The 72,089-nt window shown below is 41.7% G+C and overlaps 1 protein-coding gene across 2 annotated transcripts; it reads left to right on the plus strand.

Annotated features, from left to right (window-relative positions):
- Window positions 1-6,916: 6,916 nt before the first annotated feature.
- CCR3 (C-C motif chemokine receptor 3) lies at window positions 6,917-32,368 on the plus strand. Of its 2 annotated transcripts, none has more exons than XM_057301712.1 (2): window positions 6,917-7,826; window positions 30,816-32,368. In XM_057301712.1, the coding sequence occupies exon 2, from the start codon at window positions 30,827-30,829 to the stop codon at window positions 31,892-31,894; it is 1,068 nt and encodes a 355-aa protein (XP_057157695.1). In that variant the 5' UTR covers window positions 6,917-7,826; window positions 30,816-30,826; the 3' UTR covers window positions 31,895-32,368. The 2 variants fall into 2 exon arrangements, with proteins under 2 accessions (XP_057157695.1, XP_003818513.1); XM_003818465.6 differs by lacking the exon at window positions 6,917-7,826 and adding an exon at window positions 30,072-30,123.
- The last annotated feature ends 39,721 nt before the right edge of the window (window positions 32,369-72,089 follow it).

The raw sequence follows: 72,089 nt of genomic DNA on the forward strand, positions 1-72,089 counted from the left end.
TCCCAAATTTATGTTTTCTGCCCCAGAACCACTGCTTTTTAAGATTTCTTTATTATGGCTTTCCTTCCACCACCATCACCAGCATTTAGCTTGTTTTATGAAGAAATGAAGCTCTTTGGTTGTTTAAATCACTTCTGGGGAATTCTAAGGCTACAGTGAGTGGTGAGGATGGAGTTGACCAGGTCCACTCACCAGGTGGAGGGCTCACGCCCATGCATAGCCCCCATTCCCACATCCCACTCCCTTTCTCCTGAAGGGAGCTCAAAGGGTCTACATCTGGCTTCTCTCCACCCCTCTACTGGAGGTGGAGTGGCTTTTAAATTGGTCAGATTTGGAAAGAATAGCTGGGAAGCCTTAGCCCAGCTCTGCTCCTCTTCCTCTTGAAAGAGAGCTGCCTGTCACTCAGTAGATACATTTGTACAGTTCTGTGGTTTAATTAACAGGCTTCTTTTTTCCCTCACTCCCCCACCCACCCCCATGTCTTAACTTGCTCAGATCCCAGACAATAAAGGGGGCAGGGGACAGGGAAGGGCTTCTTTCTCTCCAGAGGATACTGAGCACCAGAAGACTAAGTAGGCAATAAATGCCACAGGAGTGTGGAAAGGGAGGTGAGTACCAAGGCCTGCTACATTAAGACATAACAACACATGCTATCATGGTTAGCATTGGAGGCGCACTTCCTACAAGCACTTCTCATAGGCTAGCTCACCCAATTCTCACATCCCTGCAGGTACTATAATGATCTTCATTTATAGACAAGAAAATTGAAACTTTCACATTGCTAATAACTCACTGGGATTGGAGTCCATTCTTTCTAAGCAGAAAGAGATATCTTTGTGGAGAAACTGAATCTTGACTGCAGGTCAGTGTATAGAGCGCCCTTGACATAAGTAACTCCATCTTAGAAAAAGACTTCATCTTACATTTCAAAAGGCATTGAGGACCAGATGTTTTTGACTGATCAAGACACTGCATTCAAGCAAATAAGGACATAACCAAACATACTCTTCCACTACGAGCCCTCACCAGAGGACTGGCCATAAAAGAGCAGGACTTCAGCAGCTCAAAACAGCAGACTTAACAGATGCTGTCTTGCTGTCATTTGTGATAAGCACATGGTATCTGCTGCCGAAGGCTCTACGCACATCAAATACTCTTCCTTGCAAGATGCTGATGCTGACTGGCACCTGGGGCATTCCAGGACATTATTTTTGTTCATGTTGCTCTCCCTGGACTGGTTTGTTAACTCTTTTTCCTATCCCTTTTCTCTTGATGTCAAATGTTACTTTGTTTGATGTGGAATATTAATCTATAATATTTATATATTGATTAAGTATACTATGATGTATGGTTTGCAATACTGACTGACTTGGGGAGTGGCTTGAGCCTGTGTGCCCATGGCTCTGACTACAGAGTAAATGGGTGGTACCAAGGGGAACTACCTCCTTGGGAACTCCATGCAGTTCGTGGCTTTTATGATTGAAACAGCACCAGAAGAAGTGTGACCTCGTGGAAAGACATGAAAATACATGGACTTGGTTATCTCTGACCTTGTGCCCCTCATGATAGTTGAACTCAGAGCAGCAGAGAGAAGAGAAAAGGGAAGACACCGGCTGCTGAGAGCTGCCCTCACCATGGTGGTGCATGTGCAAGGCCACATGGGCTCTGCTCCACCAGCCCCATCGACAGGCTCCCAGGACGGCTCACCTTCCAGGAAGTCCTGCTGACACTGTTGTTGCTGCATTGGGTAGAAGTCTGCCTCCATGTAACCTCTCCACCCTGGGCTGCGTCAAACTGCCCACAGGAAATGTCACCTCTATAATAAACAACTAGAGGACTTCTTATCTTCTCTTTTGCAGACCAGAGGCTTCCAGTTCCTCTAATTCTTCTCCACTGGTTCTGTTGGCCCTCTTGGGACTGCTGGTTGTCAAGCTCCCTCACACTGAGGTCCCCAGGATGCCCAGAGTTTCCCAGCAGCATTGGAGAGAGGCAGCACATAGTGGGACCCTAGTGGGAAGAGAGGCAGCAGGCTCAGAAGAGTTCAAATCCTCAGTTCCAAGAGTCTGTACCTTATCTAAGACACAATAGCACATGGCTGAAGATTCTTCAGCAGAGGAGGGAAAGGGGAGTGGGTGTGAGGCCAGGGATCCTGGAAAGTTGTCCCGCAGGCAGCTGTAAGGGGAGACTTGAGGAGAGAAAGGAGGCAGCTGCCTCTCAGTCAATTCAAATTACCTCTTGTGAAATTGTCTTTCTATGCCTGGCTTATTTCACTTAACATAATGACCTCCAGTTCCATCCATTTTGCTGCAAATGGCATGATTTCATTCATTTATGGCTGAATAATATTTCATTGTGCATATATACCACATTTTCTTTATCTATTCATCCATTGATGAACACTTAGGTTGATTCCATATCTTAACTAGGGTGAATAGTGCTGCAATAAACACGGTGGTGCAGTATCCCTTTGATATACTGATTTCCTTTCCTTTGTAAAAATACCCAATAATGGGATTGCTGGATTGTACCTTAGTTCCATTTTTAGCTTTTTGATAGATCTCCAGTTGTTTTTGTTGAGTTGCTTGAGGTCCTTGTACATATTCTGGATATTAGTACTTGGGTGAATGGTTTGCATAGATTTCTCCCATTCTACAGATTGTCTCTTCACTCCGTTGGTTGTTTCCTTTGCTGTGCAGAAGCTTTTTAGTTTAATACTGTCCCATTTGTCTATTTTTGTTTTTGTTGCCTGTGCATTTGAAGTGTTAGCCACAAGAGCTTTGCCTAGATTAATGTCTTGAAGCATTTTCCCTATGTTTTCATGTAGTAGTTTTATAGTTTTAGGTTTTATGTTTACATTTTTAATCCATTATAAGTATATTTTTGTGAAAGATAGGGGTCCAGTTTCATTCTGCATGTGGCTATTCAGTTTTCCCAGCAGCATGTATTGAAGAGGGTGTCCTTTCCTCAATGTATGTTTTTGGCACCTTTGTTGAAAATAAGTTGGCTGTAAATGTGTGAATTATTTCTGGGCTCTCTATTCCATTCCATTGGTTTATGTGTCTGTTTTAATACCAACACCATGCTGTTTGGGTTACAATGTAAGCTGCTACATTTTAAGATCATTTGTTATGAAGCTACAGTAACCAGAACACTGTTTTTCATAATCCAGGTGCCTGATTTTGATCTTCTTACCACCTTCAAGTTTGAGAGAATAATTTCTACACATTTGAAAGAAATCAAGATCTGCTTACATTTCCTAGTTGGTTAAACACATAGTTTTAGATCTTTTCTCTATTTCAATTACATATTCCTGAGAACCAAACTGCTTTACTTGAAAGTTGCTCCAATGTTCTGACAGATTGATACTTTTAGTTCTTTAAACAAATAATGAGCTGCTTTGAATTATAATGCATTGTATAATAAACTGCCTTATTTTCAGAGTGGCTATACAATTTTTCTTTCCCACTAGCTCTGTATGAGAGTTTTAGTGTTCTGTATTCTTGTCAGCACTTGATATTGTCAATTAAAAAAAAAAAAGTTAGTCATTCTAGTAAGTATGTAGTTGTATCTCATTGCAATTTTAATTTGCATTTTCCTAATGACTAACAATGTTGACAGTCTTGTGTGCTTATTTGCCATCTATACTTTTTTTTTATGGAATGTCTATTCAGATCTTTTTTATTGGGCTGGTTTATCAATGTCGAGTACAGTGCATTTACTAGGGAAACTTAACAAAGTGTTGCAGCAGTTCTCATGACAGTGAGAAAAAGAGATGTTTTACCTAGGTATGTCCACCACAAGGGGATCAGGGTATGGAGTTTATATGAGGATTTACGGAATTTGGCTCACGGCTGGGGATAACTTCTCTTAGTGCTTTAGCAATAACCTGAATACCTTTATTAGTGCGTGGAAGTGTTCAAGTCCCTAGCTTGAGTTCAAGCCACAGGAGACAACACAAAGCTTGCCAAGTCACAGGGTAGTCAAGGCACTCTCTATTTCTCAGGTGAGACAGAGAAAAAAGTGGGGGGACCTGAGGGACCCTACAATCACTGATACATGGAATAACACAAATGAATCTCAAACTCATTATGCTGAGAAAAAAGCTAGACACAGGAGTAGATATGGCATGATGCCATTTATATATGATATTCTAGAACAAGCAAAACTAAGCTAGAGCAACATAACGCAATCAGCGGTTGCCTGGGACAGGGGATAAGGGAGTCATTGATTGAAATGGGGCATAAGGTACTTTTTGAGGTGTGAAAATGTCCTGTATTTGATTATGATGGTGATTCAGAGAGGTATGCAATTGTTGAATTTGTTGACCTGTACCCTTAAAATGGGTGCAAGCAAATGACACTTCAATATGTTGTTAACTGAAAAACGAATGAGGGAAATCATAGAGATTCTTACAAGAATCTGCCTTATTGCAAAATGCCAGAAAAAAATGCTGTCCCCTGTCCTCTTTGTTTTTCTCCAAGGTGTAGAAATGGAAGTGACTGAATTTTTACAATCTTTTGTGAATTAGCTATTAAAAATCTTATGCATGTAGCTTCTTTACAGAAATCTCCAAATGCTTTTTAAATCTTTGTAACCTTCTAGGAAATACTATAATTTGTTGATTTCAGATGAAGAATGCTTTGTTATAGTTTTAACTCTGCAGAGATGTCATTTGGTAATTGTGATTATTTATCAAGCTCCTACCATGTGCTTCATCTTAGCCAAAATTTCCACTGTAGATGGTGAAATTAGGGCTCAGGAAGGCTACATGACTCATCTATATGAGCCATAAATGGGCGAGGTGAACCCGGTCTGTCTGGTGCTAAATCCCAGGTGCCTTCTATTTCACCACTGGTGAGAACACAGAGTGCTAATTAAGGAGACTGGAGTTGGAATTTCCACTCCACCATTTAGTCATGTGTGAGCTTGGACAGGTCACTTGATCTCAATTCCCTTACCCACAGGTTAGGTGATTACCTGCATTGCTCCTCATTCTGGTCTACTGCGTAGTCCCACGGGGAGCAGTTTGCATTGATTACCCTGTGAATGTCACCCCATGGAGGCAGCTCTGGGATGACAATCTCCCTATTAAGTTAAAAGGTCATTGTGGGATTTCCACCCAGAAAATTTATGTGGAATACTCTGAAAACCCTCAAGCACTGATCTCAAATAAGGTAGTACCAGTACTATTACTCAAAATCCTTCAATAGCTCCCACATTTCCATGGAATCTACTGTGAACTTGTCAACTCTTTATAATCTAGCCAAAACCAGCAGTCAATCTTATCTCCCTCCACTCTTTGCTCCATGCCCACTACCTCTGCCAGGCCCATGCCTTTCCTGTCTTCAGATGTCATCGACCGCCTGTTGGCATGTCATGTGATCTAGGGATAAAACTCCCCAGATAAAGTGAAAGGAGTGGAAGTCAGATGCACCACAATGGGCCTGCAAAATTCCACCCTCTGCCAGAGACCTGCAGGTGGCTCTGAATGCTCTGCAGGGCTGGAGCTTCTGAATGTGTGTCACCCTAACAGATGTATATAATGTATTACACATTTTAAAATGTGTATGTGTGTATATATATTAATCTCCCTGGCTCTTGGTTCCTGGCATTAGGATGCAAGCATATCTGTTCCCTAATTTCATTCCTGCCTACCCCTGCACAGGGACCAAGCTCACCTCACCTCTTGGTCTTGGTAGCTCTACTTCCTTTTTCCTGGAAACTCTCCCTACCCCTTCCACATGGCCAAATTCTGTTCATCCCTCGGGCCCTTTCTCTTCCATGAAGCCGTTCCCAGTCCCTTCAGCCCACATGGTCCTGTTTTCTAAACCCTGTAGAACTTGCATTTGACATCCCACATGCTGAATCAGAGCACAATATATTATACTATATTTCAGACCACCCTGAGTGGCTGCCTCTTTCTCACTGAGAGGATCTGTCATGACAACTATGATAAATATTTTCATGACGCTGTCCACATGCCACACACTGGCCTCCATGTAGTCCTAATTTATTTGCTCCTCACACAGATCCTACAAGCTAGGCATTGCTACATCATTTTGCAGTAGAGCACGCTGAGGCACACAGAGGTTATGTAGCTTGCCCAAGGTGATATCCCTATTAAGCGGTAAAGGTAGGTTTTGCACTCAGGTGTCCAGCAGCAAAGTCTGAGATCTTACCATCACTCGAAAATTTTGTTTTAGCCAATTTGAATATGCTATATTGAATATGCTATAGATTAAATAGTGAAATGTTTCTTTGGTTGTGCTTTAACTATATTTGAGCATTCTTGATATTTTATCAGGTCTCTGTTGTCTCTGATCACCAACAAGGTTATAGACTCTTTAAGGTGGAAACTGAGCCCCTTCCTCCCTTTCTTCTCTCTCTCTCAAATTCTCTCCCTATTCTTTCTCTCTCTCTCTCTAATGCACATGTGTGTGCGCGCTCTCTCTCTCTCTGTCTCTCTTATCCTCCTTCCTCTCTCTTTGTCTTTTGTTCCTATGTTTTCTTTATCATGAAGCATACAGCACAGTCCTACACACATATCAAACGTTTGATAAACACTTTGGTGCATTACACTCATTTGTCGAGTTAGTCAGTGTATCAAAGATCACATCATGCTTAGTCAGAGTTCTTCCCGCAAATATTGGGTGAATACCTGCTCTGTGCCCAGTACCATGCTAGGTCCCAAGGGACACATCAGCACATACAGCAGGCACATGGCTCTGCCCTGTGACGCTCTGCCCTGAGACATGGCTCTGCCCTATGACGCTTATGTCACAGTGGCATTCTACCCACACTTTACATTTCCTTAGCCTTGTATATTCTGCAGAGACTTTTCACATATTTATCTTAGTTGGTTCCACGGCAATGCTATGACTTAAATATCATTATTTCCAGTTTAGAGATGAAAAAGCTGAGGTCCAGCAAGTTTAAATTACTACCCCCAGCTTATGTAGCTGTGTATGCCACAACTGAAACTCAAACTCAAGTCTTTTAGACTTGTCTAAACCTTTGCAGCCACATTTTGCCCCATCCAAGTGTCTATTGGACCCTGCAGAATGATTAGTTTATTCCTTTGCCGGGAAATTCTTATTTCATTCTTCATCCTGTCTCCCGATGGGTCAAATCAATGCCTATTCAAGAATTATAAATCCCAGCCCTTTAGGAGGCCGAGACGGGCAGATCACTTGAGGTCAGAAGTTTGAGACCAGCCTGGCCAACATGGTGAAACCCTGTCTCTACTAAAAATACAAAAATTAGCCAGGCATGGTGGCGCGTGCCTCTAATACCAACTATTCCAGAGGCTGAGGCAGGAAAATCCCTTGAACCCAGGAGGTGGAGGTTGCAGTGAGCTGAGATCATGCCACTGTACTCCAGCCTGGGTGACAGAATGAAATGCTGTCTAAAAAAAAAAAAAAAAAAAAAAAAAAAAATTATAACAACCCCCCACCACTAAAAATGAGCAATGCCAATGGGTGGAGAGCCCCTAAAGCAGCACTCATTACAAGGATTTCTCAGGTGAGTGGTTAGTATGTGGTGTCAATCATGAAAAAGAAGAACTGCACGAAAGTATCTTTGTGAAAACTTGCAAAACTGAGAAGCTAGTCCGTTTAAAACAGGAAGTTATATACTTACATTGTTTACTACTTTACTAATGTCTGTGATCTGATGGTATCTCTGTTTCAGGAGTGGTGACGCCTAAGCTATCACTGGACATATCAAGGACTTCACTAAATTAGCAGGTACCACTGGTCTTCTTGTGCTTATCCGGGCAAGAACTTATCGAAATACAATAGAAGTTTTTACTTAGAAGAGATTTTCAGGTAGGTGTCACTTTTCCAGGAAAAGGGAGGTGGAACAAGGAGGGGTCCAGGCAGGTGGAAGTAATAACTTCCAGCAGTGCTCTTGGATCTAGGAGGGAGGAGAAGGAAGGTACACAGCAATTTAGAGGTAGTATGGGGCCAGAGTGGGAGAAAATATGGCCACATATCTCCATTTTCTTCTTGCTTTTTCTAATTTTCCCTTTCTGTCTCCCATCCACACAATGATAAGTTTGCGTGTAGCACTCACCCAAACTAGGCCCTTTATACCTCTTTAGTCAACATCTGTGCCCATGTTACCCTCCTATACTTTCACAAATTCTCAACTATGTGCATATGACTACTCCAAAGAGCTTACACTTAATAGCTTATGTTTATTTATATTGACTTGTAAGAAATAGCAAAAATATAATTTTATATATATGTGTGTGTGTGTATATATATATATATATATATATATATATACACATACATTTTTATATATATAAAGTCCTCCCTCAGTATCTGTGAGGGATTTGTTCCAGGACCCTTGCAGATACCAAAATTCATAGATGCTCAAGTTCCTTATATAAAATGATGTAGTGTTTGCTGATAACCTACAAATATCCTCCAGTACCCTTTAAATACAACTACCTAGATTACTTGTAATACCTAATACAACGCATACACAGCGCTTCATTCATGTGGAGTCAACATAGCACTTGCTGCGTGGCAAATTCAAGGCTTGGTTTTTGCAACTTTGTGGAGCTTTTTCCCAGATATTTTTGATCCGTGATTGGTTGAATACACAAATGTGGAACCCATGGATACAGAGGGCTGATTATATACATATGTGTGTGTGCATTAAGTATGTATGTGTGGAAATATATATATTTATTTGAAGTTTTCATTGAAAATCCACACTAAATCAAGCTACTAGATGAGTCAGTTGATTGATTTGGTGTCTTTTTTTCTGGGTGAATTAGATTGTCTGTGTTAGAGGGTAGAGCTAGAAAGCCTTACCGATTCTTCTGGAAACGCCTGGATTGACAGAGGATGAGTGTTAACTTTGACAAGTACTTCAAGTGAGAGTGGTGGGAATAAGGGGTCTTCCACATGGATGTGGTATAAGTTGAAGTATATTTTTGAAGTGCAGCTCTTTCCAGAAAGTGGTGATGATTACACTGAACCAGGCAGGATGAGTTAGCTCTTCTGGGAGAAAAAATATGAGCCCTTTGTATGACTTAATAAGAAAAAAGCAGATCTGTACAGCAGAATAAATTGGGTAAAGGGCACAAAGAGATAAATCACAGGAAGGGAAATATGAATGACTAATACTTGTAGTTAAAAAAAAATCAGTAATGAAATAAATGTTAATTACAACAATAATGGCAACCCTTTTGCCCATCTAATTGGCCAAGTAATTTTTTCTTTCTTTTAGATCTTCTCCATATTGATGGATGCTTGCTGAAATGGGCACCATCACCTACTAGTGCCAAGAGTATATATATTGTTACACACTTTCTGGAAGCAATTTGACAAAATGCATCAAGAGACTTCGAAATATAATTCAATGTAGAAATTGTGATTTGTGTAATATACCTTAAGGAAATAATTTTAAAATGCACACAAATATGTTTATTGCAGTATTATTTATAGCAGAGCAAATTGTGAATAACTTAATCACACAACAAACAGTCTGATTAAATAACCATGATTATCTATACAATATGTTGGAATCATTACAAATTACATTTTTAAGTAATTTTTAGTCACATGGAACTAGGTGAAATATAAAGAAATTGAGGTATCAGAATACAAAATGATATGCAAAATGATATACAAAATGATTTACACACTTTCTGGAAGCAATTTGACAAAATGCATCAAGACACTTTGAAATATAATTCAATGTAGAAATTATGATTTGTGTAATATACCTTAAGGAAATAATTTTAAAATGCAGGCTAATATGTTTATTGCAGTATTTTCTATAGCAGAGCAAATTGTGAACAACTTAATCACACAACAAAAAAGCAATGGTTAAATAAGCATGATTATCTATACAATATGTTGGAGTCATTACAAATTACATTTTTAAGTAATTTTTAGCCACAAGGAACTAGGTGAAAGGTAAAGAGGTTAAGGTATCAGAATACAAAATGATATACAAGTGTACTATCTTTCATGCGCGTCCGTGTGAAGAGACCACCAAACAGGCTTTGTGTGAGCAATAAAGTTTTTTAATCACCTGGGTGCAGGCAGGCTGAGTCCGAAAAGAGTCAGCGACGGGAGATAGGGTGGGGCCGTTTTATAGGATTTGGGTAGATAAAGGAAAATTACAGTCAAAGGGGACTTGTTCTCTGGCGGGCAGGAGTGGGGGTCACAAGGTGCTCAGTGGGGGAGCTTTTTGAGCCAGGATGAGCCAGGAAAAGGGACTTTCACAAGGTAATGTCATCACTTAAGGCAAGGACCAGCCATTTTCACTTCTTTTGTGGTGGAATGTCATCAGTTAAGGCGGGGCAGGGCATTTTCACTTCTTTGGTGATTCTTCAGTTACTTCAGGCCATCTGGGCGTATATGTGCAAGTCACAGGGGATGTGATGGCTTGGCTTGGGCTCAGAGGCCTGACACTGTCAATTATAACATACATGGTGCCTGGAAAGGCAGTGGCTCTCTCTCCATAGCACAGTTGGAGGTGGAAGCACTGGGTCCCAGAAAGCTGAAATTCTGGTCATGGTGACTATCCCACAACCATGTTATTTGGAATGTATACGCATACTTTCCTTGTGAAAACATATTCTTCATGACCAACTCCTTCAACTAAATAACATATCAGCCTGTATTGAAAACTAAAAATTGGCCACATTTGAAATACCTGTTACTAAAATGTAATGAACAAGTCTAATATTTGATCAAGGAGATTGGTAAAAAGAATCCAAAATCATTTGGCTGGTGGGTGAAACCCTGTCACTTAAGATGAACTGACTGCACTCAGACACAATTCTGAAAGACACAAGCATGAGGTGTAACTTTTGCCTTAGTAACTATTATTAATGATTGGAAGCTCTGGAAATCCATGTGCTGCCCTAAAATACCAATTCTGGGAAATGTTGGTGGCTGGAAAGAAGACTGCATTCATTCATGATTTGAACTTTGAGAGGCTCTTCTTGTGTATTTCCAGGGAAGAAGCTCACTGGCTCCCTCATTCCGTTCCTGCACTGTTCTCAGAAAGTTCTTCCCCATGTGTGGATGTATCTAGCATCCTCCAAGGTCATCAAATTTCTGCTCTATGAGAGTCTACTTCCTCTTCTACAGGAAAAACTATCGTATCATAGACTTTTCTATCTTACGTGGGCCTAAAACATTGCCTAATCCAACCCTTTAATTTAAAAAAAAAACCTTCGATCCAGACCAAAGGCATACAAAAACAAAACAAAACAAAACAAAACCTAAAATGAATCCAAATATGATTATTTTCCTTTTTTTTAACTTTTATTTTAGGTTTGGGGGTACATGTGAAGCTTTGTTACGTAGGTAAAGTCGTGCCATGGGGGTTTGTTATACAGATTATTTCATCACCCAGGTATTAAGCCTAGTAGCCAATACTTGTTTTTCTGCTTCTCTCCCTCCTCCCACTCTCAAGTAGACCCCTGTGTCTGTTGTTCTCTTCTTTGTGTTCATGAGTTCTCATCATTTAGCTCCCACTTATAAGTCAGAACATGTGGTATTTGGTTTTTTCCCTGCATTAGTTTGCTAAGGATAATAGCTTCTAGCTCCATCCATGTTCCTGCAAAAGACACTATCTGTTTTTTTATGGCTGCATAGTATTCCATGTGTATATGTACCACATTTTCTTTATCCAATCTGTCATTGATGGGCATTTAGTTTGATTTCATGCAAAGACTATTATTTTTCATACAAAACATTTCCAAGTTCTGCCAACTATGGCTGATGTTTTGGGACTGTTATCATCCTACTTCCTTCTATAGTCTAGGTTGATACTAACCCTCTTAAAATTTGGTGCCTGGAACAGAACATAATATTTCAGATGTGTAGTCTGGACAGTGCAAAGCAGAGTAAAAATTATTCTACTCCATCCTTTCATACACTTAAGAAGAGTTTATTAAGCATCCTTCATTTGTCAGGCATCATGCTGGACACTAGGCCTGTACTGTCCACTATGGTGGCTACTTGCTTTTATGCGTGTCCGTGTGAAGAGACCACCAAACAGGCTTTGTGTGAGCAACATGGCTGTTTATTTCACCTGGGTGCAGGTGGGCTGAGTCCGAAAAGAGAGTCAGCGAAGGGAGATAAGGGTGGGGCCGTTTTATAGGATTTGGGTAGGTAGAGGAAAATTACAGTCAAAGGGGGTTTGTTCTCTGGCGGGCAGGAGTAGGGGTCGCAAGGTGCTCAGTGGGGGTGCTTTTTGAGCCAGGATGAGCTAGGAAAAGGACTTTCACAAGGTAATGTCATCACTTAAGGCAAGGACCGGCCATTTTCACTGCTTTTGTGGTGGAATGTCATCAGTTAAGGTGGGGCAGGGCATATTCACTTCTTTTGTGATTCTTCAGTTACTTCAGGCCATCTGGGCGTATATGTGCAAGTTACAGGGGATGGGATGGCTTGGCTTGGGCTCAGAGGCCTGACATTCCTGCCTTCTTATATTAATAAGAAAAATAAAACAAAATAGTGTTGAAGTGTTGGGGTGGCGAAAATTTTTGGAGGGTGGTATGGAGAGAGAATGGGCGATGTTTCTCAGGGCTGCTTCAAGCGGGATTAGGGCCGGCGTGGGAACCTAGAGTGGGAGAGATTAAGCTGAAGGGAGGTCTTGTGGTAAGGGGTGATATTGTGGGGATGTTAGAAGAAACATTTGTCGCATAGAATGATTGGTGATGGCCTGGATACGGTTTTGTATGAATTGAAAAACTAAATGGAATAAGAGAAGGAGAAAAACAGGTATAAAAGATCTAAGAATTGGGAGGACCTAGGACATCTGATTAGAGAGTGCCTAAGGAGATTCAGCATAGTCCTGCCAGCAAAGATTATTTATTTACTTCAAGAGTTAAGAGCGGCGGTTTGGGGATAGCACAAGGAGATATCAGCTGTGATGGCTTGGAGAAACAGTGTAAACTGGCAGTGTAAACAAGAGCAGGGCATGTATGAGTAGTTGAGAACAGAGAACAGGAGTATGACTAGATAGAAAATAGTAGGGATGACAAGTTTTTGGGGCACAGTCTAAGGTGGTCCGGTGTCTGGAATGAGACTGGGGGCCTAATGAAAAGGAGCATCTCTACAGGAACTTAAATGGGCTGTACCTTATAGCATTCCGAGGACAGGTCTGACTTCTGAGAAGGGAAAGTGGTAAAAGTATTGTCCAGTTCTTTTTAAGTTGGTGGCTGAGCTTGGTGAGGTGTGTTTTTAAAAAACCTTTAGTCCGTTCTACTTTTCTTGAAGACAGAGGACTATAAGGGATATAAAGGTTTCACTGAATACTAAGAGCCTGAAAAACTGCTTGGCTGATTTGACTAATAAAGGCTGGTCTGTTATCAGACTGTATAGAGGTGGGAAGGCTAAACTGAGGAATTATGTCTGACAGAAGGGAAGAAATGACTGCGGTGCCCTTCTCAGACCCTGTAGGAAAGGCCTCTACCTATCTAGTGAAAGTGTCTACTTAGACTAAGAGGTATTTTAGTTTTTGTGACTCAGGGCATGTTGAGTAAAGCTAATTTGCCAGTCCTGGGCAGGGGCAAATCCTCGAGCTTGATGTGTAGGGAAGGGAGGGGGCCTGAATAATCCTTGAGGAGTAGTAGAATAGCACATAGAATAGCAGATGGAACACTGAGAAGTGATTTCCTTGAGGATAGATTTCTACAATGGAAAGGAAATGAGAGGATCTAAGAGGCGGGCTAGTGGCTTGTACTATAGCATAGCCTGCCTTTGCTGGTGTGTGGTGATTAGGCCTGGTGGAACTGCCATCAATAAATCAAGCATGATCAGGGTGAGGAACAGGAAAGAAGGAGATATGGGGAAATGGGGTGAATGTCAGGTGGATCAGAGAGATACAGTCATGAGGGTCAGGTGTGGTTTCTGGAATAATGTGGGAGGCTGGACTGAAGTCCGGGCCAGGAATGATGGTAATTGTGGGAGACTTAACAAAGAGTGAGTACAGCTGAAGGAGCCGAGGAGCAGAAAGTATATGCATCAGGTATGAGGAAGAAAATAGATTTTGGAAGTTATGAGAAATGTAGAGAGTGAGTTGAGCATAGTTTGTGATTTTTAGGGCCTCTAAAGGTATTAAAGCAGTGGCAGCTGCTGCATGCAGACATGAGGGCTAGGCTAAAACAGTAAGGTCAAGTTGTTTGGACAGAAAGGCTACAGGGTGCAGTCCTGGCTCTTGTGTAAGAATTCTGACTGCACTAACCATGCCTAGGAAGGAAAGGAGTTGTTGTTTTGTAAGGGATTGAGGTTTGGGAGATTAATCGGACACGATCAGCAGGGAGAGCACATGTGTTTTTATGAGAATTATGCCAAGATAGGTAACAGATGACGATGAAATTTGGGCTTGACTGAAGTAATGGGGGCTGTCTGTGAAGCCTTGTGGCAGTACAGCCCAGGTAATTTGCTGAGCCTAATGGGTGTCAGGGTCAGTCTAAGTGAAAGCAAAGAGAGGCTGGGATGAAGGGTGCAAAGGAATAGTAAAGAAAGCATGTTTGAGATCCAGAACAGAATAATGGGTAGTAGAGGGAGGTATTGAGGATAGGAGAGTATATGGGTTTGGCCCCACGGGGTGGATAGGCAAAACAATTTGGTTGATAAGGTGCAGATTCTGAACTAACTTGTAAGGCTTGTCTGGTTTTAGGACAGGTAAAATGGGGGAATGGTAAAGAGAGTTTATAGGCTTTAAAAGGCCATGCCTTAGCAGGCGAGTGATAACAGGCTTTAATCCTTTCAAAGCATGCTGTGGGATGGGATCTTGGCATTGAGCAGGGTAAGGGTGATTAGGTTTTAATGAGATGGTAAGGGGAGCATGACTGGTCGCCAAGGAGGGAGTAGAGGTATCTTATACTTGTGGGTTAAGGTGGGGGAATACAAGAAGAGGACACAAAGGAGGCTTTGGATTGGGAAGAAGGGCAGCAATGAGATGCGGCTATAGTTCAGGAATAGTCAGGGAAGCAGATAATTTGGTTAAAATATCTCGGCCTAATAAGGGAACTGGGCAGGTGGGGATAACTAAAAAAGAGTGCATAAAAGAGTATTGTCTAAGTTGGCACCAGAGTTGGGGAGTTTTAAGAGGTTTAGAAGCCTGGGCATCAATACCCACAACAGTTATGGAGGCAAGGGAAACAGGCTCTTGAAAAGAAGGTAATGTGGAGTGGGTAGCCTCCGTATTGATTAAGAAGGGGATGGACTTACTCTCCACTGTGAGAGTTACCTAAAGCTCGGCATCTGTGATGGTCTATGGGGCTTCCGAGGCGATCAGGCTGTGTCAGTCTTCAGCCGCTAAGCCAAGAAGGAGTCAGTCAGAGAGCCTTGGGCCAGAGTTCCAGGGGCTCTGGGAGTGGCTGCCAGGTGAATTGAACAGTCTGATTTCCAGTGGGGTCCCACACAGATGGGGGAATCCTGGGCTGCAGGCATTCCTTGGCCTGGTGGTCAGATTTCTGGCACTTGTAGCAAGTTCCTGGGGGAGGAGGTTCTGGAGGAATGCCTGGCCGCTGCGGTTCAGGTGTTTGGAAGTTCTTGTGTGCTGGAGATGTGGCTGGGGTTTGTCTCACAGTGGAGGCAAGGAATTGCAACTTTTTTTTTTATCATTGTACACCTTGAAGGTGAGGTTAATTAAGTCCTGTTGTGGGGTTTGAGGGCCAGATTCTAATTTTTGGAGTTTTATTTAATGTCGGGAGCAGATTGGGTAATAAAATATATGTTGAGAATAAGATGGCCTTTTGACCTTTTAGGGTCTAGGGCTGTAAAGTGTCTCAGGGTTGCTGCCGAATGAGCCATGAACTGGGCTGGGTTTTTATATTTGATGAAAAAGAGCCTAAACGCTTCTGATTTGGGATAAAGAAAAAGGAGCATTAACCTTGACTATGCCTTTGGCTCCAGGCACCTTTTTAAGAGTAAATTGCTGGGCAGGTGGGGAAGGGCTAGTGACGGAACGAAACTGTAAGCCGGACCAGGTGTGAGGAGGTGAGGCGATAAAAAGATTACAGGGTGGAGGAGCGGAGGCTGAGGAAGAATTGGGACCTAGCTTGGCCTGGCAAGGAGGGGAGAGGTCAGATGGGTCTGTAGAAAAGGAAGATTAGAAAGACTCAGCGATACTTGGGGTTGGGACTGAGGGGACAGGCGGGAGGGAAACAAGGAAGATTTGGGACAAGTTGCACTGGGCACAGAGACTAGGAAGGGACTGATGTGTAAAAGAATGCCTGGACATCAGGCACCTCAGACCATTTGCCTATTTTAAGACAAGAATTATTCAGATCTTGTAGGATGGAGAAATCGAAAGTGCCGTTTTCTGGCCATTTAGAGCCATTGTCAAGTTTGTATTGGGGCCAAGCAGTGTTGCAGAAGAAAACAAGGTGTTTAGGTTTTAGGTCAGGTGTAAGTTGAAGAGGTTTTAAGTTCTTGAGGACACAGGCTAAAGGAGAAGAAGGAGGAATTGAGGGTGGAAGTTTGCCTATAGTGAAGAAGGCAAACCCAGAGAAAAGAGAGAGTAGAGACATGGAGGGAAGGGGTTTGGGGGTTCTTACCCTCCAGAAAAGCGGGAAGGGGGGTCGGGGCATGGAAATAAGGGATTGGGGCACAGAGATAAGAGGTCAGGGTGAGGAAATAAGGGATTGGGGTGCAGAGATAAGAGGTTGGGGTGCAGAAATAAGGGATTGGGGGTTCTTGCCCCCTAGAAAAGTGGGACTTGCCACTAAGACTGAAGGAGAAGGGGTTGAGGGGTACTTGCCCCTCCCCCAGAAAAGCAGAGAAGGGGTAGAGACAAGGAGAGAAGGGGTTGGGGTACTTGCCCCTTTCCCAGAAAAGCGGGACTTGCTGCTAAGGGTGAAGGACCAAGGCAGGCGTCCCTGCATGGTCTGACACCTTTGAAATATGGGTGAATAATCAGAGAGGCATCCCTGCAATGATTAAACACCAAGGGAAGGCTGCCTTCCCAGTCTGTGACCGGCGCCGGAGTTTTGGGTCCACGGATAAAACGTGTCTCCTTTGTCTCTACCAGAAAATGAAAGGAATTGAAATTAAGAGAAGGGAGAGATTGAAGTGTGGCACCAAGATTGAAAGGAGAAAGAGGTTGAGGGATAGTGAGGGAGGTTGGAGAAGAGAGTAAAAAGAGGCCGCTTACCGGATTTGAAGTTGGTGAGATGTTTCTTGGGTGGGTCAGTCTGAGGACCTGAGGTGGTAGGTGGATCTTTCTCACGGAGCAAAGAACAGGAGGACAGGGGATTGATCTCCCAAGGGAGGTCCCACAATCCGAGTCACGGCACCAAATTTCATGTGCATCCTTGTGAAGAGACCACCAAACAGGCTTTGTATGAGCAACATGGCTGTTTATTTCACTGAGTGCAGGCGGGCTGAGTCCGAAAAGAGAGTCAGCAAAGGGAGATAAGGGTGGGGCCGTTTTATAGGATTTGGGTAGGTAAAGGAAAATTACAGTCAAAGGGGGTTTGTTCTCTGGCGGGCAGGAGTGGGGGTCACAAGGTGCTCAGTGGGGGTGATTTTTGAGCCAGGATGAGCTAGGAAAAGGACTTTCACAAGGTAATGTCATCACTTAAGGCAAGGACCAGTCATTTACACTTCTTTTGTGGTGGAATGTCATCAGTTAAGGTGGGGCAGGGCATATTCACTTCTTTTGTGATTCTTCAGTTACTTCAGGCCATCTGGGCATATATGTGCAAGTCACAGGGGATGCAATGGCTTGGCTTGGGCTCAGAGGCCTGACACTTTCTACATGTGGTTATTTAAATTAAATAAAATGAAAAGTTCAGTTTCTCAATTGCAGTAGCCACATTTCAAGTGCTCAATAGCCATGAAGCTAGTTTCTGTCTTTTTTTTTTTTTTTTTTTTTTGAGACAGGGTCTTACTCTGTCTCCCAGACTGGAGTGGAGTGGCACGATCTCAGCTCACAGCAAACTCTGCATCCCAGGCTCAAGAGATTCTCCTGCCTCAGCCTCCTGAGTAGCTGGAATTACAGGGGTGCACCACTACTGCCCAGCTAATTTTTTTTTTTTAAAGTAGAGACAAGGTTTCACCATGTTGACCAAGCTGGTCTTGAACTCCTGACCTCAAATGATCCACCCACCTTGGCCTCTCAAGATGCTGGGATTGTAGGCATGAGCCACAGCACCCAGCCAAGTGTCTCTCTTATCAGACAGCACAGATACAAAACATTTCCACTAATATAGAAAAATTCTATTGGACCACTGCACAGATAACTAACTTTTCTGGATACTCCAGGTTTTTTGAGAAAAGAAACGAAGGAAGGGAAGGAAGTGGGAGGGGATCAGCTTAATTGCATAGATGGGAAGCAAGTTGAATATCTAGATGGGTAATTGGATGGAAACAAGAAGGGATAGCTGGTGGAGAGGTGGATGGAGAGTCAGGTGGTAGATTTCATTTGTTCTGGATGATACAGCAATATAGCCTACCATTAAATTGGCTCTTGTGTTTGCCATTCATGGTGATAGCTTCTAAAGAACTTGCAACTAAGGATATTTTTTATTCTACCCCTAAGTTTCCCCTTTTCTTTCCACTACATTTAAAATAGGTTGGAGGGTTACATGACTCAGGGATTTAAAAAAAAAAAGTTCAAATTTAGGAGGGACTTCATGTCACGTAGTCCAGGAGTTGTCAACCTTGGCTGCACAAGGGAATCACCAGAAGAGCATTAAGAACCACTGAGAGCCAGACCCCATCTCCAGAGACTCTGATTTAATTGTTCAGGTTTATAAGCTGGGGATTTTCAAGAGCTCCCCAGTGACTCCCACATGCAGCCAGGACTGAGAAATGCTGCTCTAGCCAATCTTCCTCCCTCTGGGGGAATGCCTTCTACCTCTGAGTGAATTCCTCACTCAGCCTCTGAGTGAATTCCTCCAGTCACAGCTCACTCAAGACCTCACATGGCACCCATTTCATTGCTGGATAATTCTACTCAAGGTGTTCTTGAGTGGTGGTTGAATTTGCATCTTTGAACTACCTCTTGCTGGTTCTGGGAGGCTTTGCAGGGAGTCACACATAATTCTCATTCTCATCTGCCCAGCCAGTATCATACTCTCTCCCCTCCCCAAAGTGGATTTTCTCCAGGATGGATACGCTTGGCTTCTTCAACTCATCTTTATTGGGTAAAGCTTCCTCTTGACTGCATTTCAGTTGGTCAATGTTTGCATTAAATGAGCCCTGGACATATTTGGACCACTTTCGGATGCTGTGAAATGATCCTTCCCACTATCTGCATATAACACTTTTATTAATTTAGATTAAATTAAGATTAAATTTAACTAAGTTTACATGCAGGAAGTTTCTTTATTAACCCCATCACATGTTAACCTTAAGGGAAACTAGAATTACCGGATTTTTTTGGAGTATTTTTGTTCTACTTTTATTTTAGGTTCAGGGGTAAATGTGCAGGTTTGTTATACTGGTAAATTTTGTGTTGATGCCCAGTGTGGGTAATCTAAATTCTGTTAATAGAAAACTGTTTAAATTCCACACAGTGGAATACCATCTCGCTATTAGAAAGAATGAGGCCGTTCTACAAGTATTGATATAGAAAGATTTCCAAGATGTAAGGTTTAAAAAGTCTCAGAAAACTTTATGTTTCTTACTCTGATTTATGTACCAAAGAATGAGGCAGTTCTACAAGTATTGATATAGAAAGATTTCCAAGACATAAAGTTTAAAAAGTCACAGAAAACTTGATATTTCCTACTCTGATTTATGTACCAAAAAGCCACTTATAATTATGTATATAAATTCAGCCACCACTCAAGAACACCCTGAATAGAATTATCCAGCAATGAAATGGGTGCCATGTGAGGTCCTGATTTATGTACCAAAAAGCCACTTATAATTATGTGTATAAGTACATAAACAAATATCAAGAGGGCTCAACAACAAACTCCCCTCTGAGGAGGAGAGGAAATTGAGAAAGGGGAGAGTAAAAGAAACTTTACATTTGTCAAAAATAAAATCAGATCAAAATTTAAAGTTGCAGAAGTTTATTGTGCACACAAAAGAACAGTTTGGGAGTGAGGAGACATAGATCTGAAAGTGTAGGGATTCCCACTTAGAGCACTTACAGCATAGTTTATAAAGCATAAAGGAGGAAGTATTTTTCCCCCCTGGGTTCAAAGTTCTTTTTAAAAAAAAAAAATCAATAGGTTTTAGGGGAACAGGTGGTGTTTGTTATATGAATAATTTCTTTAGTGGTGATTTCTGAGATTTTGGTGCACCCATCACCTGAGCAGTGTGTACACTGTACTCAATGTGTAGTCTTTTATCCCTCACTCCCCTCCCATCCTTTCCCCTGAGTCCCCAAAGTCCATTTTATCTTTCTTATGCCTTTGCATCCTCACATCTTAGCTCTCACTTATGAGTGACAATGTACAATGTTTGGTTTTCCATTCCTGAGTTACTTAACTTAGAATAATGATCTCTAATTCCATCCAGGTTGCTGCAAATGCCATTATTTCATTCATTTTCATGGCTGAGTAGTATACCATGGTGTTGCTATAAATGTGTGTGCAAGTATCTTTCTCATATAGTGACTTATTTTCCTCTGGGTAGATACCCAGGAGTAGGATTGATGGATCAAATGATAGATCGACTTTTAATTCTTCAAGGATTCACCACATTGTTTTCCATAGGGGTTGTACTAGTTTACATACCCATGAACAGCATAAAGTGTTCTCTTCACCACATCCACGCCAACATCTATTTTTTTATTATTATTATAGCCATTCTTGCAAGAGTAGGCAGTATCACACTGTGGTTTTGATTTGCATTTCCCTGATAATTAGTGGTGTTGAGCATTTTTTCATATGTTCGTTGGCTATTTGTATATCTTCTTTTGAGAATTGTCTATTCATGTCCTTAGCCTACTTTTTGATGGGATTATTTGTTTTTTTCTTGATGATTTGTTTGAGTTCCTTGTAGATTCTGGATATTAGACCTTTATCAAATGTGTAGATTGCAACAATTTTCTCCCAATCTGTTGGTGGTCTGTTTACTCTGCTGATTATTTCTTTTGCTGTGCAGAAGCTTTTTAGTTTAATTAAGTCCCATCTATTTATCTTTGTTTTTGTTGTATTTGCTTTTGGGTTCTTGGTCATGACCTCTTTGCCTAAGCCAATGTCTAGAAGAGTTCTTTTGAGGTTATCTTCTAAAATTTTTATGGTTTTGGGTCTTAGATTTAAGTCTTTGATCCATCTTGGGTTGATTTTTGTCTATGGTGAGAGATGAGGATCCAGTTTCGTTCTTCTACACATGGCTAGCCAATTATCCCAGCACCATTTGTTGAATAGGGTGTCCTTTCCCCACTTTATGTTTTTGTTTGCTTTGTTGAAAATCAGTTTGCCTTAAGTATTTGAGTTTATTTCTGGGTTCTCTATTCTGTTCCATTGGTCTATATGCCTGTTCTTATACCAGTACCATGCTGTTTGGGTGACTATGGCCTTATATTAATAGTGTAGTTTGAAGCTGGGTAACGTGATGCCTCCAGATTTGTTCTTTTTGCTGTGTTGCTTTGGCAATGTGGGCTCTTTTTTGGTTCCATGTGAATTTTGGGATTTTTTTTCAAGTTCTGTGAAGAATAATGGTGGTATTGAGATGGAAATTCCATGAATTTGTAGGTTGTTTTTTGCAGTATGGTCATTTTCACAATATTGATTCTATCCATCCATGAGCATGGGATGTGTTTCCATTTTTTGTGTCATCTATGATTTCTTTCAGCAGTGTTTTGTAGTTTTCCTTGCAGAGATCTTTCAGTATTTTGAACTTTTTTTGTGATTTGCTGTTATACATTAACATGGTGTTGCAACAAGAACATTTAAAGCTGATTTGTCTATAGCAGATTGGTTTAATTTCACTGAATCATGCTGAAAATGACATAAACTTTATATTTTGTGTTTCATTTATTATTACATCTGGCTTTTCAGGGAAATCAGGATGACTTCAGTCTTGGCTATGTGGCTATGGGTGGTTGGCCTTGAGGAGTTTGGGCTGTAATCCTGAAAAACACAATCCTGAATGCCATAATCCCAAATGTTGAAATCCAGAAAGACTAAAATTTTAAATCCAAAAACCACAATCCCAAAATATTAAAATCCTGAAAATATAACTCTGAAAACAATAATTTAAAAGACATTTATTTATATTCCTATAGGTGGATTTATTTTGAAAAACTTATAAAAACACAACAGAACACTTCACAATAGGGAATAATGTATATATTTTTGCAAGCATAAACACTCAGGTATACTAACAACAGTCACAAGGGTATAACAGTTATGAGCAGATGAATTTTATTCATAAATAAATAGTGTCAAATTTTATTCACAAATAAATTGTGTAAAAAATCACAATGTATAAATGCATATCACTATAGTTAATAATTGTGTGCACCCAGCTTTATAAACTGTAGTCATCTGAAATACTGTGATGGACATCCTAATTCTTTGGATGAGATCAATCGAGAACCATGATGGGTCACCACCATATTTGCCAGTTGCCCAAAGAGCCAAGACCTCGAGAAATTGTATCTTTCACAAACACAGAGGCACAAAAAGGACATCTGTTTATTTATCAAGGAGGTCTTCACATTTGTGCACACACACACACACACAATGCTTACACACAAAGTTGTAGTAGTAATGTACTTTCAGGAGTCAAATTTGCAAAAAAAAAATGGCATAAAACATAATAAAACTCTCTAAATGTCTTTACACAGTTTATAACTCCACTACTGAAAATGATGCAAAGATTAAATACATAGCATAGTGAATTGGCACTAGGGGTGAAGGGACAGAAGTGATACACAATTGAGTAACTTGGCAAGGGAAATTTCTTGTATTTTTTCTGTGTGTTTTCACTTCTAAGTTCTTCAAAACACTTGCTGCACTTGTATTTGGAGAGTCGTTGTGGTCTACACATTGCCTAAGTATATGCTGTCCATTTAAAAGTCTGTTTATTGCTTGGCTGTTGCAATTAAAGGATTGGTGCTTTTGTAGCACCAATAATAATCAACTTTAACATTGTTATCTTTCACCATTAAAGTAACCTCATACACTTAGCTTGTCCCAGGCTTTTTTTTTTTTTTTCTGGGAAAAAAGTTCACCAGTCTCTTCCATTGAGAGTAAAGGAAGAGTAATGGAATATTGTGATGCTCATTAGACACTTAAGATGAAATTTTGAGTAGGAATTTGGGTCAGGGCTTAAGACATCAATTTGAGAGTCCTTAACATGTATTAGTATTTAAAACCATAATGGCATATCATTCCAGTAAGAAGGATGATACTCAGCTTCCTCAATACCAAATCTATATTAGTCTGGGTTCTCCAGAGACAGAACCAATAGGATATGTATGTAGATATATGAGATGGGATTTATTAGGATAATTGGCTCACAATTAAGGTGGCTAAGAAGTCCCACAACAGACCATCTACAAGCTGGAGACCCTGGAATACAGGTAGTGTGGCTCAGTGTAACTCTGAAGGCCTCAGAAACAGAGAAGCCAATGTTGTAACTCTCAGTCCTAGGCTGAAAGCCACTGAGTTGGGGGAGGTGGGTAGTTGTATAGTTCAAAGGCTGGTGAGCCTGGATTTCTGATGTCTAAAGCAACAGAAGAAAAGTCTGTTCCAGCTCTCAAAGACAGACCAATTTGCGTTCTGTAATTGTTCTCTTCAGGCCCCCAGCTGATTGGATGGTGCCTGTCAACCCTGAAAGCAGATCTTTCCCACCTAATCCACTCAGACTCACACAGTAATCTCTGGAAACACTTTCACAGACACACTCAATACAATGCTTCAACAAGTTTCTAGTTATTCCTTTACTCAGTCATGTTGACATCTAAAATTAAGTCCACAGATCCACCCTTTGTCAAGTTGACATGCATACATATCTCCTTAAACCATACCTAATTTCCAAATAAAGGTAATAGCAAGTAATAGTTCTTCTTAACACGATGCAACTAACATTATGCAACTACGGTGTGTACAACCAGAAATGCACTAATCCTTCCGCAGAATTCAGCTTTCAGGATTTCAACATTAGGAATTTTAGTCTTTTAGGATTGTGATTTTGATCTTTTGGGATTTCAACATTATAGCATTTGGGATTGTGTTTTTCAAGAATATCATCAGCACTGGGCCTTGGGACATATCTAAACTGTGGCCTTCATTTTTATTTTTCTTTAACAATTCCCCCCTTTTGGTCATCCTCTCGCTTGAACTGAGAATGTGACTGGCTATTACCCTTGGTTACTACATGTTGCTTTCCTTTCTGTAGACATTTATAGGTCACAAACTAGAATCTCAGTAGGTTATTTTGATGACTCTTGTTCGTATAGTTTTGGTTTTCAATCCTCACGGAGATCAACTGTTGAGTTAGTGGCTGCTGACAAGCATTTAAGATCCTTGTGAGACTACATTGCATAAGGGATATTATCAATATGACTAATAGGAGGATAATACCAAGAGTCTGAAAAATACCCCAAAACCAACCAAACCAACCTACTTAAGAGCCAAGATTTAGCCAATCAATTGTGCTTCCCTGATCTGGTAGAATAGTAGGATCTGATCTCTTAGATCTCTAAGATTTAGGGCTACAATTCCTGATTCAATGACATAGAAACAGCATTTTAAAAAATATGGCTGTTTCACTCTAATAGATTTTCTTGGCTTGCAGTTTGAATGTCTCTGGTAATGTCATTGGAGGTCCAGGGAACTTTCTGAGTGGCCGTGCAGCAACATGCACAAAAGATGTTCATATACAAGCTGTTGTGGTGATTTCTCTGAAGTTTATTTTAGGTAATTCAACTTCAGCTTGCAGGACTGTAAGGCTAGAAACAACCCTAGTTCAAAACTGTCAGAAACCTGTATGTGTCAGAGTCTTTCTATGAATTTCATGTCATTTTGTACCATAAGGTATTTGCAAAAGCTTTCAGGAAAGCACCAGAGTAAAACAATAACTGCTGTGGATGAACAATGGTTTAAAATGCCCCTGAGAATTTACTATAATGCAGTTGAAGAAGAAATTTGGTTATTTCTGTGATATACAACATTTTGGCTGATAAAATATATACAACATATGGCTGATATACAACACATGGCTGGTAAAATTATACCAGGACATATCTGATATTTAGGAAATTCATATAATTTCTGAAACACATATTAATAAGATATATCTATACAAATATAACATAAAGAAGATTTAACGTTATTTCTTATTTGGCAGTTCTTCCCATGCAATGTAATATGTTAAATAAACTTAATTAGTCTAACATCTCTCTTTTTATAATATAAGGAGAGAATAAATTCCTTTGAGGTTTTTCCAGAGGCTGTCTGCAAAATTCCAAAGTTAGCTTAAGGTAAAAAAAGACTGTATGTAGAATTGATTTAGGAAGGTTGTCAAAAATGTCTAAAGATTTAAAGCACTTGATTAAATAGGATCATAGTTCACTGTGAAACAATACTTAGGTATCCATTTAGCCAAAGTGACAAGTAAAAGATTTCAAAGGCAAATACAGAAAGTTACATAGTTGTATTAGTCCATTTTCATGCTGTTGATAAAGACATACCTGAGACTGGGCAATTTACAAAAGAAAGAGTTTTATTGGACTTCCAGTTTCATATGGCTGGGGAGGCCTCACAATCATGAGGGAAGGTGAAAGGCACATCTCATATGGTGGCAGACAAGAGAAGAAGAGCTTGTGCAGGGAAACTCCCCTTTTAAAAACCATCAGATCCCGTGAGACTCATTCACTATCAGGAGAACAGTGCAGGAAAAACCCACCCCCATAATTCAATCACCTCCCACTGTGTGTCTCCCACGACACATGGGGATTGTGGGTGTTACAATTTGAGATGAGATTTGGGTGGGGACACAGCCAAACCATGTCATTCTACCCCGGCCCCTCCCAAATCTCATGTCCTCACATTTCAAAACCAATCATACCTTCCCAACAGTCACCCAAAGTCTTAACTCATTTCATCATTAACTCAAAAGTCCACAGTCCAACATCTCATCTGAGACAAGGCAAGTCCCTTCTGCCTATGAACTTGTAAAATCAAAAGCAAGTTACTTACTTCCTAGATACAATGAGGGTACAGGCATTGGGTAAATACAGCCATTCTAAATGGGAGAAATTGGCCAAAACAAAGGGGCTACAGGCCCCATGCAAATTCAAAATCCAGCAGGGCAGTCAAACCTTAAAGCTCCAGAATGATCTCCTTTGACTCCATGTCTTGCATCCAGGTTATGCAGATGTAAGAGGTGAGTTCCAATGGTCTTGGGCAATAGTTAAGAAAACAAAAATGAAAAATCTTAGTTCTTGTAACACAAATAACTCTATTTTCTTAAGTAATCAAAGATCTTGATAAACACAACATGAGGCAGAGGAAATTATTTTGATGAGAAATAAAATCTGCTCTTTTAGGCAGATCACTTAAAAGGCAGAGAAAACACTTTCATTACTCTTATCAAGAGTAGACTAATAATCCAAGAAAACTTTGTGGTTTTTAACAGAAAGAAGACCAAATTCTAGTTTTGCATCAGTGTACTTTGATATTGAAAGCCCATTTTAAAATCCTTGTAATAAATTCATTCAATTTTATCCAGTTTAACCACATAAGATTCTCTCTCTCATTCTTTCTCTCCCTCCTACTTTCTATGTTCATTTAACTTTTGTTCTTTATTATCCTCTTTTTTCATGTTGAAATAACCTTTAAATAACCTTCAAAATAGATCAAAATTACATTCCCAGGTATAAAACCTTGATATTGTAAAGTTATCAATTCTTCCTAAATTTATTTACAAATGTAACACAATTCCACCCAAACTTATGTTTTTATAAGTAATTGACTAGATGATCCTAAAGTTTAATAAAACAAATGGCTCTAATAGGTAAGACATTTGGAAATGTATAATGAAAGGGAGTTGCATAATAAGATCATCTATATAAATCATCTAATAAATCTACAATAAAAAGTGTCTCTAGCACAGAGATAAGATATCAATAGAATATAAGGTACAAAATCAGATTCAGGAACATTAAAGAATATACGACAAAGGTGATATTTCAAGCCCAAAGGTGAGAGGATGGTTATTCAACACATAGTGTTTTAAAATTTGTCAGATGAGAATGGAGAGGAGGAGGCTCCTCTCCTCTGACCCCAGGGAATGTGAGAAGAGACACAGTGGTTATGAAAGGAAGCAGTCACACCTGTGGATCCCTACCTTCCCCATCAGAGCTAGGGGGCATGGAGCGCTCTCTGCTAAGATGGGGACCCCCAAGGAATGTCTCCCTGTAGGGCACTTCCTTACCAGATGGGATGGCCAGTGCAGTTAAGTTGGTGGTCAGGCAGAAAAAAAAGATCTAGTTTGTACTCTTGAGAGTTCCTCGGTTTGCTCATGGCATGGGCAGGGAGTCAAGGAGCAGCAGCCTTGCCTCAGTGCCTACCAGTGCAGGAAAAGGTGCATAGCCTGGGCCAGGGCCAGGGCCCTGGTGGAGGTGTCGTGGTAACAGAGAGGGCTCTCCATTCCAGCCCAAGGAAGACTAAGAATGAATACCTCATGAGTATATTAGCTACAAACCACCACAGCAGGTTCCAGAAAAAGGCTTAGCATTGGAACCAGGTCACCCCCACTCAGCAGACACCAGTCATATAAATCAAGGACCAACAGGAGACAGGAACACCCCCTTCCCACTCTGCCCCATGTCTCAAGTTGTAGTGGCCCTTCCTCCAGATCTCTGCCACCATCTTAGAAAGGAACACTGAAAGAAGAAACTGAAATTATAAGCTGACAGCATAAAGAGGATGAGTAAAACCTAAAATCATTGTTCAAATGAATGAATCAAGAGAAGTTTAAACCACTTTGGACTAAAATGTGTGAATCCTTTTTCCTGCTATCCAGCAGATGAGAAGCTGGTAACAGAGACCAAAATAGTTTGGAGACTAAAGAATCATTGCACATTTCACTGCTGAGTTGTATTGTGAGTAATTTTAGTTGACCTCACTTTTGTAAATCTTGCACACGGGCATCCATATCTGCACAGAGATATGTTAACAGTGGTAAATGCTGCATGAGGAGATTGGGTGATTTTTACTTTCGTTTTTGTGCTCTTCTTTCTTATTGTTCTTACTTATTTACGATTACCCTATCGTTTTCCAAAATGTAAAAGGCCATTTTGAAAGCCTAATTCAAACCTCTTGACTATTTTGTATCTAAGTATTCACCTTGATTGAGACTGGGTAGACAGGTGAAAACCATATCAGGTTTTTAATTTTTTAATTTTTAATTATTTATTTATTTATTTATTTTTTGAGATGGAGTCTGGCTGTCGCCCAGGCTGGAGTGCAGTGGCGTGATCACAGTTCACTGCAGCCTCAACCTTCTAGGCTCAAGGGATTCTCCCACCTCAGCCCCCCAAGTAGTTGGGACCACATGTATGCGCCACCATGCCTGGCTAATTTCTTATTTTTTTGTAGAGATAGGATCTCACTATATTGTCCAGGCTGGTCTTGAATTCCTGGGCTCAGGCGAGCCTCCCACCTGGGCCTCCCAAAGTACTGGGATTACAGGCATGAGCCAAGGTCCCCTGCCCATATGAGATTTTCTGTCTCTGATCCCATGCAGCTAGTAATCAAGGACTTGGCTGCTGACTCTGGAGGACCTGCGTGCTTTCTTGAGCTGTGAACTTCAGTGCTAAAAGCTCATAGGCAGCCCTGAAACCCAAACCAAAAGGTTCTATGGTTTATCATCCTGATCATGTTGATTTTATAGAAATAACACATGAATTAAAGACACTACCCTCAAACTGAGCAAAACTTAAGTAATTTTTTAAAAGTTTGACCTGTTTTTAAATCACTCTTGGAGAAAAGGAAAATAAATACAAATAATTAACAGTGAATACAGGCTACTATACCTTTGTTCTCCAGAATTAGCAGTTCTGTTCTTTTCTTGCTTTAGATGCTGAAGTGCAGAAGGACACTCTCTGTGATTGTACGTGTGTAACTGACAAAATGTGTATTTTTTTTCTCAGCTGCTATGGATTGGATTATGCTATTATGAATAAGAATGCTGATAGGAGCACACACAAACCATTTGTTCCTCAGTCCATTTTCCTCCTCAGAAGCCTGGAATGTGCCATTGATCAGTGGGAGATGTACCTGGACAGACCCATGAAAAGAGATCAACAAGTTCCACCCAAGGGACCCTATTTTTCCTAATTTCTTTTGAAATGGCTTCTAATTGTCCTTCTCTCATTCCTGCTTCCTACCAGTTTTACAGCTTTTTCTGGTTTCAAATGTGAACTCACATACACTCTCATTTTTCCTCATCACAACCCCAAGTGACCCAATGGTCCTCACTTTCGGTATAAGTAAAGGAGGCTCTGCATTAAGGGCTTGTCCAAGGCATGCAGCTGAGAGGCACTAGGACTGGCTCCATTTCCATCTCTATTCTCACTGACTTTGACTACCCAGAACCCCAACATGTGGGGCCTCAGTATTCGATCAATTATTCTATTAAGAAGCAAAAACAATTCCCCGCATTGGCCCCAGTTATTAAGCATTTCTCAGATTTACCTTGAGAAATGCCCATCGGCCTGTATATTCACATCTTCACCCTTGTCCCTTCCTCCTAGAAAGGAGAAAGTCAGTTGGATGCCGTCTGAGGAACTAGTGCATGGCTTCACTGTCCTTCCATGACTCCTGCCTTATCTGTTTTCTATTTTCCTCCTTTTCCACTGAAGTCTATCATCTCAAGAAAAGCAGGCACTGGCCTTAGGGCTCCTGGCCTAAGAAATATCAAGTCCAGTAAGAAATCCCATTGACTGACCCCTCCTGCTTACCCCTTTGTGATGGAGAAGCTCCCAGGGGTTTGCTTTTTGCATATTACCAGCCTAACTCAGCATCACCAGGGGCAAGAAAAGGAAAGTAACCTAAACTAATGCTGCTTATAATTGTAATTATTGTAATAGTTAATTACTGTGATTGTACATGTGTAACAGACAAAATGTGTATTTTTTTCACAGCTGCTGTGGATTGGATTATGCCATTTGGAATAAGAATGCTGTTAAGAGCACACAAGCCAGGTTCCTCAAGTCCGTAGCAAATTTTTCAAACGTTAAATTTAAAAATCACTACATTTGAATCTAGTGACAGGAGAAATGGACATGAATAGAGACTAAAGATCTAGCCCAAATTTTATATTTACTTGTTAGAGGATTTTGAACAAATTACTAAATTTCTTCAAGGTTCAATTTCCCCATTAACTATAATGAATGGCACATCATTATGGGGCCCTGGAGAAGCGTAATTACTTGTAATTGTAATAATCATTGTTATTATTATTATACGTATTTTGCTTTTAAATGGATAAGGATTTTTAAGGTATATGTAAACTGTAAAACATAAAATGCAAAATGCCGTAAGAGACAGTAGTAATAATAATGATTATTATATTGTTATCATTATCTAGCCTGTTTTTTCCTGTTTTGTATTTCTTCCTTTAAATGCTTTCAGAAATCTATATCCCCATTCTTCACCACCACCCCACAACATTTCTGTTTCTTTTCCCATGCCGGGTCATGCTAACTTTGAAAGCTTCAGCTCTTTCCTTCCTCAACCCCTCTCCTGGCACCTCTGATATGCCTTTTGAAATTCATGTTAAAGAATCCCTAGGCTGCTATCACATGTGGCATCTTTGTTGAGTACATGAATAAATCAACTGGTGTGTTTTACGAAGGATGATTATGCTTCATTGTGGGATTGTATTTTTCTTCTTCTATCACAGGGAGAAGTGAAATGACAACCTCACTAGATACAGTTGAGACCTTTGGTACCACATCCTACTATGATGACGTGGGCCTGCTCTGTGAAAAAGCTGATACCAGAGCACTGATGGCCCAGTTTGTGCCCCCGCTGTACTCCCTGGTGTTCACTGTGGGCCTCTTGGGCAATGTGGTGGTGGTGATGATCCTCATAAAATACAGGAGGCTCCGAATTATGACCAACATCTACCTGCTCAACCTGGCCATTTCAGACCTGCTCTTCCTCTTCACCCTTCCATTCTGGATCCACTATGTCAGGGGGCATAACTGGGTTTTTGGCCATGGCATGTGTAAGCTCCTCTCAGGGTTTTATCACACAGGCTTGTACAGCGAGATCTTTTTCATAATCCTGCTGACAATCGACAGGTACCTGGCCATCGTCCATGCTGTGTTTGCCCTTCGAGCCCGGACTGTCACTTTTGGTGTCATCACCAGCATCGTCACCTGGGGCCTGGCAGTGCTAGCAGCTCTTCCTGAATTTATCTTCTATGAGATTGAAGAGTTGTTTGAAGAGACTCTTTGCAGTGCTCTTTACCCAGAGGATACAGTATATAGCTGGAGGCATTTCTACACTCTGAGAATGACCATCTTCTGTCTCGTTCTCCCTCTGCTCGTTATGGCCATCTGCTACACAGGAATCATCAAAACACTGCTGAGGTGCCCCAGTAAAAAAAAGTACAAGGCCATCCGGCTCATTTTTGTCATCATGGCGGTGTTTTTCATTTTCTGGACACCCTACAATGTGGCTATCCTTCTCTCTTCCTATCAATCCATCTTATTTGGAAATGACTGTGAGCGGAGCAAGCATCTGGACCTGGTCATGCTGGTGACAGAGGTGATCGCCTACTCCCACTGCTGCATGAACCCGGTGATCTACGCCTTTGTTGGAGAGAGGTTCCGGAAGTACCTGCGCCACTTCTTCCACAGGCACGTGCTCATGCACCTGGGCAGATACATCCCATTCCTTCCTAGTGAGAAGCTGGAAAGAACCAGCTCTGTCTCTCCATCCACAGCAGAGCCGGAACTCTCTATTGTGTTTTAGGTCAGATGCAGAAAATTGCCTAAAGAGGAAGGACCAAGGAGATGAAGCAAACACATTAAGCCTTCCACACTCACCTCTAAAACAGTCCTTCAAACTTCCAGTGCAACACTGAAGCTCTTGAAGATACTGAAATATACACACAGCAGTAGCAGTAGATGCATGTACCCTAAGGTCATTACCACAGGCCAGGGGCTGGGCAGCGTACTCATCATCAACCCTAAAAAGCAGAGCTTTGCTTCTCTGAAGAGTTACCTACATTTTAATGCACCTGAATGTTAGATAGTTACTATATGCCGCTACAAAAAGGTAAAACTTTTTATATTTTATACGTTAACTTCAGCCAGCTATTGATATAAATAAAACATTTTCACACAATACAATAAGTTAACTATTTTATTTTCTAATGTGCCTAGTTCTTTCCCTGCTTAATGAAAAGCTTGTTTTTTCAGTGTGAATAAATAATCGTAAGCAACATAATGGCATGCCATTCCTGTTCTAAATATTCTTCATAGTTTGTTGATTTCCTGTTCACACTGAATGACAAAATTTCCCATGGGTGACTCACAGAGCCCTGAGAAGTGTGCACTGTCCTCTTAATGCCAATCTGACATTGCAGAGGAGGCCAGGGCCTCCGTACATATGAAGTAGCCCGGGTATGGAGCGGGGAGGTGTTGGGCTTGCAGGGGCTCTCGGCACCTGCAGCTCAGTGGCTCTCAAACTTGTCATCAGAAGCACCTGGAAGTTGTGTGAAAACGTGGATGGCTGGACCCCACCCAAGAGTTCCTGATTCAGCGGATCTAGAATGAGACACAATAATGTGCTTAGCATCACTAGCAAGTTTTCTGGTGATGCTGATGATGCTGGTCCTGGAACCATGCTTTTAGAACAACTGCCCTAGCTAAAATGTCTGGACATTCCAGACCCATCCTTGAAATTGCAGATTTTAGTGTCAGAAGGAAATGTAAACTACCCTTGTGATCTAGGCTCTGCCAAAAACAATCACCACCCAGGACAGCGTATGTATGTCAGTTCATCGTAAACCAATCAGTTTAGTGGGTCTTTCTACTCCATCATTTTTATTTAGTTGAGCTTTTCTTGAGAGCCTATATTTAATACCCTGCCCTAGAAGCTATGGTAGATACAAAGATGAGTATGACTTTGTGTGAGCTACATCCTAAGGAGGAAAACATGCAACTTATGATGTAAAAGTATCCCCCCCAAAAAAGTAGGAATGGCTCAGGTCTCCATTCCCTTTGGTTCTGCCTAGTTATGGCTTCTAGGGGAAGTAAGTTCTAAGCTTCTGATTAACTTATGCCTCTCAGTAGAGATCATATGACTGTGCAATGTGAGCCTTGCCAGCTGTCCATCCAACAGCTGTCTGTTAGGTGATCCGGACAGGGTGCACAAACACTGCTTCAGGTTAAGTGAAAGATGCAAAAATGTGTAAGACAAGCACAATCCCTGCCCCTATGAGACCTTCAGTCTAGAAGGGGTATAAGATGGAAACAAACAACTCTGGTGCAAAGGGGTAGACACTCAATGCTATGCCTGGGCCAGGAAGGGAAAAACGACTTCTTGTGGGAACGTGAGGGGAGGAAGATTTCATGGAGGAAGTAGCTTTTGAGCAGTTTTCTGAAAGAAAGGCAGGATTTAGAAAGGGAGAGAATTTGGGAGAAGGCACCTTTAACCCAAGGGAATGCCCCATCCCAAGGGGAGAGAGGAGGGTATGCATATTTGTGGACAGGAGGGCGGCATGGACAGGGTAGGGTGGGCCATGAATTTCACACAAGGGGAGCTATGGAAGGCTTTAGAGCAGGGGAGGAAAACAATGTAGGAAGATACATCTGGTAACACATAGAGCATGGAGGGGAGGCCTCAGAACCATGCAGGAGGGAAGTTAGGAGGTGAGTGCAAGTTTGGAGGCAAGGAAAGATCAGCAGCTGGTAAGAGAGGTTCCAGGAGCACTCAGGAGAATTTGACCAAGAGATAGCATGAAGGATGAATTAAAGCACTAGGAGTGATATATGGCTGAGTGCAAAAATCAAAGGGCAAGGCTGGGCATGGTGGCTCATGCCTGTAATCCCAGCACTTTGGGAGGCCGAGGCAGGCGGATCACGAGGTCAGGAGATAGAGACCATGCTGGCTAACATGGCAAAACCCTATCTTTACTAAAGTACAAAAATTAGCTGGGTGTGGTGGCAGGTACCTGTAATCCCAGCTACTCAGGAGGCTGAGGCAGGAGAATCACTTGAACCCGGGAGGCAAGTTTGCAGTGAGCCGAGATGGCGCCACTGCACTTCAGCCTGAGTGACAAGAGCAAGACGTTGTAAAAAATGTAAAAAAATGAAAATATAAAATCAAAGGGCAAAGCAGAGTGTATCATATGCTTATCACACACACACACACACACACACACACACACACACACACACACACGTTTTACTCTGTACTTAGGTGTATAGACCATCTCTCTAAGGATACAAAAGAAACCAGTACCAATATGGGGTGGCTGGAGAACAGGAAAAGAAGCATGAGTTTTTGTGCCTTCTGGATTTTCAATCATGGGGACATACTTCTCATTCAAAAAATAAATACAACCTTAGAATGATATAAAAAATAAAAGGCTAGGCTGCTATGTAGATGTTCAGAAGTAGGCATACGTCCTACCAGCCATAAGGAGATTAGAAGCCTCCTGCCATGAATTAATCCTGTGACCTGGCACAAATTATTTGGCCTCTTTTGGCCCCAATTTCCTCATCCATATAATAAAAAAGTTGGATTAAATCATCTCTAAGGCCCCTCTGTGGCCCAAGTAGACTCTAATCTTGCTAAAATGTTAGGAGCTGGAGGCTCTAAGTTTACAAAATATATGATAAAAAAAAAAAAAAAGGAGGAGAAGAGTGGTGGACAAGCCCACAGCATTACCTCCATTGGTCGTGAGGCCAGGCATGGTTCCCACTGTTCACTAAGGGGTACTCAGGTTTTGTTCATTCATTTGGTCATTTACCATTCAGCAAACATTTGCTGAGCATCCACCATGTTCTTAGCTAAGTTCTGAGGAAACAAACAAGGGCACACCCACAGGTGTCCAATTCAGTCTGACGGTGAGCTCCCTGGGGATGTCCAATTCAATCTCAACTTGGATGCTGCCTGCAGGGGGCTCACCATCAGACTGAATTGGACACTGCTCTTGTCCTCCACTGCCAGAGTTCATGATCATGCCTTATAAAGGAATTACCAATGCTTGAATTCAACCCAGATGAAAGTTCCACGTGAAGACCAGAAGACATTTTTTATTTCCCAATCCAATGCTTGGAGAAAGGGAGTGCATTCTCTTGGCCATGATTCCATCCATCCTCACCCTCTGGTGAGTGGCCTGGCCTTTTGTCACTGTCTTGCCTATCTGAGAGCTCTGCATGGCCAACACAGGATGTGAACTCTGTAACACTCTAAACCACGCAACGTGAATCTCAATTTGGCTAGGACACTTTGAAGTACTTCTCTTTTTTGTGGTTCAGCCAAAATGTAAATAAAACAATCATTTAAAAACTGAACTACACATCACTCGTTCTCTCTTGCATTATGAAGTTGCATCTGCCTTAGGTAACCGCAAGTGCAGGATAGAGATGCTTGTTCATACCATACTCCTCTTACCCTTGAAAGCTTTTAGGGGCTTTTTGACTCTCTCAAACTTCACATAACCAAATCACGAATTGGTGTGTGCTGCTTTGTTCCCCATCCCAGCTCTGTTCAAGAACTATAGAAATACACTGAGAGAAATGTTCTATATCTGCACTGTCCAATATGATCGCCACATGCAGCTATTGAGCACTTGAGCACTTGAAATGTGGCTTAGGTGGCTAAGGCACTGAATTTTTAAATTGTATTCAATTTAAATTACTTTGGATTTAAATTTAAATGGCCACATTGGTAGTGGTGCAGCAGTAGCCCCTTCAAACCTGCCTCTTGACCCCTCCTCTACCTATGCATCCAGCACCCTGTAGCCCTCAAACACATGCCCTGAACACTGCACAATAGGGAAAATCCTGGTGACGCAAAATGAACGAGATCCATTTCTAGAACATTCACTCACCGTTCAGTGGAAGAGACCCACCTGATTCCTGTGGCTGTAATGAAACATGAGGGGTGCCTGAAGGACACTGCTGCAGAGAGTAGGATGGAGACATTGAAGAAAGGTGCACAGAGAAGGTGTCTTTCTGCTTAGATGGGGTTCCTCCAGGCAGAGACCCTGAGCAAGGATTTGAGAGCAAAAAGTTTATTTGCAAAGTGCAGGAAACTCCAGTAGGGAAGTGAGGAAGTAAAATAGGGAGGGAGGAGAAGATGCGAACAAGGGAACATTATCCAGCCATTTTTCACAGGGGGTGACTGGAGTTAAAGCCACTAGGGAACTCTGGGAGACAGTACAACACACTTCTCCTGATTTGAGGGGTGAGGGAGTTGGGGTATTTATAATCCACTCCTGTCAGTCATTGGCCGAGGATTGCTCCTGGGGGATGTTAATCCCCAGCACTTCCTGCTGGCCTTGCTAGGGCAGGAGGCCTTCCCAGCTTTGGAGAACATTCCTGGGGCAACAAGATGTAGATGCTGGATGTTGGAAGACAGTTGGGCATGCTTGGTTAAGGCTTGAGAGATAAAGCATTTGCTACGCATTTGAACTAGTGTTAGAACAGTTTTTCATGAAGCAGATGATGGGAGTGAGAGTAGCATCCAGGCAGGTGGGTCAGTTTGTTGGAAGGCACAGTGGCACAAAAGTGACCCACAGATGCCTGCTCTGGTGATGCCTAGTGTGACATTGGGCAATGACAGATGCCCTTGAATGTGCCTCTCTGTTTTCTTCCCTGGCTGCTTTACTCCTCCTCCTTTTGTTCAGCATCATAATCTGCTATTTCAGAAGATGGTCCCTTTCCAGCTTGACTTCCTGAGATGTTCTCCAGATTCCAGAGCTAAAATTCTAAAGGCTTCATATCTCCTGAACAAAGCAGTTTCTGGTCCTTTCTAGCCTATGGACTGTAAAAAACTTCACTGAGGTTTTCATCCACTTCTTCCCAGGTAAATCCCCAGTGTAGTTAGGGTCACCATTCTTCTTTTGCTAGTCTCTGACCTAATCCAGGGCTCGGACAAGGACCTGCAGGACAAACCTGGCCCACTGCCTGTTTTGTAAATAGAGTGTCACTGGAACACAGCCAGGCTCATTTTTTTATGCATCGTCTGTGGCTGCTTTTGCACTACTATGAGAGTTGAATAGTTGCAACAGAGACTGTATAGCCCATAAATCCTAAAATATTTACTTTTCTATCCTTTACAGAATAAGTTTCCTGACTCCTGATAATCCACAGGACTTGGCTCTCCTCAGCCATGAGGAGGAGAGGAGGAGAGAGAACGGGTTGTCGGGGGGAAAACTTGGGGTGTGAGGTGATCAAGCCACTTAAGTCCCCAGGTTAGTTTTTCCTTGAGCCTGGATGCAGTACAAAGCAAGCAAATTAGGGTTCAATTGTATATTAGTCAAATGTTTCTCACTAATGCAAAACACTAACAGTATGCACCAAGATATATTGGAAGTTTTTATTGAGGCAGTAGGGTCCTTTAGATACTGTATCCCAAAGTAGACTATAAGATAATTTCCAAAGGAATTGTAAAAACAGACTTCACAACTCTTGAGACCCCTCACTTATAAGGGGGACAAAGGGATTGGATTGATTGATGAAATTAAGGAGGTATTTGAAAAGTTTTTTGTAGAGGGCTACTGGTATTCAGGATGCCTGCTTCTCACCTTAAGCCTGGTGAGAGTGATGCCAATGGCACCACCTGAGAGCTCAGTAGGAGTCACCAGAGTTAAAGAAGCACCACGCATCAGCATCTGACTCACATCCAGGAAATCTGGAGACAAGGAACAGGCCAGCCAGCTGCACTGGGGGTAGGGTGGAGGAGAACTGCCATTACTTTGGGAGGGATCTATACTTCTAGAGATGATTTTGGCCAAGAATGTAGAATTCTTTACATGGGCCAGATCCCAGAGAGCTGACTGGAGGATTTCCAATCCTGCCCTGTGGACCCCAACAGCATATGTGTATGCAGTGGCCTGCCAAAACGACAGGATGATGGGAGGTTGAAAGCCAGGGAAAATGCATTTTTAAAAAACTAACAGGAGTTACATTGAATATTTCGAGGAATGACGCCAATGACTCTACCAAAGCAGCCCATGAGAGAAATGATTAAGTTGTAAACATCCACCAGCCCCAGAAAGGACGACACCATCTTATGACAGGACCAGTCAAACAAAAACTTTCCTAACACCAACCCTTTTTCCCTTCCCAGCTCCCACACAGTGAGAGGGTGAGAATCCATGCTTAGCAAACTGGGGAGGGGTCAAAATGCAGGACAGAGAGAAAAATAGACAGGGTTGTGCCCCGCTCCTCTCTCCCACAAGTGGTTATCCCTCAGCCAGCTGGGTGAGCTGGGAAAGTGGGGAAGATTTCAGTGTCAAATCAAATGGAGTTTTGATTATTATATGGGGATCAGCTTTTTAATTTTTGAATTGAAATTGTCCTTTTGTGACCTCAAATGATGCTGGGATTTTTTGTACCTAAGCATAATGACGAAAGCCGTGGGACTGCCGGAATTTTCATTCAGGGATTCAAGTATAGAAGAACTTCAGCCTCTAATTCAGTTTAAAGAGATAGTGAGGGACAAAAGTAAAGTTTACATCCCATGAATTCTGCCAGTTCAGCATACTGCTGGCAAATCCAGGCCCCCAAGTTTCAGCTCTCTGAGATCCACATAGGCTCACATGAATTGACAGGACTGAACTGCAGGTCTTCAATGAACAAAGAGACATGAAAAACCCTTCAAAAAAATCAATGAATCCAGGCGCTGGTTTTTTGAAAAGATCAACAGAATAGACTGCTAGCCATGCTAATAAAGAAAAAAAGAGAGAAGAATCAAATAGACACAATAAAAAATGATAAAGGGGAGACCACCACTGATCCCACAGAAATACAAACTACCATCAGAGAATACTGTAAACACCTCTACACAAATAAACTAGAAAATCTAGAAGAAATTGATAAATTCCTAGGCTCATACACCCTCCCAACACTGAACCAGGAAGAAGTCGAATCCCTGAATAGACCAATAACAAGTTCTGAAATTGAGGAAGTAATTAATAGCCTACCAACCAAAAAAAGCCCAGGACCAGATGGATTCACAGTCGAATTCTATCAGAGGTACAAAGAGGAGCTGGTACCATTCCTTCTGGAACTATTCCCATCAATAGAAAAAGAGGGAATTCTCCCTAACTCATTTTATGAGGCCAGCATCATTCTGACACCAAAACCTGGCAGAGACACAACAAAAAAAGAAAATTTCAGGCAATATCTCTGACGAATATCGATGCAAAAATCCTCAGTAAAATACTGGCAAACCGAATCCAGCAGCACATCAAAAAGCTTGTCCATCATGATCAAGTCAGCTTCATTCCTGGGATGCAAGGCTGGTTCAACATACACAAATCAATAAAAGTAATCCATCACATAAACAGAACCAATGACAAAAATCACATGATTATCTCAATAGATGCAGAAAAGGCCTTCAATAAAATTCAACACCCCTTCACGCTAAAAACTCTCAATAAACTGGGTATTGATGGAATGTCTCAAAATAATAAGAGCTATTTATGGCAAACGCACAGCCAATATCATACTGAACAGGCAAAAGCTGGAAGCATTCCCTTTGAAAACCGGCACAAGAAAAGGATGCCCTCTCTCACCACTCCTATTCAACATAGTATTGGAAGTTCTGGCCAGGACAATCAGGCAAGAGAAAGAAATAAAGGGTATTCAATTCGGAAATGAGGAAGTCAAATTGTCTCTGTTTGCAGATGACATGATTGTCTATTTAGAAAACCCCATCGTCTCAGCCCAAAATCTCCTTAAGCTGATAAGCAATTTCAGCAAAGTCTTAGGATACAAAATCAATGTGCAAAAATCACAAGCATTCCTATACACCAATAATAGACAAACAGAGAGCCAAATCATAAGTGAACTCCCATTCACAGTTGCTGCAAAGAGAATAAAATAACTAGGAATACAATTTACAAGGGATGTGAAGGACCTCTTCAAAGAGAACTACAAACCACTGTTCAAGGAAATAAGAGAGGACACAAACAAATGGAAAAATATTCCATGCTCATGGATAGGAAGAATCAATATTGTGAAAACGGCCATATTGCCCAAAGTAATTTATAGATTCAATGCTATCCCCACCAAGCTACCACTGACTTTCTTCACAGAGTTAGAAAAACCTACTTTAAATTTCATATGGAACCACAAAAGAGCCTCTATAGCCAAGACAATACTAAGCAAAAAGAACAAAGCTGGAGGCAACACGCCACCTGCATTCAAACTATACTACAAGTCTACAGTAACCAAAACAGCATGGTACTGGTACCAAAACAGATATATAGACCAATGGAACAGAATAGAGGCCTCAGAAGTAACGCCACACATCTACAACCATCTGATCTTTGACAAACCTGACAAAAACAAGCAATGGGGAAAGGATTCCCTATTTAATAAATGGTGTTGGGAAAACTGGCTAGCCATATGCAGAAAACTAAAACTGGACCCCTTCCTTACACCTTATACAAAAATTAACTCAAGATGGATTAAAGACATAAATATAAGAGTAAAACCATAAAAACCCTGGAAGAAAACCTAGGCAATACCATTCAGGACATAGGCATGGGCAAAGACTTCATGACTAAAACACCAAAAGCAATGGCAACAAAAGCCAAAATAGACAAATCGGATCTAATTAAACTAAAGAGCTTCTGCACAGCAAAAGAAACTATCATTAGAGTGAACAGACAACCTACAGAATGGGAGAAAAATTTCGCAATCTATCCACCTGAGAAAGGGCTAATATCCAGAATCTACAAGGAACTTTAATAATTTACAAGAAAAAAACAACCCCATCAAAAAGTAGGGGAAGGATATGAACAGACACTTCTCAAAAGAAGAAATTTATGCTGCCAACAAACATATGAAGAAAAGCTCATCATCACCGGTCATTAGAGAAATGCAAATCAAAACCACAATAAGACACCATCTCATGCCAGTTAGAATGGTGATCATTAAAATGTCAGGAAACAACACAGGCTGGAGAGGATGTGGAGAAATAGGAATGCTTTTATGCTGTTGGTAGGAGTGTAAATTAGTTCAACCATTGTGGAAGACAGTGTGGCGATTCCTCAAGGATCTAGAACCAGAAATACCATTTAACCCAGCAATCCCATTACTGGGTATATACCCAAAAGATTATGAATCATTCTACTATAAAGATACATGCACACGTATGTTTATTGCAGCACTGTTCACAATAGCAAAGACTTGGAATCAACCCAAATGCCCATCAATGATAGACTGGATAAAGAAAATGTGGCACATATACACCATGGAATGCTATGCAGTCATAAAAACGGATGAGTTCATGTCCTTTGCAGGGACATGGATGAAGCTGGAAACCACCATTCTCAGCAAACTAACACAAGAACAGAAAACCAGACACTGCATGTTCTCACTGATAAATGGGAGTTGAACAATGAGAACACATGGACACAGGGAGGGGAACATCACACACTGGAGCCTGTCAGGGGTGGAGGGGCTAGGGGAAGGATAGCGTCAGGAGAAATATTTAATGTAGATTACGGGTTGATGGGTGCAGCAAACCACCATGGCACGTGTATACCTATGTAACAAACCTGCACGTTCTGCACATGTATCGCAGAACTTAAAGTATAATTTTTAAAAAAGGCTTTGATATTAAAGATACATAGGCCAGGTGTGGTGGCTCATGCCTGTAATCCCAACACTTTGGGAGGCTGAGACCAGCCTGGGCAACATGGCAAGACCTAGGTCTCTACAAAAAATAAACAAAAATTAGCTGGGTGTGGGGGTGCATGGCTGTAGTCCCAGCTACTAAGGAGACTGAGACAAGGGGATCACTTGAGACTAGGAGTGCAGTGAGCTGAGATCCCACCACTGCACTCCATCCTGGGTGATAGAGCAAAACCCTGTCTCAAAAAAAAAAGATACATATAGATATAGATTTAGATATGGACATAAATAAGGATATGGATATGGGCTTGAATATGAAAATACCTAATGATGTCTTTAAAATCCTGTATACTTGAATTTTGCCTACTTCAAGGTTAACCTCTCCTAGCTAAGCAAGAACTAGTCCACTGGGCGCTGCCCAATGCCCATGGGAAGAGCCGCCCCTTGAAGTCAAGACTTTCTTTCACTGAGGAAGGCCTCTCAATTTTTTTCAGACAGGACAACCTTCTCCCTGGCTCAGTTCCAGGCCCTGGTCAGATGAGCCCCACCTCAGATGAGTCCTTCACTTGCTGGCATCAGCGTCCCAGACAGTTGCAGTGGGGGAACCTGAACACCAGGGGGTGTTGGCTGGTGGCAGAGAGGAGCTAGCTCTGCACAGTTCTTCAGTCAGTAGAGGGTGTGCCCGAGGGCTAGGAGGGAGGTGAGGTTTGATAATACAACAAGAAACTCAGGAATGCCTAAATCTGATATTGTCCAACTGTGTTGCAAAACGTGGGGGATGCCATCTGTATCCCCAGGAATTGTGCAAGGCCGTGACCGCAGGAAGAAAGCAACAGAAGATAGGAAACAGGGTACACCTTGTTATCTGGGCGAATTCCTAGCTCCTTTGGATGGAGGGCTTTGGTAAAGCTGTGTGTGGCTCAAGGTCTACATATTCCCCTACATCCCATTAAACCAAAATTCAAATTATATTCCAGAAGACCATGTCCAAGCCCACAGCAATGGGTATGCTAAAAACACGTGTGAATATAAGAGGACAAAGAAAAGCAAGAGAGCAACACCTGCCCCTGTGAGCCACAGCCTGGTTCAACCCACCACTGCCTGGAAGGGAAAGCAGTAGACTTGCTAGTGCTTGTGTGGGACCTTTTAACACTCAGAGACCCCAACCGCTCGTAAATGTGGCCCAGTCCATGTTCTGAAATCTGACGATCAGAACAGCAACTCCTCTGACCTGGGACAAGTGAGGATGGATGGAGAGGCCGACATCTTCCTCATCCTATGTTGTTCAATCCAGATGCTGTTCAAACCCCAACTGATCTCATGTATGGCACACCTTCTCCCACCCTTTTCCCCTTCAGACCTTGGGCTGGTAATAAATCCCTGCTGTTACTCACCTCATGGGATGGTATTCTCACTTTATGCTGCTAGTCCCTTTGTAAATAGCCCCTTTATTAAAGTGTCCTCAAATTGCCCTGTTTGAGTGTCAGTTGTTTGCTGCTGGGACTCTGAGTGGCACAAGGTGACCACATACAGCACAGGAAAAGAAACTGGTCATTAAAAAATTTGTGGTAAATGTCAAGTGAGTGTTCAGGGAAGACTTCCTATAGGAGGAGAGGCCAGACTGGGTCTTAAAAGACAGGAAGTGACACCCCTGAGGAGAGTCGTGGGAGGGGGATAAGCAAAGGCAGAGTTGGGAACGAACAAAGAATGTTTAGAAGAGAGAAACTGGGCAGGTGGGAGAGAGTTCTGGAAGCAAGGGCACTTTGATGCCAGAACTAAGAAACTTAAATGCCAAGACTTTGAAACCTATCAGCAGCAGGGAGTGATGCTGCTATAGACACAGGCTGGGGAGTTTGCCTGGCTCGCAATGATCCCCACAGTGGCCAACCCCAGGTTCCTCCCACAGCCTCTTCACTTATTTGATCCAAGGGGGAATTGATGGTAGCCTGACCTAAGCTAGGCCAATTGGATTTGAAAACTCAAATGAAGACATACAGAGATGGTTGGGACTGATTGATTCTATGTCTAAAGAAAGGCTACATGGGGCTGGGCACAGTGGCACATGACTGTAATCCCAGCACTTTGGGATGCCAAGGCGGGCAGATCACCTGAGGTCAGGAGTTTGAGACCAGCCTGACCAACATGGATAAACCCCATCTCTACTACTGGTGTGGTGGTGCATGCCTGTAATTGCAGCTACTCAGGAGGCTGAGGCAGGAGAATCGCTTGAACCTGGGAGGCGGAGGTTGCGGTGAGCCGAGATCTCACCATTGCACTCCAGCCTGGGCAACAAGAGCGAAACTCTGTCTCAAAAAAAAAAAAAAGAAAAAAGAAAGGCTACCTGGGCTGGATGTGGTGGCTCACATCTGTAATTACAGCACTTTGGGAGGCTGAGGCGGGTGGATCACCTGAGGTCAGCAGTTGAGACCAGCCTGACCAACATGGTGAAACTCTGTCTGTACTAAAAAATACAAAAATTAGCCTGGCATGGTGGTGGGTACCTGTAATCCTAGCTACTCAGAAGGCTGAGGCAGGAAAATTCCTTGAACCCAGGAGGCGGAGGTTGCAGTGAGCCAAGATGGTGCCATTGCACTCCAGCCTGGGGACTGAGCAAGTCTCCGTCTCAAAAAAAAAGGAAAGGCTACATGGACTTTTAGGGCTGAGGCTTCTGTCCTCTCTGAGTGGCTCCTGTCCTCTCTGAGGGCTAAAGGTCCTTCTTTCTTCCATTCTGTGAGCCATCCAAACCCTGTCCATACAGTCGTTCTTGGCTGAAGCTGGGGTTGTTTATAAATCAAAAAGGTTGACTGATATGGAAATGTGTGCTAGAAAGCAGGTTGCAGACATCAGCCTTCCAGGGAGGTGATGAGTGTTTGAATTAGTTAGCAGGAAGTAAGACTCCCTTCCAACTCCAAGATGGGAAAATGGCACCCATGTGATAGAATGGCTAAACAACTAGTCAAGTTATCACCTCAGACCATGTGCCTATTGAGAATGAAGCCTGGTGGGATGAGGGTGGGGGTTGGCAGGAAGGTGCTGCTATCCACCAATCTAAAGAGGATGAAGAAGGCCAGAACTAGAGGGTAGGATGGCTGCTTCTGAAGGCACTGAGAAACTCAAAGCAAGACCATTCAAATGCTGAAACTTTCATTTTCAAGTTAGAGTGAAACTTAAAGCCTTTCTGTGACCACGTTGAAAAAAAAAAGTCTCTTATTACTTGCAGCTGCCAGGTTAAGACTATTGGAAATTAATTCAGAGCATGAAGTGTCTTAATTATAATAGGAGTTGTATTTGCAAATTTGCTAAAAAGCCTGTATGAATGTTAAGGCATTGACAAGATAGACTGAGGATCAGTGGGAATGGGGATATCTGGGAGGATGCATAGGACCTGGGAAACCCTGTTCCTCCATCCCCTCTGGCACACTGTCATTTCTACTTCTCCTTCTAAGGAAGCTGTTTTCCCTTAGCATGAGAAAGGTAACAGTTCGCTCTTCATTGTTGCTCACCTAATAAACAGGATTTGAATTCAACCTGGCCCAGAGGGTAAAATGCAGAATCAAGGTATGGGAAAAAATTCCATAAAGAATTATAGAAAGTGGTCAATGAACATTATTGAAAAACTGAGTTTGGCTTTTAAGAGTGCTTAATAAAAAATTGCAGAATAGAAATTTGGATTGGGCTGAATTAATTGACATGTACACTCATCGAAAATATTGCATTCAATGGTTAAGGTCCTAAGAGTTGTTGATTGGTCTAATACAAACCTGGACCAAATGCTGGTCCATCCTCAATGAGTGTAAAAGGCCAGAGATCCCTAGGAATCATCTAGAGGAAGACAGGAACATTATACTCCTATCAAGCATAATGTCAGTCTACCACTGACACTCTTTTTCTTGTCATAAAGACAAGATCGGAGAGGGAAGCTCATTAGGAATGATAGTGGGAGGGGCTGTAATTGAAATGCAATCTTTGACCTCAGTCAGATAGGGAGTATGTTAAGTGTGGACTTTTTACCTGCAAGAAACAACATAGATGTGGCCATTATAAAAGCCAACAGGAAAAGCATGGTGATAACAGCTCAGGGAGTGATCTGACATCCGGAAGCCTCTGACTATGTTTATTCATTATGGAGATCCCAAGAATTAAGTCAAGAAAATGTCAGGTCTGGCAAAAAAACAGATCTGTCTTGAGTTGTAGTGAGAAAATGTGGCCTCTCGCCAAATTCTCAGAAGTGAGTCACTTCATAAAATGAGGGCCTTTTAAGTGAGAAGAAAACCACACCTCAAAAAAAGAGCTCTACAATATGTCATACATGATACTGTAACACCTAGGCTTTCCCAAATGAACCTGTAACCAATTTTCCTGGAATAATATGCACTGGGAAAAAGAAATACCCACAGCCTTTGGTATTATTGATTGCCAATTTTAAGTTACAGTAATTCCAAAAGACCCAGGAAATCACTCTAGTCAGCCTCAGAGTAGGCACCCATGAGGGCCAGGAGATAGAGGTGCTTCCCCCGCCCCTTTGAGACAGGGTCTCACCTTGTCACCCAAGATTGAGTTTGGTGGTGCGATCTTGGCTCACTGAGCCTAGACCTCCCCAGGCTCAGGTGATCCTCCCACCTCAGCTTCTTGCGTAGCTGGGACTACAGGCACATGCTACCATGCCTGGCTAATTTCTGCATTTTTTGTAGAGATGGGGTTTTGCCATGTTGTCCAGGCTGGTCTCAAACTCCTGGACTCAAGCAAACAACCTGCTTGGCCTCCCAAAGTGCTAGGTGATAGAGTTTTGATGTGACTTTGTATCATTGTAGGCAGAATTTGACCCAGAACCCACCTTGTGATTTTCACCAGTCTCCAGTGCAGTGTTAGAATGAACATACTTAGTAGGCAGGGTGCAATGGCTCACGCCTGTAATCTCAGCATTTTGGGAGGCCGAGGCGGGCAGATCATGAGGTCAGGAGTTCGAGACCAGCCTGGCCAATATGGTGAAACCCCATATCTACTAAAAAAAAAAAAAATACAAAAATTATCCAAGCATGATGGTGCTGGCCTGTAGTCCCAGCTACCCGGGAGGCTGAGGCAGAAGAATCGCTTGAACCTGGGAGGCAGAGGTTGCAGTGAGCCAAGGTCACGCCACTGCACTCCAGCCTGGGCAACAGAGCAAGACTCCGTCTCAAAAAAAAAAAAAAAAAAAAAGAATGGGATTCCCGTCAGGCTTTCAGACAGTAAAGAATGGCTACAACAGAGGAAGGCCCAAGTGGAAGCCACTGAAGGCCCCCTGCCCATACAAAGCAGAAAATCAAAAACAACACTCTATCCTATGAAGAAAATAGCAGATTAGTCTCATCACAGATAAGAAAGACACAGATATGTTGATTCCTGTCATACCTCCTTTTAATGCTCCAGTTTTGCCAGTAAAAAAATTTAAAAAATAATAAAATAAAATAAATTGATGGGTCTTGGGGAATAGCCATGGAATGTTACAACTAAATCAGATGGTGACTTTCACTGTGTGTGTTGTCTTCTAAGTTTGGTTCCCTTGCTGAGGCAAATCATTACAGTCATGGTATTTGGCATGTAGATGCCAGTCTAGAGTAGGGGCTGGCAAGCTTTTTCCTAAAGGGCCAGATAGTAAGTATTTTAGGCTTTCAAGCCAGCTGGTCTCTGTCACAACTACTCAACTCTGAAGTTGTAGCAAGAAAGCAGCCACAGACAACATGTCAGTGCACGGGCACAGCTGTGTTCCAGTAAAACTAGTTTTCAAACACAGGCACCTACACACTGGAGTTTGCTAACTTCAGATGAGGAAAATACAGTTTTCTCCCTTTTGGTACAGAGAGGCACCCAAAGAAGCAGTTTGTCTCCAGCTGTCAGGAGCAGAGTACACGCTGCCATCCTGCCTGGGGGTGATGCTACTTTCAGGTGATTTGCCTCACTGTAATCTGCAGGGACCTTGTGACTGCATCACCCGACAGGACATCACTTTGGTCCACATGGTTAATATTGTGCTGAGAGGACCTGGGAAACGGGAATAACAAAAACCTTCAATGTCTTGATAAAACACACGGCTGACAGAGAGTGAAAGATAAAGCCGAAGAAAATATCAGAGTCTCCAACTTCAGGCAAGAGGTGAGGTCCAGTGAAAGCAGATAGCCTCAGTGTGTGGAGTCCATGCCTGGTCTCCTTCCCTGTGCCACTGTTTACGCTGTTCATGAGCCTCTAAGAAATCATCTGGCTGCCATAGGAAGGGTGACCCAGCATGTGCTATTTTCCGAGTTTCTTCCATCCTGGGGGGCATTTTGGTGAGAATTCACATGAGATATGAATATTTTTAGGTTTGGGACTCATTCAAAGAAATCCATTGACATACTCCTCCAAATCTTGATAACAATTTTCCATTTAATTCCTTCTGTCTTCCCTTACATCTGACCATATATAATAAACACTTTCTAGAAATATGTGTAGATTCTGACCCTTGGTGATCTTTCCTTCGAAGCAAAGAGGACACTATGATAAACACCTTGATTTCTGCCACCTGGGAGGTGTCTTCTCCACTTTTCCTTTAGGGCTACCCCTGAGAGGGGCTGAATCTAACACAATCTACCTCAGGCTGGTGCAAGCAAAGTGCAGAGTCCTCTATCCATAAGACAGGCATGAGTGTTTTCATCCTCAGACAGATCATCGCAGCCAACTTCCTGGGAGGCCACAGGTCCAGGTGAAGGGAGAGGATGGCAGTTGTTGGGACTAGGGATGGGATAGGCATGAATAACCTGCCCATGCTGCCTTTCGAACCTGTGTGGATTATGTCCTATATAATCCCACTTCCCCTTTATGATGCAGTGTTATTGGGTCTCTCTGTGGCAAAGTAGGTCAGGTGGCAGTCAGTTCATAATAAACAACCTGAGTGTCATGGTAAGCTGGTGTCTCATAGTCAAACTCTCAGAGTCCCCTGGAGTCCAGTAACAACCCAGGACTTATTTTTTTGCTGAAAGGGATGTAGCATTTCTTCGCCCTCCAAGGGGCTGCTGCCATGCTCCTGTCCAGGCTTGTATCCAAAATTTGATTCAAGGAGTTCAAGAATAGCAAAAACGGGTGTCATCACAAAGTAGAATACCCAGTAGTAGAAGTAGCAGCAGCAGTAATAGCAGTAGTAGCAGTAATAGTAGTTGTTGTTGTTGCTGTTGTGATTCAGGAAAAACTCCCAGAATGGAAGTACGCAGGTCTGTGAGATGAAGCGGGTACCAAGTACCCACCATGATAAATGGACACAGACCCTCTTCTGAGCACATCATTATGAACTTTCAGAACAACAGGGATAAATACGTTGAGAGCTTTTAAGAGGGGGAAAAACAGGTAACAGAAAGGAATAGAAATGGACTTGACATCAGATTCTCAATGACAACATTGGCTGATACAAGACTGTGGGGCAACAGCATCACAGTTTTGAGAAAATGTTATGTTCAGCCCAGAAATCTCTACAGAGCCAACGTATGAGATCCAGTGAGGCTTGAATATAGATATTTTTAGACACAGAAGGATTTTGCAATTTACTTTCCATTTACCCATTCTCAAGAAGAGACAAAATATATGCTTTAGCAAAATGAAGAGGTAACCAAGAAAGAGGAGATCCTAGGATCTTAGAAATGAGTTCGACACAGGACAGTGGCAAAGGAATCTCCAGGACCTCCACAGAAGCCTGTCCAGACTGGTATTGAGAAAGGACATGAAATTTGTAGGTTTCGAACATTTTAAAAAATTATTGTTGGGCCCAGGACAGATCAAATTTGAGCATTTTGGAAATTGGTGATAAGTATTTTTACAAAGTAAGCAGATGGAAAAAATCAAAAGAAACTACTATTAACTCCAAGAATATAAAACTTTAGCTCAACAGTGAATAATACTTATGTGGTCATAATAACGTGAACACTGACTAGTCATTTAACCAGAAACTGTCAAAAAACCATATTGAGAGGATGTTGGGAGGGGAAGGAAGTGTAAGCTAAATCCTCACCTACAAGAACAGGAAATCAATAAATTCTGTCTAAAATTGATACATTATGAAGTAGCAATCAATATAAGCATGTTACTTAACACTTAGGGCAGCACCAGAGAAACAGCCAACAGAGTTGAAAGTGGTTGCCTCATAGGAGTGGGCAGGGGTGGGGAGGGGACGGGGCAGGAAATGCTATTTCTAATTTCTTAACTATGCACTATTACATCTTGATAACTTTTTCTTTTTGGATGGGGTCTCGCTCTGTCACTCAGGCTGGAGTGCAGTGTCATGATCACGGCTCACTGCAGCCTCAACCTCCCAGGCTCAAGCAATTCTCCTGCTTCAGACTCCCAAGTAGCTGGGACTACAGGCACACACCGTCATGTCTGGCTAATTTTTGTATTTTTTGTAGAGACAGGGTTTTGCTATGTTGCCCAGGCTGGTCTCAAACTCTAGGACTCATGTAATCCACCTGCTTTGGCCTCCCAAAGTGCGGGACTACAAGGCATGAGCCACCTCAACTGGCCTGTAACTTGATAACTTTTAAAAACTTGATGTTATTAGGTGAAGAAGTAAAAGCAAAAATATAATAAAATAAGAATAGAAGAGTATGATTAAATTATAAACACAATTCCTTACTGTGTACCAGACACTGACAATTGAAAGACATAAACACAAACTTGGCCATTCACTCCTTAGTAACCAAACACAGAGAAAACACTCCCCATTATAGATGCTAGAATATTATCAGATTATTAGAACAATACTAAACTAGAGGCCAACCAACTACACATTTTGGGAAATGTTGAATGGTCCAATGTTAGCTAAAAATCAGTACCTGGCCACGCTAAGGCCAAAACTGTCACCATCATAGAAAAAATTGTTGGGATTTAAGAACAATCTGAAATTGTATTTTAAAATGTAATTATAATTGCAACTGTATTGTTAAAATTGACTGCTCTAATTTTTAAAGTTTGATATCTAGGTGAGGAAACCACCACTTCTCAGCACTGTCAGCATTCCATGTTCCTGTGGTCACTATGTGGCAAGTGTAAGATACAAGTCAGAGGCCTCCAAGTAAGGTCGATAGGAGGGCAGGGTTTGGTGTTTACTGTGCCAGTATGAGGGAGTGCTCATGATGATGTCACCAAGATTTTCAGCTTTCCTTTCTTTATCTCTCTGGGTAATCAGCTAAGGTAAAAGCATCTCTCCTCTTCAACTCCTGGAATTAAAGATACCATCATGAATGATAATACAATTTCATTGTTTGTGCACTGCTTAAAGAAGTCTTCTGAGTATGTTCAGAAGCTCTCTATTTGGACACCTCTTAGGCAACACTTCCAATCCTCTTGGGCTCTTGTGCTGTGGGCTCCAGCCAGCCTTGCACAGCTGTAGCCAGATGTGCCTGGCCTGGGCCTGGGCCATGCCTCTCATCCCTATCTCAGGGCTCCTCCACTGACACTCAGCACCCACACATGTGCAAGCTGCAAATGCAGGGGACCTCATGCCTAGTGGGGCAAAGCTTTGACCAACGGGTGACCGGATCTGATGGGGAAAGGGATCTCTTTTTTCCCCTAGGTTCATAATCCTAAGAAGCATCTCACAGCTCATCAGGCAGTCCTGAGAGGCCTAGCAAGCAGCTCCTCTGGTTGGGTGCATGTGAATCCTCATTCTGGTCCTCTCTTCTTTCCAGCTTTACTCCCCTGTCCCTCACCTCTACTGTCTCAATCTCAGTCTCCACCTTCTGGGGAACCCAAACTAAGACAAAGGCTTATGATTATTGTCTTGACTTTTATTTTTAAATTTCTAGTATTTTTCCATGCACATGGGATTCCATAGAAGTACTTGAGAAGAGTTTCTTCTTAAGCCTTGAATCTAATAATGTGCCATGGAGCAATGTGATTGGCATTAGATACTTTTTTAAAAAAAATCTCAGATTCCATCTGCATCTTGGCTTCCACTGCACACACACCTCTGGAGGAGGAGGATCTTGACGGCAGTATCGGGTCGGAAATATTTGCACTCTCAAGATGACTTCTTCAGCTGGTTCCCGTAAATGAGCTATTTTTCCACAAGCAACTCTTGGTTGTTAGCAAGTTCTATGATGCCAGTACTGTTTTCTGTAAAGTTTATGATTACACTTTCTTTTCATCAAATGGCTGTTCCAAAGCATCATGCTTCCTATGCCACTGGAACATTTTGGATGAATGTGCATCAAGCCAGGTCCACTATTTTGTGTATCTCATATAGTTTACCTTTGGCTAAAAACCAAATGCTGCAAGTGCCCTTTTACCTTTTTGCTTACAACCAGCAATTCTGCTACATGATGCTATGTTGTAGTTACTTTCTGAAAACACAACTGAAATGTGTGAACAAAACACTGCATGCTCATGATTTCTAAATCACTCATAGCTTCACTATGTGCTTCCCATTGTCATTGACAATTATACAATTTTTTCCTTTGCTGATTTTCCATTCAATAAATATTTCTTCCTTCATTCACTGTGTTGTTTTTGTATAAGACCCGGACACCTCTTCACAACCAAGTAAAGCCAAAGCATGGTAGAATTCAGCGTTATTCCACTATGCTGTTGAACTTAAAAATATATATATATAGGTCAGGCGTGGTGGCTCACGCCTGTAATCCCAGCACTTTGGGAGGCCGGGGCGGATGGATCACCTGAGGTCAGGCGTTCGAGATGAGCCTGGCCAACATGGTGAAACCCCATCTCTACTAAAAATACAAAAATTAGCCAGGCATGGTGGTGCGCACCTGTAGTCGCAGCTACTCGGGAGGCTGAGGCAGGAGAATCGCTTGAACCCGGGAGGCGGAGGTTGCAGTGAGCTGAGATTGTGCCACTGCACTCCAGCCTGGGTGAAAAAGCAAGACTCTGTCTCAAGAAAAAATATATATGTGTGTATATATATATATATATATACTAAAAAATATAAAAATATATATTCTGTAGTTGTCAGAGACAACAGGAAGCACACGGTGAGGCTATGAGTGATTTAGGAATCATGAGCGTGCAATGTTTTGTTCACACCTTTCAGTTGTGTTTTCAGAAAGTAACTACAACACTGCATAATGCAGCAGAATTGCTGGTTGTAAGCAAAAAGGTAAAAGGGCACTTGCATCATTTGGTTTTATATCTATCTGGTTGTCTTTGAACGTCTAAATATAAGGGGCATCAGACACCATATCAGCACACTTAGTATTATTGTCTGTAATCCTTCTGTGCACAGCAGAATGCACAGCAGGCAAATGTTTTCTAGGATCTCTAGCTAGAAATCATAGTCTGGATGAATCTCAAAATCCTTCAACTTCTTTTTTTTTTATTATTTTGTTGAGACAGGGTCTTCTCACTTTGTCACCCAGGCTGGAGTGCAGTGCTGTAATCATGTCTCACTGCAGCCTCGACCTTCCGGACTCAAGTGATCCTTCCACCCCAGCCTCCCAACTGGCTGGGACTATAGGTGCATGCCACCACACCTGGCTAATCTTTGTATTTTTTGTAGAGAAGGGGTTTTGCCATATTTTCCAGGCTTGTCTCAAACTCCTGGGCTCAAGAGATGGGCCTGCCTCAGCCTCCCAAAGTGCTAGGATAACAAAATCCTTCAACTTCTGAGGATGGGTGGCAACCTCTAGCAATCACTGTGACAAGGTTTTTGTTTACATTTTAGCCTTTGTATTTTCAATGGTTTCGAAAGCAAGGCTTACGTCTTTGTAAAATATTCATATGAAGTAGCATGTTTCAAAGTTTGATTCATGAGATAAAATATGTTCTGAGGCTCTCCTTTTTCTCAACACTTCCTTTTTTTCTTCATAACTTATGTTTCTTTGCACATCTGGATCAAAGATTGTTTATCGTGGATATTTCTATATGTTCTTCTAGAGTCTTTTTGGAAAAATTTGAGGTGAAATCTTGACATTCTGCTTTTGGCTCATCAGCATATGATAGGAAGAATTCTCAAATAGAAAATTTTCTGAGAAGATTCCTAGCTGAAGTTGAATTAAATAAACTAAAAATTAGTCACAATTGTTAAAGGTTATTTTAATTTGGGAGGATGCGGTGGCTCACACCACGCCTGTAATCCCAGCACTTTGGGAGGCCGAGGCGGGCAGATGACGAGGTCAGGAGGTCAAGACCATCCTGGCTAACATGGTGAAACCCCATCTCTACTAAAAATACAAAACAACAACAACAACAACAAAAAACAACTAGCCGGGCATGGTGGCAGGTGCCTGTAGTCCCAGCTACTTGGGAGGCTGAGGCAGGAGAATGACGTCAACCCGGGAGGCGGAGCTTGCAGTGAGCTGAGATTGCAGTCAAACAACAAAGATTAAAATTATGGTGTAATTTAATCTCTATAATCAATTATTTTTCTCTATTCTACTTGTTATTGTTATTTATATATTTATAAACATCTCTTGGTCCCTGCCTGGCACAATGTGCTCTCTGTAGCACCTAATAACACACACTTTCTCTTAATATTTGTTTTAACTGCCAATCTATTTTTCTATTTATTTTATCACTTGAAAATCTCATTTTTTGTACACAAAAATTGACAGCTTCTATTGCCATTAGTTTTCGCAGCATTTTACTCTTGTAATTTTCAATGTACATTTACATTTCAATTGGTTGATAGAATATCAACATATAAAGCATGTAAGGAGACTTTTCACTATAAGGCACATCTAAATGCTTACTTGTATTTGGAACTAACCATTACGTTATTTGCAGTAAAACTGTGCTTGTAGGCAGGGCATGGTGGCTCACATCTATAATCCCAGCATTTTGGGAGGCCGAGGCCAGGGGATTGCTTGAGTCCAGGAGTTCGAGACCAGCCTGGACAACATGGCAAACCCCGTCTCTTCTAAAATTACAACCAATTAGCCAGGCATGGCAGCATGTGCCTGTAGTCCCAGCTACTTGGGAGGCTGAGGTGAGAGGATCAGCTGAGCCTGGGAAGTTGAGGCTGCAGTGAGCCATGATCATGCCACTGCTCTCCAGCCTGGGCAACAGGAGTGAGATCTTGTCTCAAAAACAAACAAACAAACAAACAAAAACCTGTGCTCGTGTTACATACATTGATAAGATAGTGTCCTACACAATCACATGCCCATTGATCATATAGAAGTTCAAGAATCTAAAAAATGAAATTGATATAGGCATCTGGCTTTTTGGCCTTCCAATGGCTAAGGTCAATGCTTAAACCAAAATTAGATTGTTTTAACTATATATTTTTCCTACCTCATATTACCTCAGCCTTATTTTTGAATGGCACTGAATCCCTATATATTTTCATATTGGGTACTTTTCAAAAATGTATATGCTATTTTACCTCTTGTGACTCATAAGAAGTTAAAACAGAAAAAAAGAGAGCAACATCTGTGTGGCTAATTCAAGAACTATGGGTATTACAGGAAGTCTTATAAGAAAACTAAAGATGCATTGGTGAGATGCTTTTAATTTTCTTACTGTGCCTGAAAAGTCAATGGACTTTCAAAAAATTATATAAACATTTAGCAAAGTTACCAGTTGAGACAAGATGGTGAAGGTTGAGCTGACCTAGGCTCTCAACCAGAGCCAGAGTGCACGAGTTGGGGAGCCATGAGGCAGAGATGGATGTAGAGAGCAGAGGGGCTGGCGCATCCCATGCCTTCACCTGCTGATCCACCACACATGTTCCACCCTGCCTTCACATCTCTAGGCTCTGCTGGTCCAAAGTTTTTGTGACCAAGTGAGAATACTTCTGTAAGTGGACCCAAAAACTTCTCCCTAATTGGAAACTGAGAATGCCACCTGGTGCTATCATTTTCTTACACAACCAAAGAAATTGCAAACAGGAAAAGAGAGAGAGACAGAGATGGAGGGAGGCAGAAGGAGAGAGAGAAAGAGATCCTGAAAGAGTATATATAATATGGGTGGTGAAATCTAGGGGAATATTTTATTTGTGTCCTTGTACAAGTATATCCAAAAGTAGAAATTAACAGAAACTACCACAGTCCTATACAGACAGGTCTGTAAATGCCTCAGATGGCTAAGAAATGACGGATTGGGCCATCTCAACAGACTCCACCCAGAGAAGTGGTGGCCAAAAGAAAGGGGAACATAAAATGAGTAGTGGAGGAGGGATCTTAAATATCGGTTGCAGAAATAAACACTACTGTTTCACCCTGTACTTCTTTTCTTTTTATTTCTTTAATTATTATGTATGAGTTGTGTTGATTATGGTTAAATTTGACATTTGGTTCATAGGCTGAAGATTATAAATGTCAGCTCACAATGAAAATCCAATAGAAATTGATGTCGCTGGGAGAGCATGGACTTGCATGACTTTGGACTCAGTACCTCATTTCTAGGTGCAGCAGTTGATGATGACCTTGTGCCTAGCACCTACACTGCTCCCTAGCCATGGGGCTGACCCATGCTGTGTAATTTGACTTGAAAAGCTTTTACAGAAAAAAAGACCAGAAGCATTTATTATTAAAAATGTTTTTTAAAGTTCTGATTAGTTTTACTTTCTACTTTTATTTTATTATTTATTTATTTATTTTGAGACGGAGTCTCACTCTGTCGCCCAGGGTTGGAGTGCAGTGGCGCGATCCCGGCTCACTGTAACCTCCGCCTCCCGGGTTCAAGCAATTCTCCGCCTCAGCCTCCCGAGTAGCTGAGATTACAGGCACCCGCCACTACGCCCAGCTAGTTTTTTGTATTTTTAATAGAGAAGGGCTTTTACCATGTTGGCCAGGCTGTTCTTGAACTCCTGACCTCATGATTCATCTGCCTCAGCCTCCCATAGTGCTGGGATTACAAGTGTGAGCCACTGCACCCGGCTTCTACTTTTATTTTTAATTTTGTGTTGCTTCCTCGTCCTCTGACTCCCGTTCCTTTTTTTGATGGTTTTCAGATTAGAAAAAAAAATGTATGTTGTATCAAGGGCTAACTTAATATGTAAAGATGTATAGAAGCATTAGCATCCCTTCCCCCTTTTTCCTGGCTTAAACAAAAAGAAATACAAACATATTCACACATATGGAGATTTTTTTGTTTTCTTCCACTGATATATTGTCATATGGTATTTATTTCTCTTTAACTTGCTAATTTTTCACTTTATTACAAATCATGGACATCCCTCTATTCAATACATAATACTTAACTCTCCATTTTCCCCAATTTCTTTATGCAAAAATGCAAATTCTTATGCATAATTTTACATTTATGGGATCATATTATGCTTGCATATGTGAGAGTATCTTTTTCTTTTTAGCACAGTTTTTTGTTTCTCTTTTTTTCTCCCTACCAGCCTCTCCAAACCCCTCCTCCCAACTCGAGTGCCCCCAAGTCTCACAATGGCCATGTTCTCTGAGCTAGTACACCCATGCAGCTTTTTTGCCCATTGTTTATGATACGTAATGCACAGTTCTTTGCATATTACCTTTTTATCCTATAAGACCATGCAGAAATTCTTCCAAATCAGGTGGTGTAGTTCTAATTTTTTTCCTTTTAGTGGCATGATAATATTTCAGGGTGTGGATGAGCCAAAATTTATTGACCCCTTCAAGTATTTTAAATTAATCACTTTCTGGGGCTTTTTTTTCCCCCACTTAAATATTCTTATATACCACTCATGGTACTTTTATTTCCATGGTATAGATTCCCAGGAGTTGGATTGGTTGGATGTATCTTAAATTAAAGAGAGGCTGCTAGATTATTTTCTGAAACAATTATGATAATTTACTTCACTTTTTCACAAGCACTGTATAAGAAAACCTCTCAATTCTCCCTACTTCACTGGCCAATTTATTATGCAGACATTTCCATCTTCCAAATACATTTAATATGATGGGCCTAAAGTGATATTTCATTTTTAATGTAATTACTGTGCTTGAGAATGTTTGTATGTTTGTTAGCCATTAGCATTTTCTTTCTGCAAACTGTCAATTTATTCAGGATGAGAGAGGAGACGTAGAAAGATGGAAAGGATAAGGACAGCGTAGATGAATTCTACATACAACTCTGTGGTGACACACTGGGAACCTCAAGGAAATGAGCGATCTCCCAGAAAAATGTAAATTATCAAAACCCAAAAATAAGTAGAATATATAAATAGGCCTATTAACACAGAAAAATTAGAAAGGTAAACTAATATCTACTTTTTAAAAGGGTACCAGAACCAAATATTTTCACAGCTAAGTTCTACTTACCCTTTAAAGAACAGATAATATTATCATATTTAAATTATTCCACCTCACGGAAAAAGATGGAAAACTTCCCATTCAACTTTATGAAGCCAGACTATTTTAAAGATAGAATGAAAAAAGGCAACTGTTTATCAATCTCATGTAAGTCCACAAGTAATAGTCAAAACATTGGTGAATGAAATTCAGCAATATATCAAAATGTATATACTATGGTCAAGTGATGTTACCCAAACATGAAAACGTGGTTCAGCTTAGGAAGTCTACTCTCTCGATGCATTCAATCAACAAACGGTAGAATAAAACCCCAAATGATCATATTAATAGATACTGAAAAATTATTTTATAAAATCCAGCAATTATTCCCAATAATAATTCTAAATAGAATTTTTTGTGATAAATTCTGTTATTTAAAATCATCAAAAAAACACCCCAAATGGTAAAATATTAAAACTAAGCCAATTAAGTTCAGAAATCATACATAGATTCCTGCTATCACCATTGAAATTTAATGTTGTCTTAGAGAGTCTAACAAATGCAATAAAACAAGAAGGAAAAATATTGGTAAAACCTCGCATGCCCATATACCTAGAAAAACCAAGTCTATCTGGAAAAAAAAAACCTTCTGGACCATACGAGAATTAATAGTGTTTCCCTATTTCAGCAATAATTGACTCAGAAATCCAGAAGCTATGTAAAAAGGTAAACATATTTGAGTATATAAATTGTTCAACTTTTTGTAGAACAAAATAGGTCACAGCAAAGCCAGTTCAAAAATATTTTTGCAAAAGAAAAATTTGCAACTAAGATGACGAATAAAGTATTGATATCTACAATATCTAGAGTTCTTACAAAGTTGGAAGAAAAAGACAGATAACTCAAAAGAGACATGTTGAAAGTCACACCTTGATGAGATCAGGAACTAGATTTCATACCACAGATAGCAGGTTTCCCTCAAAAAGGTTACTTCCAGCAAAGCAAATTGTGCTAGATTAAACAATCAGATTGCAACACTGCTTTCAGCACACTTTAAAAAATAATAATATGAAGGAGGAAAGCATATACACTTTCTTTCAAACCCCTCTACCCCCTACAACAACATGCCATCAAATTTTAGTTTTATACATTGTCAGGCTATCTTTGTTGTGGAGGGAAAAGAAACTCTGGCATCCTTAAATCTCTGGCCCAGTAGGGGGCCCTGAAATCCTGCCTAGCTGTGGAAGGCCCTCTCCCCTCATCTTGGATGTCCTCAGCTTTCTTTAGACTCCCACTCTGCATTGTGGCCCAAAAGGACAGATCACCTGGATTTTGTACACAGATTTAGATGGTGTCTGTACTTTTTCTGCCAGGCCCCACCCAGTGGATTAAGCTGTTACGAGATGGAACCAGAAACCTGGGTCAGGACACACCATCGGCCCCTGTGTAGGATTCTTCATGTGACAGCTACTCCTTCAGATGCAATTTGGCCATCCAGCCATTTGCCCTGCCCCTGGCCCAGGGTAGTCCCTACTTCCTCCAGTCACCTATTGATTCATATGTGTCAGTTATGACACCTTAGACGTTGCTCAGTGACCTTGGGTGAGGCGAGCAGCAATGGAATAATAAGCACCCACCTGTTTCTGAGCTGCATCTTGGTCCCACCCATGTTCACAGCCTCCATGACCTTGAGGCTGTGTGGCTCTTCTGCAGAAAGCACGGCACACAGGAGCCCCAGTTGAGGCAGTGTGCAAACAACAGAGAAAGGATTAGTGAGATGTGGATGGGGCAGGCATCCACGTCTTCTCTATTCCAGAAAGAAGGCTGATATCACAGAGCAAGGGGGAGTCCCAGGGAACTGGCAAAGCAACTGTGACACATCCCAGGAGTGAGTGGGCTTGGGGGCTTGCTGGGGCAGGGAGTTGTAGACTCTCAAAAAGCAGAGGGGGAGATGAATCATGTAGATAACTCAAAACCTGCAAGAAGGAAATTACTTTAAGTACTTAAACTCAAAGGTTGTTAGTTTCAATCCTTCTACAGAAGCCAAGACAAAAAGGTGAAAGAACAGGTGAGGAGAAGGGGATTTCAACACAGGAATTGAAACTGAGACATCCTGGGGCTGCGAGAGGGGCAGAGGTTTTCTTCTCTTTAATTGTCCATGATCCTAGCTCCAATTCCTGAAACTGAAGAATCAGGTTAGTTTTTGTGATTTTCTGATAGCTTCCATGGTGCCCACCAAACACTTAGAACCAGCGTCCATGGACACAGTATTGAATTAAGCATTATGGCGTGCACAGAGGACGTGAAACAATTGGAAGGCAACGAACAGCAGTGCCATGGTTTGATGTAGGGCTTCCTTATTCACAGTGAAGTTCATGGACTAACAGCATCCATACCCTCTGGGAGCTTTTCAGAAAGGCCGAATCTCAAGCCCCACCCCAGAGCTACTGACCAGAATCTGCATTTTTAGCAAGACTCCCAGATGATTTGTAGGCAGGTTAAAGTTTTAGAAATGCTGATATAGGCAATAAGGCAGACAGAAGAGACTGCCTGATGTGGAGGCTGAGGCAGTGTGCAAACAACAGAGAAGGGGCTGAAATTGGGGCTGCCACAGAAAGCTTCATGGACAAGTGGAGCCTGGGCCAACACACAGGGCCTTTCTTTCCTTTACTCATGTGACCTTCCTACTGGAGGAATATGTGTTTGGTTACAAGTAATACGCTGCCTCTCCAGCAAGGTGTCCAGGGATGTTACTTTTGCTTTCAGGAAACCCATGAAAAGGAAATTTCAACTCCTGTAATCAGGAAAGAAAGGAATAGCTCATGTGCTAAGAATGGCCTTCGTCCCTTAGCAAGAAACTGCTCTCTGAGTGCAGAGAGATTGAATGCCTACCCGAGCCAGACACTCCCCGGCTTCCTCTCCCCTCTCGAAACACTGCTTACTGGACTGTGCCTCAGCTTGTCACCACCGACTCCCGGTGAGGAGTGCTCTATTTTAAAATTGCCCTTTGAGGCCGGGCTCAGTGGCTCACTCCTATAATCCCAGCACTCTGGGAGGCCAAGGTGGGTGGATCACCTGAGGTCAGGAGTTCGAGATCAGCCTGGTTAACATGGTGAAACCCCATCTCCACTAGAAATACAAAAACTAGCCAGGTGTGGTGGCAGGTGCCTGTAATCCCAGCTACTCGGGAGGCTGAGGCAGGAGAATCACTTGAACCCAGGAGGCGGAGGTTGCAGTGAGCCAAAATGGCACCCCTGCACTCCAGCCTGGGCAACAGAGACTCCGTCTCAAAAAATAAATAAAAAATAAAATAAAATTGCCCTTCAAAGCTGTCTTTACTCCATGGATCTTCAAAAGGACGTTCATTACATTGCACTGGTAGTTGCCATCCTGTTCTCCAGGACACACTAATTAATGACTGCTACAGAAAAACAGGACAAGAGGAAGAAGAAGTCAAAGATGGTCTTCTGTGCTCCAGAAGCTCTGGAAGATGTGAGACTTGCAGAGCCTTTGATACACCAGTGTGGGACTCTAAGCTTATTTAAGCACCTTTTTCAAGATGTAAAAGACTTCAGGACAGGCTTCATCGCTTCTGTGTCTTCTCAAAGAAAACCCATTTTCTCTGAGACATTTTTCTCCTTGAATCCTGTACCAAGAATGACTGTGAATCTCCTGGGGAACTACCTTGCCTGATTTTCTGAGTCTAAAAAATCAGAACATATGGCCGGGCACGGAGCTCACGCCTGCACTTTGGGAGGACAAGGCAGACAGATCACGAGGTCAAGAGAGGAAGACCATCCTAGCCAACATGGGGAAACCCGGCCTCTACTAAAAATACAAAAATTAGCTGGGAGTTGTGGCGCATGCCTATAGTCCCAGCTACTTGGGAGGCTGAGGCAGGAGAATCACTTGAGCCTGGCAGGCAAAGGTTGCAGTGATCTGAGATCACACCACTGCACTCTAGCCTGGCAACAAAGCGAGACTCCACCTCAAAACAAACAAACAAACAAACAACATAAAAAGGAATCAGAACATAGATGTGTTCTGCTCTTTGCACTGGTTGCTGGACAGCTGACAGCCACGTTGTTGTAGGGCATACAGCAATTCTGAACCTTGGAGCACACTGCTGGTGGCCTGGATCTGGTGTCCACTTGTTTTCTTCCATTTCTCATCTATTTACTTTCAGTGTTTTTCATGGCATATCTCTTATTTGTATGTCACATTGCATCTTTTTTCAAATGAAAACTCAGAGAGGCTAACTGCCTTGCCCAAGCTCACACAGCTTATCAGTGAGGAATGCAAGATTCAGAGCCTAAGCTCTCCCATGCCCCCTGCCTAGTCTTGAGTAAGGCCCATGAAAGACTTGGATGTGCGCACAACACTGGGAATTGGTAGGAATTGACCATTATTGGACAGCAGTGATTTGACCTAATCATTTCCTCTTCTTATGCTTGTTTCTTGCTGGCTTGCCTTCTCCACACCCACCCTATAGTGCCCCTTCCTTACTCTCCAAAACTCTTCATCAACTCCCCAAATCCAAGACCTATAATCTATGACTGACAGCTCCAGCTTCTAGATAACCAGGTATATAGGAACAATGCCCTAATAGCCATAGCAACAGGGGTGGGTGGCATTCCAGTATATTGCATCTGTCACAGCCCCCATTTCCACCCACCATCCCCACATACAGCAGAACCCCAGCCACAGGAACTCAACTGAATATGGCCTTGCTAACTCACACACAAACCCCAGCAGCTGCATCCATCTCTTTGAAATGAGGCTTTCATGCTGTGGCTGCCACATGGGCTCCAGATGGCATTCCAAGCAGGAAGAAAAAAACTAGGAGGTGGAAGGGACAACAACAATATCAGGAAGGGAAAATTTCCCAGGAATCCTCAGCAGACTTCTACTTAGGTCTCATTGGCCAGGACTGTGCACCTGGCCACCCCTAGCTGCAAAGGAGGCTGTCTTGAGTACAATCATGGCCAGAGAAAGGAGGAGAGATGGGTTTTGGGTAATCTGCCACACCAGAGAGGCCACCCTAAATCCCTGGGTTGAGTATAAGATGCAGAAAACAGGCAGCAGAAGGGGAGCACCAGGGTCAAATAGATGAAGATGATCATTTAAAGGGATGCAGTGGTCATTATGTGGCATCCCTAGACTCCCCTCTGGCACCGAAGGGCTCATGTTCCCAGTGCTTGGAGTTCTGCTAACATACCCCAAGCTCTCAGCCTTCTTTGGGAATCATGTTGGCTGAAAAGAGTGACCTTGCCCAAAGTCATGCCCCTGTCCAGGGGCAAGGGCGACCCTCATCCATTGCCTCATCCCTGTATTATTTTGCAGGCCCATCCTAGCCCCAGAGTGCCATGTGGGGTTGGCTGAGGTTTTGAGACTGCGTGGCCTCCCCCTCTCTTTTCCCACATCCTCTCCTCCCCTTCCCTTCCTCCCACGGCCCTAGAGCACTCCTGATAAGCATCCAGCAGGGTGATCTCCCTAAGCCACAGCCTGCACCAAAGAACAAACCACTCTTTTTTTCTAGTTAAACCTCACTGGCATCTGCTGAGTGCTGGGTGTGTTTGAGGCACTGAGCCAGGTGCTGGGAGTGGAGGGAGTGGGTAATCCAAACATGAGTAAGATCAGTCCCCACCTTCTAGAATCTCACAGCCCAGTGCATGGAACTGAGAAAACACGTGACTCCGAGACAAGACAACAGATAGTAAGATAAATACAAAGTGTGATGGCTACTCAAAGGAGGAAGACGTTATAAAGGGTTTGATAGGAAGTGGAGAGAGATTAGGAAATCTGGAGATGCTACACATGGGAGGGAGACTTTGACAGGCCTCTGAAGGATGGCTGGGTAGAGCCCATGGCAGACAGCACTCCAGGCAGGACCAGCCTAAGCAAAAGCGCAGAGGGCTCAGCATGGGCCATGTCCAGATGGCAACACAGATCCAGTTTGGCCACAATGGGAAGTGAAACAGAGCACAAGTTAAGAACATGAGCTTCCAAGTCAGACAGTGCTGTGCTCAACTCGCAGCTCTGCCCTCTCTGAGAGAGGGATGTCAGCAGGTAACTTAACCTCCAACAGCCATGGTTTTCTTATCTGTAAATCAGGAATTGCAACACCCCCCTCTGCCCCAGGGGTCATTGTGGGGACTGAATAGTGGAAATATTAAACCACTACATGAACTCTTAGAGGAGCAGGAGGCTCCGTTGACACCCTAGTTTTTATTATACAAGCAGAAATATTAAGGCTACTTCTGCAGCCACTGGTTCTCAAAGTCAGATCCCTGATCAGCAGCATCCCATTACCTGCGAGCCTGCTAGGAATGCAGAATCTCAGGCCCCAACCCCAACCCAGACCTGCTGAATCAGAAATTCTGGGTGCGGCATCCAGCAGTGTATTTTAATGAAGGGAGCTGAGGCACATGATAACCTGAAAACCTCTGGGTTAAGCCAACAGAGGAATTTATTTTAAGGGTACAGGAGCTCTTCGTGGAATTCAAAGACAGGTGCAGCAGGGCCTCAAAAAAGGGCGGCTGACAGAGATGGGAGACTGGGGCAACAAGGATCTCCTTCTGCTTCTCTCATCTCAACTTATCTTTTAACCTCTGCCTCTCTCTTCCTGTGGCTGCGAATAAGCTTTTTTTATGTCTTGCTTCCACCAGCTGAGGGTTTCTATCGTAAAGGGTGAAATCTGAGAGGCTGAAATCTGTTTGTCTCCACTCCAGGTCACCCTGGAAGCCGCTCATTGGCCCAGATGGAGTTCGGTGCCTCTACCTGGGCTGCTTAATGTGGTTTAGAGGCTGAGACACTTAGTCTGAGTATAGGTACTCTTGGCCAAACCAAACGGATGAAAGTGAGGTGCCGATTCAATGGGGTCTCCTATGCTAGGAACACCAGCCAGTCAGGTGCTGGAGAAAGAGGTCAAGTTGAGACTGTGGAATTTAGGAGACTGTGGCTTTGAGACTAGTTCCATAGAACAGTGGTTCTCAAAGTGTGATCCCCAGACCGGCAGTCTCAGCCACATGATGTCAGAAGTGCAGTCTTGGCCCCAACCTACCCCAGAGCTACTAAACCAGAAACTCTCTTGGTGGCCTTGTCAATCCTTGCTTTAACAAGGACAAGTTAGAGAACCACTGTCAGGGAGGGCACAGAAAGAGGTAAAAAAAAAAAAAAAAAAAAAAAAAAAAAAACCTTTAAATGAGAGAGACACATCATTTCTGTAGCCTCGTCTGTCTTTCACTCCATTTTCTTAGAATCATAACGAAACAGGCAAACGAGACATCAGAGGAAAACACATCCAGGGTGATGGCTCCCCCTTCTTTTCTTTCCTTAGTGCACAGTGCACATAGTAAAAGACAACTTCCCAAATTATGCAGGCTGTTAGAGCTGGAATAGAGCCTGCTCTTCCCTCTTTACTTTTGGGGAAACCAAGGTCCTGAGGGATAGCATTTCAGAACCAGTGTCTCATTTACTGGCAGAGAAGGGACTGAATCTCAGGCCTCCTAGCTTCAAGCAGTCATGATTTAAAAATGGAACTTGTCTAAGTCAAAGGGAAAAGTAACTGAGAAAGTAGATTCAAAGGAAGTCATACAAGACCTGCATAGAAAATTAAAAGCAATGCAGCCCTGGCCAGTGGAGTTAGCATCTACAGTGTCATTTTGCGGAATCCCAAACCGAATTATCAATCCCCGACATCCATGGTCAAGCCTTAAATTCCATCATTATGATGACTAAGAGCTTTTTTCACTCACCACAAACCAGGTAAACCTAAACCACTGCCACCTCAAAATTAGAACATCCAAGGCTTTAACAAGAAAGGGAAAGAGAGGAGAGGAAGGAGACATCTTGTAGAGACATAACAAAAGAAAAAGACAGCTCATAAGTTCTTATATCGAAGTAGATCTGCCAAGTATCCAACAAGGGAAAAACAGCTAGAACATTGCACAGAGTTGTGAAAATCACCTACTTTAAAGTCTGAGCTTTGTAAAACTGCAAAAAGAGAGATACTCTTGGCAGTTAGTGTGTCAGCCTTAATAAAAGGAAGTGGCAAGTCTAGCCTGTGTCAGGGTGGATTAGCGTGGCCTGTGTGGGATGCAAAAAGGACAGCAGACGACAAAAAAAAAAAAAAAAAAAAAAAAAAAAAAAAAAAAAACATGAATATTACAAGGATTAAAAAAGAGGAACCAGACTGAACCAAAACGAAGAGATCTTTCTTTGGTCTTAGCTATGGGTTTTACCAAGATGTGGATGAGGAGGGGTGGGTATGGATGGTTGTGCAGGTTGCCCTAAACAAGCATGCCACTCTTGCCAGTAGGATAGGTGCAGACTAAGTCCATCTGGTGCTCTGCTCATCAATCCATGCTCAGACCAGCCCGAGGGGACGGGGTGGTGAATGTTCCTAATCTTCCAAGGCCAGCAACAGGCTCAGGTTATAAATGACAGAATCACCTAGCTGGCTTGCTTTTGATACTTGTTCTTTGATAGATGTATGTTCAAATTAACTGTTGGCAACCTGTACATTTCAAAGAATGACTTCCGGTCTCTTCAACTAATTTTCTTATTTTCTTCATAAACTTCCAAACTCAGGATATCCAATCAACCCTTTAGAGTCAACGGCTTGGTGCCTAGACAGAGCAAAATGAGAATCTCCCTTTCACAGAATGACACGAAGGAACAGATTCCCTCTTACGAAGAAGCACCAATTACAGGATAATCCCTTTTTTCTGGAGCCAGATTCAAACTCAAATTATTATTATTTTGTTTAATTTCATTGCTTGTTTCTGAAAATGCTTTTTTTGTGGGGGTGGGGATCCTTAGGGATTTTGCTGTTCTGGTTTGAGGTTTGCTTTCCTACTGCCTTTCATGATACCCCTCCATGCTTGCTGTGACTAGGATCCGTCAAGCACCCTTTACTTTTAGAAATTCTTCCCAAACACTCAAAATTACAGAAGCAGAAATAGCAGTGTCCTCCTCTCTCCAACAAGGAACAGGAAAGAAACTTGCCTGAAAAGGAGAAGCTGGTTTCCAATAAGTACAAACTAGAAGAGATGACTTGTTTGCTGTTTGGAAATTTGGAACCTTCGCAACTAGACTGTTTGTGGCAGTGAGGCTGGTGCCACCCATGTGCTTAGCATCAATAGTGTGGCCTGGGGCTACGTCTACGACCTGACCACTTAACACCATCGCGACTGCTACTGTCCTCGTCCAAGCCACCATCACAGGTGGGGCTTGCTTCCCTCCTCTGCCCTTCCTGTAATAGGCTATGCTCAGTGCAGCAGCCAGAGATCCTGTTAAAACATCCATCCCTCCACTACCCAGAGCCCTCTGCTAGCTCCCCAGCTGGTCCCCAGTAAAGGGAAAAGCCCTTCCCATGGCCTGCTAGGCCCCACAAGACCTGGCTCCCAACCCCCTGCTCTGCCTTGGGTCCCACCACCACACTCCCCCTCACTTCCTCTGCTCCAGCCACACCCTGGCTCTCTTGCTGTTTCTTTCTTTCTCTCTCTTTCCTTCTTTCTTTTTTTTTTTTTTAGAGGGAGTTTCACTCTTGTTGCCCAGGCTAGAGTGCGATGGCAAGATCTTGGCTCACTGCAACCTCTGCCTCCCGGGTTCAAGCAATTCTCCCTGCCTCAGCCTCCCAAGTAGCTGGAATTACAGGCGTGTGCCACCACGCCCGGACAATTTTTGTATTTTTAGTAGAGACAAGGTTTCACCATGTTGGCCAGGCTGGTCTTGAACTCCTGACCTCAGGTGATCCACCCACCTCAGCCTCCCAAAGTGCTGGGATTACAAGCGTGAGCCACCGAGCCCGACACCCTTGCTGTTTCTTTGTGCCCATGTATAGAAATTTCTCTAGGCCGGATGTATACCTAAAAATAGAAGCGCTGATCAGGGCATCTCTACATTTTATAGATATGCCAAATTTCTTACAAATGGGTTTGTAATTTAAATTTCTACCCACATCGTGGGAGATGGTAGCTTTTGTCACGTTCTCTCCAATACTTGGCTTTATCACATATTTTAATTTTTACTAATCAGATGTGTGGGAAATGTGAACCCAACACAGGTTCAATCTACATTTTATTGATTATGATGAAAGTTGAGCTTATTTTCATGTTTATTGGTTATTTATATTTCCTATTCTGGAAATCTGCTGGGAAAGAGAGGAAACTGAGATAATGCGATTTCTTTAAAAGTTTATTTAGTTTTTCTATTTCTCATGAGTTGATTTTGGAAATGCATAATCTTCTAGAAAGTTATTCATTTCATCCAAATTTCCAAATGAATTGGCGTAAAGTTACTCCCTCTGTTCTCTCCTGATGTCTACCCTCTATCCCATTTAGCTATCTTTTGTTGTTGCTTTAATATTACTTTTTTGTACCTTTTCTCATTTCTTTTCATCACTCTTGTTAAAGGTGAGTTAATTAAGACTGAATAGCCTCCGATTAGGCTACTCACAGAGTTATGAAAAGAAGTTTCAGTTTTCAGAATCTTAGATTTCAGAAGAGTAAATGGCAAACTATGGATCCATGTTTTCATTTTCATTTAGTTTTAAATATTTTGTAACTTTTGTTCTGCTTTCATTTTAACTCATAAGTCCTTTAGAAATTTACTTATTATTTTATTTTATTATTATTATTATTTTTGAGATGGAGTCTCGCTCTGTCGCCCAGGCTGGAGTGTGGTAGTGTGATCTTGGCTCACTGCAACCTCCACCTCCCAGGTTCAAGTGATTCTCCTGCCTCAGCCTCCCGAGTAGCTGGGATTACAGGCACCCACCACCACACCCAGCTAATTTTTGTATTTTTAGTAGAGACAGGGTTTCACCATGTTGCCCAGGCTGGTCTCCAGCTCCTGACCTCAAGTGATCCACCTGCCTCGCCCTCCCAAAATGCTGGAATTACAGGCGTGAGCCACCACACCTGGCCAGAAACTTATTTTTAGCTTCCAAATACATGTTCTTCTGCTTTTTGCAATCTATATGAAGGTGATTTTTAATCTAATAAACTGGTCAGAAAGTGTGGTCTGTATGATACAGTTACTTGCAAACTTGCTAATAAGTCTAGTATAAATGTACACATGGTCAGCTTTTCTGTAAGTTCTGTGTCTTCTCTGTTTCATAACATCTGAGCTGGCAGGCCATGAATGGCCTATGAGTATGTTGTAGCGTATTGATTTATTCAGCCCTAGGACAGCTGGGCAATGCCTTATCATGAGCGCCATAGTCTGGGGTTCCTCAGAGGGCAGCCCTGGCTCAGGAAGCTCACCCCGGGTGGCAGGCACAAGAGGCTTATTCATAGAGCCTTTGCTGCTCTATGGTATGTGCTAAGCCCAGGGATGACATCCACATCACCAGCCAGCTACAGAGCCCTTGACTGCCAATCCAGAACAAGGGGTCTGTCAAATTGCAGGAGGAGTTTGTCCATGTTACAGGTGTCCAGGAACCCGGAGCACAGCCCAGGTCTCCAGTAGAGTTGGGGGCCAGGGAGGCTCAGTCAGGGCTCCTGGAAGATATAGCTCCTGGCAGCAGCACCCATTCTCTGTTTTACATATTTTGGTCACTTCCCTCCATTGTGGCTATTGTGCCCTTTTAGTGGCATCCCGACCATTTGCAGGGTGACCATTCTAACAATATCTGCATGATTTGTGAAGTAGCACTGCATCATGTTAAAAACCCTACATGTGAAACATTTGATACCTTTGATATTTGTCTGTATTTCAAATTTCAAGATATTTCAACATTATATTTTCTAATGAAAGATAACTATTAGATCCTTCAAATATCATTTCAACTGTTGCAAACTTTTGAATGATTCTAAACATTTTGCTTTCATTTTTGTCACTTACTTATTTGAATAAAGCTTCTCATTGATCACGATTATCACGAATTTGAAATTATTAACAGGAAAAATCTTGATTTGAAATGTGCTTAGCAATTTTAAGTGTAAAATATGATAAAGGCTTATGTCTGTGGGAGCAACCTCATTTCTGATGTAAAAATTGGAAAATATTTTATTTGTAAAATTTTTGAAAAGTCTATTTAACATTTTATAATGCTGTGAATTTTGTATTTCTTCTTGTTATATTAACAAAATGAAAATTACCTTCTTGGCAGATTGTTTCTTTAATGTTATGTAGTTTTTCTCTTTCTCAAATTGAACCTTTTGCCTTAAATTCTATTTGATGTTACTCTTCAGCATGATTTGGTGAATTTTTTTTCTAGAATACCTCTCCATCCCTTTATTTTCAGTCTTCCTATGTGCTTTTGTTATAGGAGCTCTTGTATAAGCAGTGTCTGAAAGTCTACGTCCTTAAGAAATTATGTTATTCCATTGCTTTTTAACTTTTTTTTGATTACGGATATAATCAGACTCGCTTTAGCTAATCTGTTTTGTTTTCTGTTGACCAACTTTTTCCTTTCTTAAATCTCTTCCCTTGTCTTTAGTCTGCTTTTCCCCCTGGAATTTATACAGTGTAGTCAATTCTCTTTGAAGTTATTCTTATTTTTCTTTGTTTTAAAAAACATCCATCTTGAATTACAGATTTTTCTAACAGATTCTAAAGTTTTTCAATATTTCTATTTTTCTTCTCAACATGACATAAATTTTTGCACACTTTGCTCACTGAGCATTACCTCCGTACTATCTAGTCATTGCTGCCCTGAGGTTTAGGGGATTTTGTTTAGGTGGTTTTCTTTTACATTTCTAAACAACGTAAGTTTTCTTCCATCAGCAGTTAAATTTACCAATCTATTTTTATCAGTTTCTGTCCTTACAGCCATTTCTTGTATGTCATGATTTTCTTCTAGGTTCACTTTTCTTCTTGTGGAAGCACATTTTAAAAATAGTTCTTTTAATGAGTGCCTGTAAAGAGTAAAATCCCTTAATCCTTGTATGTCTTAAGATGTCTTTCATTTGTCTTCACTCTTGAATAACAGTTTAGCAGGGTGTAAAATTCTATGTGGATAGTCATTTTCCTTGAACACCTTGTCATCTGGCATAAAACCAATCTTTTCTCGATGATGTCTTTCAAGGGATTCTCTACATCATTAATGTGCTACAATTTCACAATAATATATCTAGGCATATGTTGAATAGAGCATTCATGTCCTCCAATTCTAGAATAATTATTAGTTATTAATTTTTCAGATGTTAGTTTTCACTGATCCCCTTCTCTCTTATTTTTTGAAACACCACGCAAATGTCAGTCTCTCAATCTATTCTCTAGTCTCTTATTAGTTCTCCCACATAAAATATCTTTGCTCCTTTGAGCTATGTCCTGGGTGGGTTTCTCCATATTAATTTCCAATTCATGGATTTTCTTTGTGTATAGTTTGGAGAGCATTATTTTCCATTTTGATGACAATAATCTTAATTTCTAAGATTTTACTATTTTTGATTTGTTCTTTTTCATATACTCCTTCTTTTTGTGTCATTTCTTCCCATATTATTTTGTAGTCATTGCTCTATTTTGGTATCAAGTAATTCCTTCATTTGTTTCTCCAGAATAACAAAATACAGTAATTTTAAAGTCTTTTTTCAATTAATTCATCATTAATTTCATCTGGAGTAAATCTGAATCAGGATGATTCTGGACACAACTATCACAAAAGCTAACCAAAATTAATAGATTAAACAAAAAGGGGAGTTATTGTTTCACATAACAAAACATCCTGAGGTAAGATAATAAGACAATAATCAATCATAAGCAATATTTTAAGATAAGAAATCTACATGCGTTGCTATTTATATCCTACAGCTAATAAAGAAATCATAATGCCCTTTTCATTACACGTGTCTATACCTTCAGAAATCAAAAAAAAAATTTAAATTTTAGTACCAAGTACAATAAATTATAAAGTAACAGAACCAATTTAGCAAATCAGACTTTTGATACTTAAAGTGATATTTCATAGTAATTATAGTTATATCTAAAGTCTAGGTATCTTGAAAATCTCTGTTAAAAACACACTGCAAGAATGATTTTTTATGATAAAAGAAAAAGGTGGTCACAATTAGCAAATTTTCTCATCCAGTCTTTACCAGACAAAAATGTAGGACCAATATTCTTGTGAATGTTCTCTGCTTAATACATTATTGGAATTGACTTTTTAATTACCTTTATGGTTTAGAATTTTGTCTGCCCTCTACAGCTGCAGAGAGG

Source organism: Pan paniscus, chromosome 2 (assembly GCF_029289425.2).
Source record: "Pan paniscus chromosome 2, NHGRI_mPanPan1-v2.0_pri, whole genome shotgun sequence".
NCBI lineage: Eukaryota > Metazoa > Chordata > Mammalia > Primates > Hominidae > Pan > Pan paniscus.

Excerpts from the sequence above, each read along its gene's own strand:
- CCR3 (XM_003818465.6), top strand. The coding sequence starts at position 30,072 with ATGCCATTTGGAATAAGAATGCTGTTAAGAGCACACAAGCCAGGTTCC. Across the intron at positions 30,124-30,815 it reads ACACAAGCCAGGTTCCTCAA|GGAGAAGTGAAATGACAACC; the intron begins GTCCGTAGCAAA and ends CTTCTATCACAG.